The 72,089-nt window shown below is 38.3% G+C and overlaps 2 protein-coding genes and 1 non-coding gene across 3 annotated transcripts; 1 reads left to right on the top strand and 2 right to left on the bottom strand.

Moving 5' to 3' along the window:
- Positions 1 to 15,432: 15,432 nt before the first annotated feature.
- Positions 15,433 to 15,538, bottom strand: LOC122044635. Its single transcript, XR_006129666.1, has one exon. It is a non-coding gene; the product is annotated as a small nucleolar RNA R71 (small nucleolar RNA).
- A 23,067-nt stretch (positions 15,539 to 38,605) lies between these two features.
- LOC122041951 (mitochondrial fission protein ELM1-like) lies at positions 38,606 to 46,523 on the top strand. Its single transcript, XM_042601851.1, has 10 exons — positions 38,606 to 38,983; positions 39,503 to 39,741; positions 43,786 to 43,882; positions 43,965 to 44,114; positions 44,189 to 44,315; positions 45,239 to 45,351; positions 45,431 to 45,494; positions 45,567 to 45,660; positions 45,738 to 45,846; positions 46,115 to 46,523. Exons 1-10 carry the CDS (start codon positions 38,771 to 38,773, stop codon positions 46,214 to 46,216), a joined length of 1,308 nt encoding a protein of 435 aa, XP_042457785.1. The 5' UTR covers positions 38,606 to 38,770; the 3' UTR covers positions 46,217 to 46,523.
- A 7,216-nt stretch (positions 46,524 to 53,739) lies between these two features.
- LOC122041950 (protein CLT1, chloroplastic-like) lies at positions 53,740 to 70,281 on the bottom strand. The gene is made up of 10 exons (XM_042601850.1): positions 69,701 to 70,281; positions 60,582 to 60,727; positions 58,644 to 58,681; positions 58,448 to 58,563; positions 57,992 to 58,091; positions 57,882 to 57,917; positions 57,683 to 57,733; positions 57,474 to 57,597; positions 55,638 to 55,763; positions 53,740 to 54,079 (listed from the first exon to the last, which is right to left on the bottom strand). The coding sequence occupies exons 1-10, from the start codon at positions 70,114 to 70,116 to the stop codon at positions 53,916 to 53,918; spliced, it is 1,317 nt and encodes a 438-aa protein (XP_042457784.1). The 5' UTR covers positions 70,117 to 70,281; the 3' UTR covers positions 53,740 to 53,915.
- Between the last annotated feature and the right edge of the window lie 1,808 nt (positions 70,282 to 72,089).

The following is a 72,089-nucleotide window of genomic DNA, read 5'->3' as shown; positions in this document are numbered from 1 at the left end:
TAAACTTTAGTTAGTTTTTTATTTTGAGTAAAGGTTAGGGATGATTTAAAGGTAGAGTTAGGCTTGTATCCAAATCCAGATTTATTATACACAACTTTTTGGGATCCAAGTATCATATTTATATACTTGGATCCTAAGGTAAACTTTTCCAATTGTTCTTTTAATTCTTTAACTTGACTTTTCAAGACAAAATTTTCTTTCTCAAGGTTTGTAACTTGAGTTGAATTTCTGTGTTAAACTTGGTTAGTTAAGGAAGTCAAGTTCAGTTATTCCTTAAGGATGCTATTTTCCATGAGGAGGAGTTTAGCGTGTTCCTCACTTTTTGTTAACTTCTTGTTTAAGGAGAAGATAATTTTAAAAAATTTTGCAGTATAATTAAATGTTACCCTAGTTGTTTCTGTTAGGATCCTTCGTACTCGGCTAGAGAGGGGGGGTGTGAATAGCCGCCCCAAATCTTTCGCGTTTCTTCCTACAATTTGTTAGCGCAGCGGAAAATACAAATAGAAACGAAAGGAAGAATACCAAACCTTAACACAAGGATGTAACGAGGTTCGGAGATGAAACTCCTACTCCTCGGCGTGTCCGTAAGGTGGACGAATCCTATCAATCCGTCGGTGGATGAGTCCCCGGAAAACCGGCTAATACAATATACTCCTTGTGGGTGGAGAAACCTCGCCACAATATTCTTGCAACAGCAAGAAAGGAATACAACAAGAAATACAAGAAGACAAGAACAATGAATGTAAAAACACAGGTTTTCTTGCCTCCTCGCCGACTGGATTTCGTTGAAGCAGCAGCTCCTCAGAACACCTACAACAGCAGGATATCCCAGTCGAGAAGCTCACGCGAAGCTTGCGACGAAGAGCTCAACAAAGCTCAAGCACCAGAACAGCAGCTCTGTAGCAGAAGAGAAGAGGAAGTACTTGCCCTGTAGAAGCCCTCAGCCCCTTTATACCTGCGAAGAAGAAACAGCGAAGAAACTAGCCGTTGCAACGCAACGGCTAGAACCCTGATCGGTCTGCGGACCGATCGCTACTGATCGGTCCCCGCATCGATCAGCGCGAACCTTCGCGTACTCGATCGATGCGGACCGATCAAGCTCCGATCGGTCCCGACCGATCCCGCTCCTCGCCTCTTACGGCATAAAGAATCGCTCGTCTCTTGATCGGTCGTGGAGACCGATCAATCACCTGATCGGTCCTCGGACCGATCAGAGCTTCTTTCTCCGCTTCGATCGTTGCACGATCGGTGTGGACCGATCAGAACTCCACGATATGCCATCGGTGGAATGATCGGTCACCGACCGATCAGAAACATCGAGATCACCGGATCGGTCATGCGGACCGATCCAACTCCTAGGTTTAGAGTGCCCCTCTAACCTAGTTCGAGAACGAGCTACCAAGCCCTCTCCGACTCCATATGCCAAGCTTCACTCACTTGGACTTAACAACACCGATGTCCGATCACCCTTAATCCATCGGATTTTCCCTTGCCCGCTTCACTCACCGTGATTTTCACCTAGCTTCACTCGGAGGGTTTTCACCGCCTAACATCCCGCTTAGGACTTTCTCACCGGCTTCACTCACCGGACTTTCCAACCGCCTAACATCCCAGTTAGATTTTCCTGCCTGGCTTCACTCACCAGGACTTTCCACACTGCCTAACATCCCAGTTAGGACTTTCCCATTGCCTGGCTTCACTCACCAGGACTTTCCACACTGCCTAACATCCCAGTTAGGACTTTCTCATTCACCTAGCTTCACTCACTAGGATTTTCACCTGGCTTCACTCACCAGGATTTTCCCGAATGCCTGGCTTCACTCACCAGGACTTTTCCCCGTGCCAAACTTCCTGTTTGGACTTCTCCGTGCCAAGTCTCCATACTTGGACTTTTCCAGTGCCAAGTCTCCATACTTGGACTTTTCCCGTGCCAAGTCTCCATACTTGGACTTTTCGCGTGCCAAGCTCCCTGCTTGGACTTTTCCAGTGCCAAGTCTCCATACTTGGACTTTTCCAGTGCCAAGCTCCCTGCTTGGGCTTTTCCGTTGCCAAGTCTCCATACTTGGACTTTTTCCCGAATCAGGTCAACCAGGTCAACCTTGACCTATGGTTACACCAATAATCTCCCAACCATCTATTCTTGTCCCATATCAAGAATAGAACTCTCTCACGAGTGTCAAACATCAACATGCAACTCAACTAGGTCAACCTTGACCTAAGGTTGCACCGACAATCTTCCCAAGTCAAACATCAAAATACAACTCGAGTCAAGTCACCTCGAGTCGGGTCAACCAGGTCAACCTTGACCTAAGGTTGCACCAACAGTTTCGTCTGAATCGGATGTGGATTCGTTGCTCGACTCGTATTTGAACTCATCTTCTTGATCTGATTCACCTCTGGTTGTCATCATCGTGAGGTAGCTTACTTGCTTTAGTTCATCAGCTTCCGATCCATCTAAGGAAGACTCATTCCAAGTCACCTTTAGTGCTTTATTTTGCTTTGTCTTATTGATCTTGTCTTCATTCGGGCATTTGTGTTTGAAGTGTCCCTTCTTGTTGTAGGAGTAGCACGTGACGTTTGCATTTGAGTTGTTTGATGTAGACTTGGACATCTTCTTCATGTCATGTTTGGATAAGTCTCTCTTGCGTCTAGTGAACATCTTCCTTACCATGTTCAGTTTGAGCGGAGGGTGCGACACGGCTGTGGATGGGAGGCACAATCGTGTCTTTTAGCATGGCTAGACCTCGATTTATCTCTATTGAACCTGAAGAAAAGTTGTAGATTTTGAAGTTATATACAATTTGGTATCTGAAATAGATTATAACTCCAACCAAATGCAAAGTTATGGTCATTTCAAAATCAGTTTGCAATCTGTCTAGATTCAACACAACTCTATTTTTGGCACGACACGGCCATGGATCCACGCCACATAGTCGAAGAGGCACAACCGTACCAAAATGCACTACTCCTCTTTGATTAGGATCTGGAAATGTGGCATGACCATACCAAATGACACGACCACACCTTGATGCGGCTCTGGAAGAAGCACACGACCATGTGGTTTCACACGGCCTGGGCTTGATTGGCCTCTGGTGGGAGGCACGGTCGAAGCCTGCTTTGTCTCTAGTGGGGAACATGGTCGTGCCTTTAGGAACGGGCGGAGCCTTCTTTTTTTTTAGAGAGAGAGCACATGGTCATGCCTTTTGGCATGGCTAAGTTGTTGGTCTTCTCTATATTCGCTTCAATGTATGTTTTTGTTCCATTTTCATTCCAAATAGCATCTTATCAATCAAAATATGTAAAGAGCATATCTTTAAATAAATAGAATGGAATTATGATATAATAAAAAAATAGGGTGTAATAAACATAGATTATACTCATAAAATACAAGTAGATGTGTGTCAAAGAATGCATAAAAGCATATATAATCTATGCACTTCATACCTAAAACTTAAACCTTTGCTTGTCCTCATGCAAAAACTACAATCTAGACTCCAATGGATAAATAGTGTATCATAATCTCTAGCAAATCAATCTAATCCTATCAAATGATTTCATTGGTGAGTAAGATACAAAAGTTATTTGAGTATGACCTAAGAAATAATTCTAAGTGATTAGTGCAATAGTGGCCTAAGTTTTTCAAGTTTCAATCCCTAAGCATAGTCAAGTTGTCATAAAGTTATATTTCTTATGCTTCTGGGAGGACAGATCCTCTAGTCCGCAATTTGCGGACCAGGGGATGGTCCACTATTGTAGACCCTTGATTTGGATGGACCCTACCAACTTAAAGGTGGGCTCCATCCAAATCAATGGTTCTCATACAGTGGACCATCCTCTGGTCCACAAATTGTGGACAAGAGGATCCTTACTGATGTTTCTGGTGATAGGAACTTACTTGTCATACGCATAATTCATATCTCAAAAACAACACAAGATCTCAAACGACTACTCGAAATTAAGAGAAACATAACATTTATTTACTCAGTAACCTAAATTAGTCTCAAAGGGGTAAATTATGTTGGATCGCATTGGCCGGCTAGAAGGAGGGTTGAATAGCCCTAAAAAAGCAAACACAAGCACAAAGTACCCTTCTCGGACTTTAAAAATAATACTTGCATATAATTAAAGAAAGAAAGCAATAAACCAAAAGAAGAGGCTCACAGACTTGACTTAGTTACATCCAGGGAGATTGTTAATCCAAGAAATGAATCGCACACTAAAAAGATCTCCTTCAAGTAGAGAAGCCTCTTACAGCAGTGAAAGCGCAAAAAAAAAAACTAAACTAGAAATGGAAGCTCACAAGTGTTGTATTGCTAATTCTTGTTGTATTGAAAAGCTTCTGGACCAAGGCTATATTTATAGCATTGGTCGGGGTGCCTGGATGGTTCCAAGCGCCTAGGAGGGGGATAAAATTTTATCCCCTTCGCAACGGATCATGGTCAAACGCAATCCGATCAAAATCAGGTTCTGAGTGCCCGGAATCGCTCTGAGCGCCCGGACTGGTCCGGGCGCTCGAAATGGTTCCGGGCGCCCGAAATGGTTCCGGGCGCCCGAAATGGTTCTAGGCACCCGAATCACCAAAGTTAACTTAGTCGACTTTTGGTCCGGGCCCTCTGCTCCGGTGCTGCTCGCCTCAGTCTGGGTCTTTCGCTCTAGCTGCACTCGCTTGGGTGATTTCAGCCAACTGAAATAAGGCTCACCTGAACCCAATTTCGACCTTCTCGAGCAACCTTCTACTCTGGCTTCTCCTCCCTCAGAAATGCCGCACACTTCCTTCTCGTCCGCCCACATACTCTTCTGCAGCACCTCATCCCTCGAACGCTCCACGCCCGTCGGCTCTCTCCCGTGTCGTCCTTCTCGCTAGCTGCGTCTTTTGCTCGACTCCTTGTGCTCATAAGCTCCTGCACACTTAGACACAAGATTAAAACGCCACATGACCTAACTTAACTTGTTGATCACATCAAAATAACCTTGGGGTTCCAACAAATTATTAGTTTCCACTCACGATAACTATTTTCTATCTCTTATTCATGTGATTTTTTGGTATTTTAAAAGTGTAGCACTAATACATATGCAAATATACAAATGTAAATGCAGGGATTTTGATTTTTCTAAGTGAGTTGTTATGATTTGAGATTATCCAGTAATCAAAATGTAATTAAGAGGTTATCTTAGAAACACAAGTACTAGTCTAGTTCTATGAATCATGATTATTTTCATAGTTATCTACCATCAAAATTAGGCAAGGTGTAAAGAGATTCTAAACAAGACCAACACTCAAATTTCTATAGTAAAACAATTGCTCACTTCATGGTAACATATATAGGAAAAAATAGATCACTAAATATACTAGCACTATAAGTAATCAATAAATCACATGAAATCTAGAACAAGCGTGCTAGTATTTTGCATTAAGAAATAAACAATCATGATGTGATGAATGATGCAACTATAAAAAATTTTATTATGCAAAAAAAAGTGCAAAAACTAAACTACAACCCAACACATCTCCCCTAGACTTAAACCTTTCATTATCCCAATGAAAACTAGAAATGTAATATAGAGGAGGTTTAAAGTAAAAGAATTACCAAATGATGTGTGCAAATGCCCAAGTCATTAACTTCTCCATCGGGTAGTCATGCTCCTCCTAATCTTTGAATCTTATACAAAGAAGATAGATAAGAAAAATTAAGTAGAGGATTTGGGTTATTAATAATAAATTAAAAAGAAACTAAAAACTGAAATGAAAAATAAAAAAGAACTTGGGTTACCTCACAAGAAATGCTTATTTTAGGTCATAAGCTCGACCCCTTATTTGGACTCATCTAAATCTCACTCTAACCGGAGTGAGAAACTTCTGGAATTTTTTTCTAATGACCCATATTATTATGAAGAGAGTTGTCATTATTAGATCAATGTAGTGTAGCACCACTCTCTCCATCTTCGTCTTCATGAGGGTTCTTTTAGGTGGTCAAAAATGGTTCAGATTGAGCTTCCAATTATAGGCCCCATAAAAATCTGGACAACCAAAGAAAGAGCACACCCTACAAGAGAAAGATAGGAAATAACTATAAAAATATTAGGTTTAATAGAGCATGTATCAAAAGATGATTCATGTCTAATAAAGTTAATGACGAGTACCTCTATAAAGTTTTCTAAAAGATCACTAGTGATACTTACTTTGCATTACAAAAAGGTACATGAATGTTCTAAATAATTGAATGTGACTTCCTTTGGATCAAGTAAAGGTTCTTGCTCTGGCTCAAGTGGTGGTGCCTCAAAAGAAAGTCATTCTTGGGACTCCGCCTCTACTGCAAAAGTCCCTATACATATATCATCAACAAATTCAATCTCTACAACTCTCATAATATCAAGTAGTCGTGGGATCAAAGGAGGTGATTCTTGAGATACTGCTTCTACAACACAGTTCCCTACACTTCCTTCCACAACATCATCATCACAAACACTATTGAATAATACACCGAGGTCAATATCATCTATAGGAGAATTAACAACTTTACTTGCAGTCTTAAATTGATCCATCTCAACATATTCATCATCTGAAAATTCTATTTGAATTCACTATAACACCCTGTAGCTCCAAGAGGTAGATCAAAAAATTGACTATCCACTGTATTATCATTACAATCCTCATCTGAAGAGTCTTCATCTTTATATACATCAAGAAATTTGCACTTAACCATATTAGTATCACAGAATTTACTAAAATCTTCATCTTTGTTGGCCCCCATTAGCCTTTGTGGAAAAGGAACCTTAGTGGAGGTTTTGGGGAGAGTGGGTCTGTCTTTATCCCAAATTCTCTTTGAGCATATGACAGGGGTTTAAATTGCTTGTCTAGTGTAATCAACCAGTGAGGGAAAGGTAACTATGGCCTATGGACACTTTTTGAAGTGTTGGAATTGAGGTTTTATAGTTCTCTTTTGTTCTTCTCCTCATTCCTATACAGATCTTTCTCTGAAAGTTTTTCAAGATTCTTGCCACTTCTCAACTCGATAGCATTACATTCTGCATTGGAATTTTCTGATCTTATTGACCCCTCATTCTATGATATGATGAAATTTCTATGAGTTGATGGAATTTTCTCTCTGTGCATGGGCAGTTGTAACAACTCTTGTGTGACAGTTGCATTCTTGGCTTGCTCTTTAGGAATTATTGAGGGAGATGCCATCCAATTCCATTCTTGAAGGTTCAATATTACTTGATCAATTAATGTATATGCTTCGTCCAAACTTTTGTTAATCAAAGAACCTCTAGTAGATGAATCTAATAATGACTTATCTAAGAAAGAAATCTCCATGTAGAATATATGCACTGTTAGCCATCTTTCTAAACCATGATACTGACACTATTTTAATAAATCTTTGAATCTAACTCATGCTTTAATGATTCTCCATCTGCTTGAGCAAAATTTGTGATGTAATTTCTCATGTACACCGTTCTGCTTAGAGAGAAAAAATAATTCAAAAATCACTGCTTCAATTGTTCCCAACTTTTAATTCTTTGAGGATGGAGAGAATAAAACTAAGTCCTTGCTCTATTCTTGATACTGAAATGAAATGTCATCAACCAAATGGCATCCGCTGAGACTCCCTCACAGTATCTCAAGGTGTAGATATGGGTTTTTTGATACCTCTCCTCTAAATTTGTGACCTTGTATCATAGTAATTAACTCTAGGTCTAGTTAGAAACTTTTTTTCTTTAATGAGTTTGTATGATGGGAGACATAAATTTTATAGAAATGGATGTAAAAAATTCTCTTAAAGGTCTGCTTGACATGTTAGTGCTCATGGGTAAATAAAAATGTAATGATTGAATAAAATAAAACAAAAATGTAGAATTAAGAGTAAGAAGGAAAATGCAGAGAGAAAAGAAAGAAAAAAAAACTGAACTATAAACTAACAACAAAAAAAGTAAATGCAGAATTTAAATTATAAGAAAGAAAGGTGCAAAAATAAACAAACAAGTAAATAAAAAAACTATTAATATATCTAGAGTAACTCATATGCTAATCAACTAATGTTAATCGGAAGTAGTCCTCGGTAATAGCACCAAAAACTTATTACGAATCCACAAGTTCACAGAAATATCATCAATAATATAAAAGATTGTCAAATCTACATAGACTATTGATTAGGCACTAGTTAACTTCACACACCAAATTATCAAAAAATCGAAAGTTGGTTCATAAGATCTTGAAAACTAAGAATTAAGAGAAGAGAGAGAGAAGGAAAGAGAAAGAAGAGAGTAAGAGAGAGAGAAGGAGTTTTCACTATGATGCCAGTTAATGGCCCTGTACATTGTTCATCTCCTTATCTCCATCCTTATGCACATGTAGAAAGTCTAACTAAATACTTACACTACCTCACGATGATCATGTTGGAATACTATCCCTATTGGTATCTGATGCCACAAGTAGAAGAGATAACCGAACAAGTCTGATTAAAGGGATATCATTGTCACTAGGGCCCTTGGTCATATAATCGCTAGATTAAACATGACACTTATTAACATAGGATTAGAGATAACTCATTAAGCATAATTAGATGCTTCTTTGTGGAGAATTGTCCTCCCTTTTAAGGCAATACTCTAAATATCTGGTTAAAGGGATACCCTTATAACTAGGGCATCCCGGTCATACAATCTAGAGTATCCCTTCTATGATGTGAATAATCAATATACATCTATATGTTTACACCATTCACATATTGTATCAAACACATAGAAGGCATAATACGCATAAAACATGGCATAAACACTTCATTGAATAAGGAAATGACATATACATAGTTTATACGTTAACATCGCATCACAAATACTCCCTACATCCTAAGAATCAGAAATCTACTCTATAGAAAAGAAGGAACAAACTAGAGACATGAAGAATAGCATTTTGCAACTTAAATAATAAAAAAAGGAGAAGAGAAATGCTTAGCAATGCGTTGTCGGTCTTTTAGGTTGAACTTCTTGCTCTGAAGGTGGACAGATCATGTGAATCAGCAAATATTGAAGCTCTAGGGTTTTACCCTAAGGGGAGAACCCTTCCCCAAGGAGAGGGACAAAATCCCAAACCTAAGATGATTCAAATAATGGGTTTCTTGACCCTTTTATACCTCCTCCAAACTGTCTAGATCTGCCAAGTTTATAGGGCTCCTCTAAAATGAGTGTTTCACCCCTTAAACTTAGTTTTCTCGTGTTTTACCTTAAACTAAAGTTGTATCACTTGAAGATATCTATATTTTGATATAAAGAATATCTTGTAACTCCAACTAAGCTAAAAGTTATAGTGGTTCAAAGTTTAGTATACAGTCTAGATGGAGGGTGTGACTCGGTCGTGGATGGGAGGAACGATTGTGCCTTTTAGCATTGCTAGACCATGATTTCTCTTTATTGAACCTAAATTAAAGTTGTAAATCTTGAAGTTAGTTGTAATTTGGTATCTAAAACAACCCTTTACTCTAATCGAGCGTAAATTTATGATCGTTTCAAAATCAACCTGCAATCTGCCCAAATTCAACATAGCTCTATTTTTGGTGCAACATGACCATGACTCCATGCAACAAGGCTAGAGAGACATAGCCATTCCAAAAGGCATGACCCCTCTTTGATTAGGTTCTGGAAATGTGGCACGACCATGTCAAATGACACGACCATGCCTTGATGCAGCTTTAGAAGAAGCACACGGTCGTATGGTTTCACACGGCCTGCGTTTGATTGGCTTCTTGTGGGAGGCATGGCCAAATCCTACTTTATCTCTGGTGGGGGCATGGTCGTGTCTTTTGGTACGGCCAGAGCCTTCTTTACTTTGGGAGAGAGCACACAACTGTGCCTTTTGGCACGGTCAAGTTGCTGGTCTTCTCTATATTCGCTCCAGTGTGTATTTTTGCTCCATTTTTATTCCAAATAGTGTCCTATCAATCAGAACATGCAAAGAGCATATCTCAGAACAAATAGAATGGAAATATGACATAATAATTAAATAGAGTATAATAAATATAGATTTTAGTCATGAATGCAGGCAGAAGCATGTCAAAGAATGCATAAAAACATATATAATCTAATCACATCACTCTCCGCTGATTGGATAGACCCTCTAAAGTCCCCACTCCCGGCTCGAACTGGACTCACTCAGGGCTCTACTTCGCGCACTCTCTCATTTAGCTCCTTGTCAATCGGGCAGTCCCTCTAAGGGCCCTACTCCTAGCTCAGACCAGACTCGCTCGGTGCTCTGCTTCCCATACTCTCATGATCGAACAAGCCCTCTAAGGGCCCTACTCCCGACTTGGATCAGACTCACTCAGGACTCTGCTCCTTACACTCTCCCGGTCGACTCCACGCCAATCGAACGATCTCTCTAAGGGCCCCACTCCCATCTTGGATCGGACTAGCTCAAGGCTCTGCTCCCTGCACTCTCCCAATCAGCTCCCTGCACATCAAACAGGCCCTCTAAGGTCCCCACTCCCGATTTAAACCAAACTCGCTCAAGGCTTTGCTCCCTGCACTCTCCCAATTGACTCTCCTCTAATCGGATGGACCCTCTAAGGGCCCCACTCTCGGCTTAGACCATAGTCGCTCAAGGCTCTACTCCTTGCACTCCCCAGATCAGCTTCTTGGCAATTGGACGTGCCATTTAAGGGCCTCACTCTGGGTTCAGATCGAACTTGCTCAGGGCTCTACTCCCCATACCCTTCCGATCGGATCTCCACCAATTGGACGAGCCCTCTAAGGGTCCCACTCTAGGCTCAGACTAGACTCACTCAGGGCTCTGCTCTCCATACCCTCCCGATAAGCTCCCCACCAATCGAACAAGATCTCTAAGGGCCCCACTCCCATCTCAGACTGGACTCACTCGGGGCTCTGCTCCCCTTACTTTCCCGATTTGCCCCAACCAATTGAGTAAGCCACAAAAGAGTCAACATTGACTATCTAGACTACCCATAAACCTCTACTTCCTTTAGGGATATCATCACAGTCCATTTAAGCCACATAAACGAATGAGCTCTTTGAAAATCCCATCTTATAGTTAATAGTCCAAAGGGTCTCCCGACCCAAGAGCCCATTTTCGCCATTAATACAACACATAGATTTGTAAAAAAGTCAGAAAATCATACCACTGTACAGATACACAACATACAAAACATGCCCTCCCCATACTTGTGATGTGACTACTGGATACATTGTAAGCATGTTAAGAGGGCACGTTGCATGACAATAGGATAATACCTCATTAAATGCAAGAATTACAAGGGCCATTATAAAAGGGGGTCCTTCTCCTCTAGTGCAGGTACACACGTACGTTCGCACATCCACATGCTTTCCTTCATTTCTTTCCATTTTTGCTCCACCACTACCTTCTTACTTAATCGACAGAGTAGTTGCTCCAGGGACCCCTCCCTAACCCGCATACTGACGATTTTTTCTCCCCTCTTTGTTGGATGGTCATAGGGGATCACTGGAGTTTCGTAGTTAGGTGTTTCTTGAATTTCTTTGGGCAATTCAACTTTCGTGCCACATCACCTGCGATCCACTCTCCGTATCTTGTAGATGGGATCAAATTTGATGTCGTTCATGGGAACCTCTTGCCTGATCTAGAATGTAAAGATGGACACCAAAAAAGTAACCATCACTTTTTCACAAGAAGATCTCAATTTACTTGTGTTGGCCAAAGCACAAGAACTGGCACAAAAGCAGTAAGCAAAAAATTTCTTCCCCCTCAAAAGCACCCACTACAACTGCCATGTCATATGAAGGATCACCAATGATGGAGGGGGGAGGGCGGTCCTAACTTAAACACTCTATGGAATTTCCCAAGGCCTTAATCGAAGGGCCCACTAAAGATTGCACCAGAACAGAGTGGTCTCAAGGGTCCTATACCAAGGATTCACTGCCCTATGATCCATAACACGGCAAACCTCCTGCCACCAGTATCTCACCTGAGCGGCTGGATGTTCCATTCTTGTGAGAAATTCTAGAGGACAAGTTTCCCTAGAGATTTCTCCCTATGTAAATCGAAGAAGGTATCACCAAACTAACTTAAGCCTATTTGCTCTTAAACAAAGACCTAAGGAGTGCTTAAAAGCTTATATAAGGAGGTTTGATCAAGTGGCCATGGATGTTCTATCCGCCACTTCTGAGATTTTGGTGAGCATCTTTTCATAAGGGCTCTTGGAAGGAGACTTCTTTCGCTTCCTAGATAGAAAGCCCTTGAAGGACTTTGACAACTTGTTAGGCAGAGCAGGTAAATACATCAACGTGGAAGAAGCCCAAGATGCTTAGAAGAAAAAAAATAACCCCTCCGGTTCCTCCCTTTTAAGCTGAGCAGAAGGCCCCTCTAGCTCCCCTACGACATAAAGAGAATCGACCGACTCCTAACCCACTAACTCTCATCCACCCCACCAGGGAAGGGAGAGTGGCATGTGGAAGTGGTGACTACATCCTTTGCAGAGTCACGTTGGTGGATCCCTATTTTCTATACTTACCATCGAACCAAGATGCACAACATCCAAGATTGCCAACAATATGCCCGGAACAACCGTTGAGCAAGGACAGTCGTCTCCTCAAATTACTCCGCAACTGCTCAGGCCTCTCGTGCCAAGCCTTGGTGTGGCCGGCTAGCCAACTATATATAGGATCGATGACATGCTAGAGGGGGGGGGGTGAATAGCACTTGTGGCTAATTCATTTATTTCTCAAAAACATAAAGTAAGAATGCAGCGGAATAAAGAAAGACACAAAAACAATCGCTAACACAATTTCTTTTATTTGGTTCAGAGTCTGTGACGACTCCTACTCCAAGGCCTGCGATCATTGATCACTTTCGGTGGGTAATTGATGTGCGTAGATTGTATACACTTATTAGCATGTTTTGACGCACATTCACATACTTTGAGCATGCTTGATCTATACATTTTCGTACTTTCAGCTTTCCTTTTTAGCATATTTACTCTCTTTGTTCGTAGATCTGTTTTGTGCATTTTTTATACGTAGGAGTTGAATCTGGTGAAAGATGCATGTTCGAGGCTAAATCTGCAAGCAAAGCGATGGAGGAAGACATGACACTTGAACCCTACACGGCCCTGCCATGGGGGGTTGCCCAGGACGTGTAAGGATGAGAGGCCGTGTAGCTGCACCAGAGAAGGAAGATGGCATGGCCGTGTGAACCTCACACGGCCGTGCCAAGTTTTGAAGCCCAAGGAAGCTTGGGTCGTGTACACCACACGGCCATGTCAGTTTCCCAGAGATAGGAGAAGCCTCGATCGTGTGCGCTACACAGCCGTGTGAGGTTTCCAGAGAGCGGGAGAGTGTTGACCGTGTGCACCACACGGCCGTGCCAGGTTTCCAAAGGTGAAGGTAGTGCAAGTCGTGTGGATCTACACGGCCGTGCAATGGGAGCATTGATAGAGGCAAGCCACGGCCATGTACCTCACACGGTCGTGTGAGGTTAGCAGAGAAGAGAGTGGAGCAGGCCGTGTGAACCTCACACGGCCGTGCCTCGGGGCCGTGTGGCGCCCAAACCCCTCTTCTATATAAGGCCTCCTTCAAGATTTAAAAGGGGATCTTCTCCCCTTTGGAAGAAAGGAAGATTTGGGTGATTCTTGCCATTCTTGGGTGGATTTCTGGGCGATCTAAGGGAAGATCTTCACCTATTCGACTCCAAGATCGAAGGATTGGATCCGAAGACTATTCTTCTCCATAGATAAGTTTTCTTTCTCTCCTTTCTTGGATTTGTGGGATTAGAAATGCTTGTAATCTTTGTTTCTTTCGGATTCTTTCTTCAATTTATGGAGTAGATATCTTGTTCTAGGATGGAGGGAGTATTTGTAAGGAATTCTTCATGTAAAACTCTTGTGGATATGCCAATTTCCCATTTCTATGATTTTGTCCTATTTTGCATCTATTTGATCTTGTGTGGAATGTTGTGATTGTGCCTAATCACCATGCTTGATTGAATGTTTGGATATCTTGTGGATCTTGTAGAGGTAATTCTTTATTCGATTTTCCGAGGGACCTTCGTGACAGGAACATGCCCGTGTAAGGACGTTTGAGGGATTATCTTGAAGGGGAAATTAGGTATTTCAAGAGGGTAAGATAGATTTATGCATTAATCTTTATATCTTGATGGATTGATGAGTGATGGATTCTTATGTTGATTTTCCGAGGGACGCTCATGACAAGCAAGCCCGTGTAAGGACAACATAGATTCATTCCTAATTGATCAATCTAGGTATGGATTTCAGTCCTAGGTTGGTTCTCTATTGCAAGAGAGAACCGATAACCTTCTACAAATGATAGACAATTGAGAAAAAAGATTTGGTAGATCATTTACATTTAAGAACCTTATAAAGAAACCAAAACTCCTAGAATATCCCTTATCATTGCCTTTATTCTTGTTGCCTATTCTTTCATTCTTTTGTTTACTTTTCATAGTTACACCTAGACTTTGTTAATCCATTACTTTGTTGTCTAGCTAATTCATTTTGAGATATTCTTAGTGCTTATTCCAGTCCCTGTGGATACTATAATCTTTTATATTACTTTCGATATTTCCGTACACTTGCGGAGAGACAACAAGTTTTTGGCGCCGTTGTCGGGGACTGCGCTATAACATTAGGAATTGTCAATTGAGTTAGACTAGGCATAACTTTTCTTTTCATTTGCATAGTTGTAACTAATCTTTAGAATTCTGTTTTCATAATTTTTTCTTGTATAACTTTCTACTTCTTGTCAATTCTTTTTGTTGCAATTCTAATTTTGCATTCTTAATTTCTAGCACTCTAATCTAACTTTTCTCTGTTTTCTCTTTTGATCTAGTTTCTTTCTTCTTTTCTTTTGTAAACATATCTTGCAATCTTTAGCATATGAATTATTCTAGACATTTTTTCTTTTTTCTTTTATCTTTTCTTTCTTGTTTTCATTATGCACTTTTTTTCTTGAAATTTTAATTCTGCATTGTTTTTCTTGCTTCTCATTTTGCATTTTATTTCTTGTCTTTGAGTCTTCAATTTTTTTTTCTCCTAATAATTTTTTCTTGAATATCCATGAGCACTAACATGTCAAGCAGGCCCATGAGAAATTTTTCTACACCCTTTTCTGCAAGATTTTTATCTCCCATTGTGCAACCTCAAATTGAAGTAAAAAGTTTCCAACTAGACCCAGAGTTAATTTTCATGATACAAGGTCACAAATTTGGAGGAGAAGTATCAGAAAATCCTTATCTGCATCTTGAAACATTTTTAGAGATTTATGATATGGTGAAATGTGAAGGAGTGTCAGTTTGATTGATAGCATTTCCTTTAAGTATCAAGGATAAATCAAGGACTTGGTTATATTCTATCCATCCTCAAAGCATCACAAGTTGGGAACAATTGGAGAAGCAATTTTTGAATCATTTTTTCCCTCCAAGCAGAACAGTGTATATGAGGAATTGCATAATAAATTTTGCTCAGGCATATGGAGAATCATTATTTGAAGCATGGGATAGATTTAAAAGTCTTCAAAGACAGTGTCCTCATCATGGTTTTCAAAAATGGTTGATTTTGCACATATTCTATGGGGAAATTTCTTTCTAAGCAAGAGTTTATTGGATTCATCAGCTGAAGGTTCTTTTATGGACAAAAGTGTAGATGAAGCATATATGTTGATTGATCAAGTGACATTGAACCTCCAAGAATGGTCGAATATAAGTTGGATGGAATCTCCCCCAAACATTCAAGGAGTGCAAGCCATAAATGCTATAGAGCCTGTCAAACAAATTGTAACTCATCGATCTATGAGTTTTGAAAATCACAAGTCACAGAATGGGGAGTTCAAACATTTAGGGGCAAAGATTGAAAGTATTGTTTCAAATTAGTTTACAGAAGATCCCCCTCCTTTGCAGACAAGATCTAGTGAAAAGTGTGATGATGTTGGGTTGAGAATTGAAAAAAATCATGAAGAACTTCTGAAGAAGGACATGTTTAGAATTGAGGAGAAGAACAATAGAAGACCACATGAACTCAGTTCCATTATTCCAGGAGGTTCACAAATGCCACAAGTACCTTTCCCTCAACGATTAATCATATAAGCAAGTTGAATCTCCTCCACAAGCTAAAAGGGAATATGGTAAATTAGAAGTACCTTTCCCAAGACCTTCACTAAGGGTTCCTTTTCCACAAAGGTTAGTGGGAGTCAATGAGAACTATGACTTTAAAAAATTCTGTGACATTGGTAAGGTTGAGTGCAGATTTTTGAATTTGTATAAAGATGAAGACTCTTTAGATGAGGATTGTGAAGATAAAGCAGTGGTAAATAAGTTTTCATGTCACGCCCCGGAGGAGTCCCTGTCCGAAGAAATTTTGACAGCATCTCCCCTGTACGGCAGACAATCTGAAATTTTATTACATCACCATATACCTCAGCCACATGCGGCTGGAATAATAACAATAATAAACAAACAATAACACAGACATCCACGCAGTTTATATCAATTTCAGCCTCTGGCTGACATAACCACGCAGTTAAATAGTAATGATAAGAAGACTCAAAATCCACCCTACTCAACTACACCCATAAAGCTCAAAACTGATATCCTACTCCACTACACTCATAAAACACAAATCACAACGAACTTACCTCTTTTGCCCTCTAGGCAGGTATGTAGTAAAAACAAATCCAAATAAAACTCATAGGCAAAAAGAATCCATACAAGATCCAATTGTATCAACACAAACAAATCCAAACATAGTCTAAAACAAGAAAGACTAAAAGACAAATAACCATCCTCACAGACTGCATGGGGACTAGCGACTGAAACTCCTCCAGACAGCATCAACCTGAAAAATAGCAACGGAGGAGGGTGTGAGTCCAACACTCAGCAGGTAACAACTGATATACATAGTAAGGAAATAACATCTAGCACTAATCATGGGTACAGTCTCCTGACGTAATAAAGGTAAATGCAAACTGAAATAAACAAGAGAATAGCTGTACTAACCAGGACCTGGTATAAGGATAAACAGTCCAAGAGATATAAAAATCCTGCATGCATGTCAAGCATGGGCATCCAACCAATATACAATAAATAAATGCAGCAAACACAATCACAAGAAATAAATGCATCAATGCGTATGATGTCAATGCAGTCATGGTCACCCCTGACGCCAGTTCGCCATCTCACACACAATGGTGGAACTGAGTGGGTAGGGCTGTGACAACCGTGCACTCTGCATCACTACTCCTGATGAGTGACCGAGTGGACGGAATGTTGCCGGAGTACACACATACTCCTACCCCAAATCATAAATGGGGGAGCGCAATGCTCTCATCTCCCGGTACACCATGACGGTGAGAGATCCCTGACGTGCTACCACGCTGCGTCACACTACCCATGAGCGGCCCAACGGAGCACCGAACATAGCCAAACTGACGTGCTACCACGCTGCGTCACGCTACCCATGAGCATCACAATGGAGCACCGAACAGTGATGAAACTGGCGATGTGCTCGACAATAATGGAGCAATCTATCACACAGCATGCAATCATGCGAATAGTGCATGACACTAAGCATGGTAATATACTGAACCAATCTATATACATATATGATGTGCACCATAATCAATAAATCATATCAAGGGTACACAGATCAGATAAGGTATCACACCTAGGTCCTGAACATGGTGAAGCATGGTTATATCACTACCCCTAAGCATGTATAATCAGGTAAGTAATAACATGAGATGCAAAACAAGCAATCAACCAAACATGTAACAGGTATCGGGTAGTGACTAACCGAAACAATTAAGAAACATAATTGTTGCTATTTGTTAAATTCACTACTATGCATATCAAAGACATAAAGTCAAAAGTACCTACCTCCAATAAAATGGTCCAATCCGGTAATTGAGATACTCGTCTCGCATCAAAATCCTGTAGTAAATCATACAGTTTAGCTAAATTAATTATAAACAAATAGCTAAACAAATTCCTAATCCACCGACCATCTAGGGTTAGCTTCATTAACCCTAATTACACCATTAGATTAATTCTAAACCTAAGTTAACAATTTTTGCTAACACAACTAGCAATCATCTACAACAAAGATCAAAACCCTAAATCTTACCTCAATTCACAGCCTTGATTGTTGATCCACACACGGTTTGTTGCTGCCAGCAAAGGTGAATTGCTGCTGTAAACCAATAAAACCCCAATGTGATCAATTAACCCACCAACACAAGAATTTGAAAAAAACATAACCCTACCTGCCTTACCCAAATCTTCTTCCTCTCTGTCAATAGGCTATAGCAATCTGTTGATGCCCGAAATCCTGTGGCCGACGGCAACACAGAGGGAAGAAGGATTGTTTGCCGACACTAGGGCAGAGGAACAGGTTGGCTACCGGTACTAGGGCAGAGGCGTCGTGGACCGAATCTAGGGAAATTGAAGGGGTAGTGGTCTGCACTGCTCCGTCCGGCCTCAAGTGATGGCAGCGCCTGGTGTGGCTCGGGAAGGAGGAGGAGAGACCGGCGCTAGACTGAGTCGACGGCAGCACTGGGTCAAACCTGGTGGCCGATGGAGGTGGATCAGCCGAGAGGAGGCACTAGCGTCGCGGAATCGGGAGGAAGGTCGACGGTCGGCGATTGCGTCCGGCGATCAGCACACAGTGGTGCGGCCAGCGTTGTTTCGTGCGGAGGCGGCGCGCTGCAGATCTAGGGCAGTGGCGCGGGATCAGGCGGAGAAGAGTCGGGGGAAAAGAAGAGAATCAGCAGAGGTGCAGCGCGATCGAGAAGAAATCAAATGAGAGGGGAAGAAGAAAAAGGAAGAGGCGCCGGTTAAGGGCGATTAGGGCACGGGCGTGAGAGGAGAAGGGTTGCGTCGAGGAAATGGCTCGGCACGCGAGGAGGAGAAAAAAAATAAATAAGAAAAAGAAAAGAAAAAGAAAATAAATAAATAACTAAATCTTTTCCTCGCTTAATTGGGGTAGCCTAAACAGGCTTTTCCCGGGCCCCATTTATATCCCCGCTAACTCGTCCATACGAGCTCCGAAAAATTCTCGAAAAATTTCTAAAAATTTCAGAAAATTCCCCTTATTATTTTATTCCATTTTTCAGTATTTTACATTTCAGATCTACCTCCAAATTTTATAGGGTGTTGTAGTGACATTAAATTTTCAGATGATGAATGTGATGTGGTAGATCAATTTAAAACTGCAAGTGAAGTTATTAATCCTCCTATAGTTGATTCTCCTATTGAGGATATTGATGTGGATTTGTTTTTTGATGTTTGTGTTGATGATGTTGATATGGAACAATGTGTAGGGAGCTGTGTTGGGGAAGTAACATCTCAAGAATCACCTCCTTTGTCCCCACAATCCTTAGATGTTGTAAGAGTTGCAAGGATTGAGCATGTTGTGGACCAATGTGTAGGGACTCATGTAGATATGGTTGAGTCTCAAGAATCACCATCTTTGATATCGCCAACACCTGAGCCAGAGCCAAAACCATCTTTTGATTTAGAGGAGATCACATCCACATGTTTAGAAATATCAGTTATTTCTCAGCAAAGCAAGGTTAGTATTTCTTGTGATCTTTTGGAAAATTTTATAGAGGTACCTATTGTTGACTTTGTTGGATGTGATTTAGTTTTTATTTCTTATTCTGCTTATCTTAATATGGTTATAGCTCTATCTTATCTAATATGTTTGTGGGAGATTTGTACTTTCTTTGCATGTGCAGATTTCACTTGGGTTAATGATTGGAAGCTCAATCTGAACCGTCTTCGACCACTTGAAAAAACTTTTAAGAAGACGAAGATGGAGAGAGTTATACTTTACTTTGTAGCTCCATTTATAAAAGCTCTCTCCATAACAAGAACCCCTAGTAGGAGGGTTCTAAAATATCTTACCCCTCCAAGAGCGAGATTTAGATAAATCTAATGAGGTGGTCGAGCTAATGACCTTAAACAAACGCTTCTTGGGAGGCAACCCAAGTTCATTTTCCTTATTTTCTTTTATATCTTTAGTTCTCTCTTTATAATAAACATGTATCCTCTACTTAATTTTTCTTGTCTATCTTATTGTTGTAGAATTCAAAGTTGTGGAAGAATGTGAATATTGGATGGAGGAGTATCTTTAAAAACATGAATGTCAACCATTTGGAGCTCATCACTTGGTAACTTCTCTTAAAATCTCCTCCACATTGTTTTTAGTTTTCATTGGGACAATGAAAAGATTAACTCTGGGGGGATGCATTAGATGCATTTGATTTGCTTTGTTTGTTTTTGTTTTTTCTTATGTCTTGCATTTTGTTTTGATTTTTTGTGGCATACATCTTGAGAACATCAAACTTCACTTATATGATTTCTTGTCTTCAAGATAAAATGTTAGCACGTTCATTATCTAGATTCATGATGTTGTAAATGATGCTAGTACGCCTAGTGTACCTCTTTTCTCTATCTTGGGTAGCATGATATAAGCTAAATATCATTTGGAGATAAGTTTTATTCTTGGCTTGACCTTAAGGATCTTATTTTCACTACACTTTGACTTGATGCTTGAATGGTTGATATCATTGAAATAGTCATGATTCATCTTGTTTGTTTAGTACTTGGTTTCCATGGTAATTTTTCAAACTTCATTTTAGATACTGGATGAGGCTCAACTCATGCAAGCTCATTTGGCAAAATTAAAATATCCCAACATCTGTGCTAAAAGTACACTTATGAAATAAGATTTGCACAATGCAAATGCTTATGAAAAAAAATGTGAAAAAAAAATAATGAAAAAAAAAGTGAATAAGGGATATAAAAAACAGTTGTCGTGAGTGGAATCTAGCAAGTCACCCCTTTGTGACCGAGTTGGGTTATTGGGGAAATGACTGCTAAGCTTCTCTTGAGATTGAGCACGCCTTTGAGACCATGGGTTGATTGAGAAATATGAACTAAGTGTTTGGCAAGTAAATGTCTATCACTGGTTACTTGTCTATCACTGGAAACATTAGGAATTCAAATTTGATGACGACTTGACTAGGACATAGATTGAAACTTGAAGAGTTTAGAGTTGTCTTTGCACTGTGCACAGGGTACTTATGCTTGAGCCATGCTTAACTTGTTTTCATGATCATGCTTACTAATGAAACCTTTTGATAGAGTTAGAAGAATGCATTAGGGATATGAGAGCATTGTAGAGCATATGAATCTGGATTGCAGCATTTTGCTTGAGGACAAGCAAAGGTTTAAGTCTGGGGGTGTGATGTGCGTAGATTGTATACACTTATTAGCATGTTTTGACGCACATTCACATACTTTGTGCATGCTTGATCTATGCATTTTCGTACTTTCAACTTTCCTTTTTAGCATATTTACTCTCTTTATTCGGAGATCTGCTTTTGTGCATTTTTTGTACACAGGAGTCAAATCTGGTGAAAGATGTGTGTTCAAGGCCAAATCTACAAGCAAAGCGATGGAGGAAGTCATGACACTTGAACCCTACACGGCCCTGCCATGGGGGGTTGCCCAGGCCGTGTAAGGATGAGAGGTCGTGTAGCTGCACCAGAGAAGGAAGATGGCATGGTCGTGTGAACCTCACACGGTCGTGCCAAGTTTTGAAGCCCAAGGAAGCCTGGGTCGTGTACAACACACGGCCATGTCAGTTTTCCAGAGATAGGAGAAGCCTTGGTCGTGTGCGCTACACGGTCGTGTGAGGTTTCCAGAGAGCAGAAGAGTGTTGGCCGTGTGCACCACACGACCGTGCCAGGTTTCCAGAGGTGAAGGCAATGCAGGCCGTGTGGATCTACACGGCCATGCAATGGGAGCGTTGATAGAGGCAAGCCACGGCCGTGTACCTCACAGGGTCGTGTGAGGTTAGCAGAGAAGAGAGTGGAGCAAGCCGTGTGAACCTCACACGGTCGTACCTCGAGGCCGTGTGGCACCCAAACCCCTCTTCTATATAAGGCCTCCTTCAAGATTTGAAAGGGGATCTTCTCCCCTTTGGGAGAAAGGAAGATCTGGGTGATTCCTTCCATTCTTGGGTGGATTTCTGGGTGATCTAAGGGAAGATCTTCACCGATTCGACTCTAAGATCGAAGGATTGGATCCGAAAACTATTCTTCTCCGTAGATAAGTTTTCTTTCTCTCCTTTCTTGTATTTGAGGGATTAGAAATGCTTGTAATCTTTATTTCTTTTGGATTCTTTCTTCGATTTATGGAGTAGATATCTTGTTCTAGGATGGAGGGAGTATTTTTAAGGAATTCTTGATGTAAAACTCTTGTGAATATGTCAATTTCCCATTTCTATGATTTTGTCATGTTTTGCATCTATTTGATCTTGTGTGGAATGTTGTGATTGTGCCTAATCACCATGCTTGATTGAATGTTTGGATATCTTGTGGATCTTGTAGAGGTAATTCTTCATTCGATTTTTCGAGGGACCTTCGTGATAGGAACATGCCCGTGTAAGGACGTTTGAGGGATTATCTTGAAGGGAAAATTAGGTATTCCAAGAGGGTAGGATAGATTTATGCATTAATCTTTATATCTTGATGGATTAATGAGTGATGGATTCTTATGTTGATTTTCCGAGGGACGCTCATGACAGGCAAGCCCGTGTAAGGACAACATAAATTCATTCCTAATTGATCAATCTAGGTATGGATTTCAGTCCTAGGTCGGTTCTCTATTGCAAGAGAGAACCGATAACCTTCTACAAATGATGGACAATTGAGAAAAAAGATTTGGTAGATCATTTACATTTAAGAACCTTACAAATAAACCAAAACTCCTAGAATATCCCTTATCATTGCCTTTATTCTTGTTGCCTATTCTTTCATTCTTTTGTTTACTTTTCATAGTTACACCTAGACTTTGTTAATCCATTACTTTGTTGTCTAGCTAATTCATTTTGAGATATTCTTAGTGCTTATTCCAGTCCCTGTGGATACGATAATCTTTTATATTACTTGTGATATTTTCGTACACTTGCGGAGAGACGACAGCAATCACTAATAGTTCGGAAATCTTTTACAAGTAAGCAATTACAAGTACCAAAAAAAACAAAGTATACCAACAATAAGGAATTAGGAATTTGTTCGTTGATTTGTCGGAATAGTAGCTGAGCATTGTTGAGTCGTCTTGGTGTAGTGCGTAGCTTCGAAGATTGTTGCAAATTCAGTTGTTTGTAGTAGCTGGCCGAGACCCCTTTTAATAACCGCTTTAGACTTAATCCAGATCCTCTGATCTTGCGATCAAATTTTGGCTCGACCCAGATTGATCGACCGATCCCCGGGTTCGGTTGACCGAACCTGTTGAACCCGCCCGATCTTTCGTCTAGATGCAGCCTCTCTAGATAGAGCCTTCATTCGATCGACCGATCCCGTCATTCAGTCGACCGATCAGTTGATGGTCTTCACCTCATCTAATCTAATCAACCTAGCTCAACTGAGTCTCTGTCTATCCTCAGTTCGGTCGACAAATCCCGAGGTTTGGTCGACTAAACCTTTGGTCAACACTTCACCGAGAGTTGGAATTATGATCCTTTTGTACTGAGGTTCGATCGATTGATCTGAATGCTCGGTCGATTGATCAAGGTCGAATCTAACCCTACAAAAAGTGTTAGTCTCCTACAAAATAGAGTTAAACAAATAACAAATAATTAAGTAATAAATGACTTTTGATAGCCTTCAGACTGTCCGGGTTCTGACTTCGGATTTCTTTCAGAAACCCTAGATTGAACCGACGCCTACTATTCCCTCATCAGGGAACGCATCCTCACCTACTCCTCTCAGGAGAAGTTACCTATTGCTAGATCGGTCCTTCAGACCGACTGGACTTTTGCTTAGCGCCCGAGACTTTAGGTCTTCATGTTGGATGTCTACTCCATGATCCATCCTGACTTCCACCTAGTCTGCAACCACCAGGATTTTCATCTAGAGTCCCAGACTCTAGGATTTTGCCCAAAGCGCTCGACCTGCCAAGACTTTCTGCCTAGGGTTACCACCCCCTAGGACCTAGTGCTATTACGCCTAGAGTTTTCTACCTGCCTAACCACAACTAGGACTTTCCATCACCTAAGGTTACCGCCCCCTAGAACCTAGGGTTACCTCCCCCTAGGGTTTTCCACCTACCTAGAATCCACTAGGACTTTTGCTTAAGTCAACTTAGGACTTTCTTGCAAGTCCAATCAACCTTATTAGATCACAAGATAACTTAACTTTGGATCCTTTGCCATAATCAAAATTCAGATTCAATCGTTTGGTGCTTCTTGCACCGACATAATATGCAGCCACTACCAGGTAATCTTTCCACCCCTCATGAAGGTGGAGCATCTATTTCGACCAGACAGGAGGAGAATCAAAGTAACACTACGGTGAGAAGGGTGGGTATGATTTTTGGAGGACCCACTGATGGAGATTTCAATAGATCTAGGAAGACTCATGGACATCAACTGGAGATTCATGCGGTCGACTCCAACCGAAAGTAAGTGAAAAACCCAAAAATCAGGTTTGGGCCTCAAGATCTTGAAGAAGTGGAACTTTCCCAGGATAACGCCCTAATTATCAAAGCCATTATTGCAAATTCCACGGTGACCTATGTTTTTGTGGATATAGGGAGTCCCATCAATGTCCTCTTCAAAGTAGCATTCGGCAAAATATAAATAGACCAAGGTGAGCTCTAACATATGGCTACTACTTTGTATGGATTTACAGGTAACAAGATACTGCCACTCGAATAAATCAAGCTGACTATCTCTTTGGGATTTGAGCTGATCATGAGGACTCGGTGAAGTACCTTCATTGTCGTGGATGCTCCCTCGGCCTACAACGTCATCTTGGGCATGCCCAAACTACATGAATTTTGGACAATCATTTCCACTTCTACCAAAACATAAAATTCTCAGTAGACGGTCAAGTCAGAGAAGTAAAAGGAGACTAGCTAATGGCACGAAAATGATATGTAGATGTGGTCAAAATAAAGGCACACAAATACCAAAGGATCCAAGAGGTTAGGTGGAGGCCATACAACCAAAAGTCCAAGGCCAGCTAGGCGAAGGGTGAGAAGAAGGGCAAGAAGAAGTACAAATCCATCCTGACTGACTAGATGGTATGACGCAGATTGCAGTTGATTTGCCTCCAGAAATAAAAGAAGAGCTGGTGGCGTGCCTGTCTCATAACAGGAATGTTTTTCCCTGGTCACCACAAGAAGTCACGAACATTTCTCCAACTTTGATGGAACACAAGCTACACATCCCTCTCGACGCTCGACCGATTAAGTAGAGGAAGCGGGACTTCGATGCATATCAAAATCAAATCATCCGAACGGAGGTTAACAAGATGTTGGAGGTAGGACACATTCGAGAAGTGTAGTTTCTTCCTTGGCTAGCCAACATAGTGCTGGTAACCTAGCCCAACAATAAGTGATGAGTCTGTATTGACTTTAGGGATCTTAACAAAGCTTATCCTAAAGACTTCTATTCACTCCCCTGCATTGACCAGATGGTGGATTCTACTATGGGGAGTGAATTAATTTGTATGGTAAATGTTTATTAGGGGTACCACCAAATATCACTCGCTCAGGAGGATCAGGAAAATGTTAGCTTCATTACTTCCGATGACACTTTTTTCTATAATGTTAGTCTTTCGGAATAAAAAATGCAGGAGTAACCTGTCAAAGGTTTATGGACAAAATCTTCTAGAAGCATATCAGAAGGAGTGTTGAAGTATACGTGGACGACATCCTTATTAAATCTGTCATATTAGCATATTTAATTTCTGACATAGAAGAAACCTTCAACATCGAGAAAGTATGAGGTTAAGTTAAACCTGACCAAGTGCTTATTCGGAGACAGGCAGGACTGTTTCCTTGGATATATTGTTACTAAATGGGAAATCAAGACTAACCCTGAAAAAGTCCAAGCACTCAGAAGTATGAATGATCAATAAAATCTCAAAGAAACCCAAAGGATGGTCGACCAGATCACCACACACTCCAGGTTCATCTCCCAATCAGTTGATCAGACGCTCCCTTTCTTCAAAATACTCCACGGAGATGCCTAATTCCAATGGGATGAAGAAACAAGGTCTTTGTAGAACTCAAGGAATACTTAGAAAAATAGCTTCCATCACTTTCCAAGCCTGAGGTTGGAGAACCATTATGACTTTATTTATCAGCAACACAAGAAGTCATGGAATCGGTCTTGGTTAAGGAGGACAATAGTGTATAACAACCTGTGTATTTTTTAAATCATTTATTAAAAGGTATTAAGTGTCGGTGCACTGCTCTCGAAAAACTAACATATGGTCTAGTCCTTACGGCTTGTTGATTAAGGCCCTATTTCCTTTCTCACCGATCACTGTCCTCACCAACATCACCTTAGGAAGAATGTTGATCAACTTGGAAGCTTCGGGGAGACTGATCAATTGAACTACGAAGCTGAGTGAATACACATACAATACTAGCCCCACACAACTATCAAGGCCCAAGCCTTAGCTAATTTCTGACTGAAGTTCATAATCCATAGCGGGAGGGAACTTGAAAAATATATGTAGATGGGTTCTCGACTCGGCAAGACAGTGGGGTGAGAATCTTATTAATATTCCCCCAAGAAGACATGATATAGTTGTCTGTCCGACTAAATTTCAGGACATCCAATAATGAAACTGAATATGAAGCTCTACTGGGTGAACTCCAAACAACTAAACATGTAGGAGCAACCCAAGTGGTTATCCACTCGGACTTGCAGTTGGAAGCCCAACAGTTGGCAGAAAACTTTGAAGTCAATAGTGAGCAGCTCAAGATGTATATAAAGGCCTACAAGAAGTTGAAGGCTAGATTCCTGGAGGTTACCTTGCGTAAAATTGCCCGAGAAGATAATCAAAAAATAGATGAGTTAGCAAAAATGACTAGTTCGTTATCCACCTATGTCCTTGACAAATCTGTAGCATAAACTTTGTTGCTTGCCCAAATTTATTTGTAGTCAAATATAGAAGAGTGGATCGACTGGTGAGCTCCATTGATTTCTTATATATAGCATGGAACCTTGCCGATCAACTTCGAGCAAGCTTGGGATATAAAAAGGAGGGCTAGCCAATTCACCCTGATGGGTGATTGTCTTTATAAACGGACTTTCTCTCAACCGCTACTAAAGTGCATCAGACCAAATGAGGTTAACTACATCCTTTAAGAGGTTCATCAAAGTTGTTGTGGCAACCACTCGAGTGGCTAAATGCGAGCATGCAAGATATTATTAGCTGAGTACTTTTGGCCCACTCTGCATACTGATGTCGCTTGGCTGGTGGGCACTTATACCTCTTGTCAAAAGCATCAAAATATTCCTGATCAACGAACCAAGTCCCTAAAGATGTCGTTAGTATCTTGCCCCTTTGATCAATGGGGAATGGATATTATGGGCCCTTTCCCAACAAACCCTGCCCAAAAAAATTCATACTTGTGATAATGGATTACTTCTCTAAATGGGTGGAAGCAGAAGCACTGGCCAAAATCATGGAGCACGTGGTTATCAAATTCTTATGGATTAACATCCTATGCCAATTCAGAATTCCTCATAAGCTTATTTTTTATAACAAAAGGCAATTCCAAGGATGCAAAATCAAACGATGGCGTGAAGGCTTTGGTATTCTTCAAGCCTTCACTTTTGTGACCTACCCTTAGAGCAATGGTTAAGCGGAAGTTACTAGCTTGGAGATTATCTACAGGCTTAAAACTAAGCTTAACCATGTGAGTGGAGGCTGGGTTGATGAACTGCCAAGTATTTTATGGGTGTATCAAACCACTTTGTGTGAGAGTATAGGCCTAACACCTTTTCACTTAGTTTATTGGGGCGGGGGTAGTACATGTTTAAGTTGGGGAGGAGTCTACTCAGAGGTTGCTTTATGATCAAGACAACACCGATCAACATCTCCTAGATCTGGATCTCATCAGCGAGACAAGGGAAAAAATGGTCGATCGACTAATTGCATACAAACAAAAGATGAGGTAAAACTATGATCGGTGAGTCGTCCCTCATTTATTTCAAGAAGGCAATCGTGTGTGGAAAAGAATTAAGTTTGTTGGAGATGTTAGCAAGTTAGGACCCCAATGGGGTGTCCTTTAAGATTGTGCAAAAGCTTGCTTCAGGAGCGTACTACTTACAGGATGAAAATAATAAGAGGATGGACAGACCGTGAAGCATAAATTATCTGTAGCCCTACAGGGCCTAAGGCTACTTTTAATGGTTACTAGAGAGAATGTGAACTGTAAAATATACTTTTCTCATTCCTTAATAAAAAATGCGAAAACGGGCCTGCTCGACCTTGCGGCTACAAAATTTCAGACTCTCGCATCTCTAAGACCTAGTTATAAGTGTGGTCCCCATACACCCCAAGGACCATCTAGTTGGTAAAGATTATAAACTCTCACATTTGTGCGAGTTATAAGAGTGGTCCCCACGTTCCCCAACAACCATCCGATTGGAAAAATTCCAGACTCTCACGTCTCTAAGACTAAATTATAAGCATGTGTCCATGTACCAACTAACCTTCTAGTCGAAACAATTCTAGACTCTCGCGTCTCTAAGATCAAGTTATAAACGTGGTTCCCATGCGTTCCAATGACCATCTGGTCAGAAAAAATTTAGAATCTTGTGTCTCTAAGACTGAGTTATAAGCGTAGTCCCCACGCACCCCAATGATCATTCGGTTAGAAAAATTCCAGACTCTCGTGTCTCTAAGAATGATTTATAAGCATGGTCCCCACACGCCCCAATGACCATCTAGTCGGTAAAAATTCCTGACTCTCGCATCCGTTGTGAGTTATAAGCATGGCACCCACACACCCCAATGACCATTTGGTTGGAAAAATTCTAGATTCACATGTCTCTAAGACCGAGTTATAAGTATGATCCTCATGCACCCCAATGACCATCTGATCAGTAAAGATTCTAGACTCTAGCATCTTTACGACCGAATTATAAGTGTGTTCCCCACACTCCTCCACTGCTCTGCTCGACACTCACCACTCTGCTTGGCACTTACTTACCGCTCTGTTCGGCACTCTCTCGCCACTCACTTTGCACTTACCGCCCTATTGGGCACTCGCTCAATACTTATTGATTGCTACCTTCAAGGCATATATACTTTACTTATTCAAAGGGGAGAAAGGTCTTCATACAAGTTTTACCTTAGAATGGAGCGGCTAATAATAGAAACATCATTTTCCATTGCAAAAAGCAAGCTAAGTACATAGGGAAATTACAAAAGGATCAATAAGAGAGTGGTTGCCTAAGTAAAGTCTGAAAAGGCATCATCTGGGATGTTATAAAAAATCTTCTAATTACTAATAAAATTTTCTAGAAGCTATGCTGTCAAGTATCCAACATCGCGAAGTTGTTTTATGGCTCCATCTACTCTGAAGGTAAACATTTTCACCATTATGGTACCCCAAAAGGGCGTTGAAATCATCAAAACAGAGGTACTCGATTCTTTTGGTCTCACAATGCTCAGCTTCCCCAGCTTTGTAGCTGGTCATCTCCACCTTTAAGGCTTTCAATTTGGATTCCTTGGCGTCCAAAGTTTTTTGCTTTTCTTTAGCCTACAGTGTTAGTACCCCCAAGGTAGTTTTGATGTGATCAACCAAGTCAGGTTAGGTCATGTTAATTTTTAACCCCTGTGTCTAAGTGTGCAGGAACTTAGGAGCACAGGAAGTCGAGCAAAAGATGCAGCTAGCGAGAATGATGACACGGGAGAGAGCCGACGGGCTTGGTGTGTCTAAGGGATGAGGTGCTATGGAAGAGTACACAAGCGGACGAGAAGGAGGCGCGCGACATTTTTGAAGCCGGAGCGGAAGCTTGCTAGAGAAGGCCGGAAGTTGGATTCGAGTGAGCCCTATTCTGGATGGCCGAAATCACCCAAGTGAGTGGAGTCAGAGCGGAAGAACTGGAGCAGAAGGCCTGGACCGAAAAGTGAACTGGCGAGTTGACTTAGTCCAGGCGCTTGGACTAAGTCCAAGTGCCCAGACGGTCCGAGCACCCTGAACCCCTCCGGGCGCCCGGAACAGAAGTTTTAGCCATTTGTGATGTGGTGCATCCCGCTGCAGTGGGGATAAACTTTTATCCCATTCTAGATACCTAGAACCCTTCCAGGCGCCCCAAGAAGGGCTCTAAAAGAAGCCCTGCTCTCAAAAGCTAACAACGACAAGAAAAAGAGAGAAACAACACTTGTAATTGATTCAGTTTTAGTTTACCTTTCTAGTTGTGAGATTTAACTGCTATAAGAGGCTTCTCCACCCAAAGGAGAATTTTAGTAAGTTTTACATCTTCCTTAGATTAACAACCTCCCTGGTTGTAACCAAGTAATTTCTTTGTGCCTCATTTTTTTATTCTTTTAATTATTTTATATAAGTGTTGATAATTATTAAGCTATAAAGTTTGAGGAAGGTTCGTTTTTCTTTACAGGGTTATTCACCCCCCTCTAGCCAGCCGCCAAGGATTCTACAAGTGGTATTAGAACCAGAACGACTTAGAAGGACTAACTATCGACTGAAGCACTGAGACGATGGTCGAACCGAGCATCTGCCTACCGAAGTTCGAGGAAAAATTTACGTTATGGAAAAAACTCATGGAGGTATTTTTTAAAACTGATTTTGAAATTCTTTTGATAAATAAATATAATTTTATAGCTCCCAAAGACCAACAAGGAAATGAAAATGAAGAATACCAATGGAGCAAGAAGGAGCAAGCAGACTTCGTAGCGAACGAACGAGCCGATTTCCACCTACTCAGTGTACTTCCACTCTAGGAAGTAAATCGGATCAAAAATTATAAATCAGCAAAGGAACTTTGGGAAAACTTCCTAGAACTACATGAAAGAACTTTCGAAGCAAAGCTTGCAAGACGGGATCTACTCTGGAACCAACTAACAAACCTCCGGAAGGAAGAAAGCGAAACAGTTGCACATCTGCACTCAAAGATCAAAGAATTAAACACTGGACTCACGAATCTCTAAGAAAAGGTAATAAACTGAGATTCATTAAGGTATGCTTTAAATGTATTCTCTAAGATACCTAAGTGGACATCTATAGTCGACTCATTTTATATATCTAAAGACCTAGAAGTTGGTTCATTAGAAAATCTTTTTTCCACCTTTGAACTTCACAAATTTAGATATGCAGAGATGAAAAGGGAGCCTAGTCAGAACATTGCTCTGAAGGCAAGAACGGACAATCCAGATTCAGAAGCATCAATCGACGAAGATGAAGCAGTGCTATTAGTAAGAAAAAGTAATAAATTTATTAAATCTAATAAATTTAAATTGCATATGAGAAAGCATTATCGGAACAAAAGGAAGGTCTGATGTTATAATTGTAATGAAGAAGGGCACATCAAGGATGACTGCCTAAATTGAAGAACAAGAACAAGGAGAAGAACAAGAAGTCAGCCCGACCCAAGTATAATCTAAAGGCGACATGGGACAACACGTCATCCAAATCTGAAATCAAAACCTACTTTAGACTAGCCCTAATGGCAGAATATCAAAAAGAAGATGAAAGCAACTCAGAGATGAGCATCAATGAAGGGGGAGGATCATCGGAGGAAAGCTACAATGAAGGGGGAGCATCAGAATATGAGGTAAGTCAAGTATGTGTCTCATCTCCTGAAAAGTTATTTCAATTTATTAAGATTCTTTCCAAGGATTTAGTAAAATTAGAAAAAAAAAATGTAGACTTGAAAAGACAATTAGCCAATGCATGCCCCATAGATTTATTTGATCATTTAAAAATAGAAAATAACAAATTGAAAATAGAAATAGAATATTTAAAAATTTGTGCATGCTTAAATAATCAAAATATTAGGAGATATAATAATTTAAACTGGTATTTTAAATACCATAAGAGCCAAATTAGGAAAATATCATAAAAATATATTCTAAGAAATTTCTAATTAATCATATAGGAAGGAACCTATTTTGGATTCTAAAATCATATTTAGATTAATTACTTTCTTAGGGCTTTTAGAAAAAAAGTTAAATGTTTAAATTCTTTAAGAGGCTTTATCTAGAAGTGGTTGATACTCTAATAACAAAGAAGGCCTAGTACCTAGCCATAACCTGTAAGTCAATTACTGAATTGAATGTTTAATTGACTTACTATGAAGCATTCAACTAATGCTTTAAATTTTTACTAGAAAAATTTATTTAAAAAGGTCTAACTATTAAAATTTGTTTAAGTTAATCTAAATAATCTTTTGAAATTTTTTTTGTTAAAAATTTTTATGAACTAGTGATCAAAATGTAATTTTTTTTAATTTTGCCAAAAATTCAACTTTCTGTGAAATTTTTTCTATTCAACCCTTGCTACAGTTTTTATTATTAAAGAAGTTTTTTTTAAATCAAAGTTTTGAAACTTAACTTTTCATATTTTTTTTCCTTAGACATTTTAGACCTTCCAAGTAATATATTTAACGTACCCCACTTTTAATGTGATCAAAAGAGGGAGTAGTAAATATTAAGTCTAAGGGGAAGTAATATAATTTTAATCTTTTTTATTTTTGTACTTAATTTCTGTACTTACAATTTTTTTATTTTGCAAAAATTATAACTATTTGTTTATGGTTTACCCTAACTTAACTTAGATTTGATCACATAAAAAGGGGGAGATTATTAGTATCCCAAGGTAGTTTTAATGTGATCAACCAAATCAAGTTAGATGTTGTTGGTTTTTAACCCCTGTATCTAAGTGTGCAAGAACTTAGGAGTATAGGAAGTCGAGCAAAAGACGTAACTAGTGAGAAGGACGGCACGGGAGAGAGCCGACGGGCTCAGTGCATCTGAGTGACAAGGTGCTGCGGAAGAGTACGTGGGCCGATGAGAAGGAGGCGTGCAGTGTTTCCGAAGCTGGAGCGAAAGCTTGATCGAGAAGGTCGGAAGTTGGGTTCGGGTGAGCCCTATTCTGGATGGTCGAAATCACCTAAGCAAGCGGAGCCGGAGTGGAAGCCCCAAACTGAAAAGTAAACTAGCGAGTTAACTTGGTCTGAGCGCCTGGACTCAGTCCAGGCACCCAGACGGCCCAGGCTCCTGGAATAGAAGTTTTAGCCATTTGCAACGTTGCGCATCCCACTACGTCAGGGATAAACTTTTATCCCATTCCAGGCACCTGGAACCCTTTCAGGTGCTCCGAGCAGGGGCTATAAAAGCAGCCTTGCTCCCAGAAGCTAATAACAACAAGAAAAAAGAGAGAAATAACACTTGTAATTGATTCAATTTCAGTTTAGCTTTCTAGTTGTGATATTTAACTGTTATAAGAGACTTCTCCACTTAGAGGAGAATTTTAGTAAGTCTTACATCTTCTTTGGATTAACAACCTCCCTAGTTGTAACCAAGTAATTTATTTGTGCCTCATTTTTTTAGTCTTTTAATCATTTTTATACAAGTATTGATAATTATTAAGCTATAAAGTTCGAGGAAGGTTCATTTTTCTTTGCAGGGCTATTCACCCCCCCCCCCCCCCCCTCCTCCTCCTCCTCTAGTCGGCCACCAAGGATCCAACATATAGCTCTTTGGCTATCAGCTCAATTGCTTTCCTAGTCAGCTTTGTGGCATATACGGTCTCTATTTCCTTGAACTTTTGTGAGAGGGTCTTGGCCTCGACGGTCTTTTTATCCAAGTTTGATAAAGCCCTCGCTTTCCGAGTGCCTTCAAACTTGAACCGAGACTCACAAGTCCACACATTAGCTTGTAGACTTTCAATGGTAGTCGACTGGGAGGTCCCTCTCTCTTTCTCCTCAAAGAGGACTTTCTCAGCCTTCAGCAGTAGCTCATTTCAGCTAGTCACCTCTTTCTTCAAATATGCCAGCTCCTCTAGGAGTTTATCGGGAGGAACCCTAGAGGATTCTAACTCCTCCACCCTCTTTTTCAGGACCTTGTTTGCATGGTCTAGGTCCACCAAATTTTGGTAAATAGCTAGCCCTGTGACCCAAAACTAGTGAAATGCAAAAAGGCAGTGAGTTTAAGAGAAACAAAGGAGGCTTTAATAAGGGTTGAAACTTACCCTTATCACATCATGGGAAAAGCCGTCCACCAAGATGCTCAATGTTCAGTTGGTAGTTCATCCCACACAATCCTCCTAGGCGGCATCAAGTTTGACCTTTAATCTGATCAGGTATTGTCGCCGAGGGGGTTCAGCGGATTTGAGGAAGTTGCAGACCAACCCCTCTAGGAAAGTAACCTCAAGGTTGCACTAACCTTTGTTGAAGCGGGCCCACGTGACGAATTGGGTTCTGGAGAAGAACCCCTTCTAAGAGATTGGCTATGCAACAATAGCCCCATGACCCTTCTAAAAATTGACATATATATGATAGCATCCACCATCCCAGCGACCCCACATGGTCAGCCCCACGACCATCTGTGAGGATGTAAATCGGAAATTTATAGTTGGTTAGAGTGCGAGGAAGGGTTTTTTTCTCGATTTTGTTAAGATTCAAACCCTTGAGAAAATTGACATATATAGATCATATAGTATATAACTTCCATACTACACATCTACATCTTGATTTTATCATTAAAGATATTGATATTATAATTACTTAGAGTTTATTACAGTTATAGTCTAGTAATTATGACCTTTTTAGTCATATACCCATGGAGTTAATGAACTAGATTATTTTACAGGGATTTTCTATATCTATAAAGTCTGGCATTATTGTTGAGGTCAACTAAGGTTTACTTTTGTGTTGTGTACAAATCACATATAGCCTAAGTGAGACATTATTAGATTTAATCTCTATTTGGTAAGCTTACATGTTATTTGTAAGCATGTAAGTTTATGCCATAAGGAGAACCAAACCCATTAATTATCTAACTTATGTTTATTCAAGGTTTGGATTATTAGATATGGGTTCATGTGTAGAATCCATTAACCTACTCCATTATTATTAATGGGTTGATAATAGATGAGTCTATATAGGATATGATCCCCGTTGGATTATAATAGGTCCCAATCACAACCTAAGAAATGAAAGTGAAAGAAAGAAGCTCTCTTCGAGTAAGAACAAACCATAAATTTTATGGAGAACTTTTCCTATACTTCTTCCCCCATGAGAAAGGCTTAAATACAAATTATTTCATAACCTCCTCCTACTTTTAGGACAACTATCCATATGCATAAAATAAAAACTAATATTTGAAAACATAATTCATAACCGACAGAAACCAGTTATTTTAGTGCTTATCGGAATCAAACTACAACTGCAATATATTCACTAAAATTCAATCAATATATTTCTGATTCGATCGTTGAGATTTTTGTGATTGTTGAGTTCTTAGCTTATCAATACCCTCATCTGTCACTAGAACTTTGTCCTCAAGGTGCATGTTGAAGAATTGATATAGTGGCTAGCGCATGAGGTGTTGCCACAATGAGATCTGGGGTTCGAATCTCGATAAAGTTGAGGTAAATACCTCCCTTATATGCTAGTCACTATTCTAAAAGTTAGTAGCCGCCCGTGATTTACCTCCTCCGTGTTGATCTTGGGATGGATTGATGGGGGCACTGGAGACGATCGTATTCATCTTTTTTTGCCACAATGTTGAAGAACTGATCTTGTAAAACTGTGGTCGCCTCCCAAGTAGCATCATCCATTGGAAGTCGTTTCCACTGAACGAGGCTTTCTTCGACAAAACGCGACCCTTTTTTAACCCAACGTGTATCCAAAATGGCTTCAGGTTCCAAAACATTTGCATCGTCATCATCAGCAAGTGGCAAGTCAAGTGTAGCATTGTGAGAGTCCCCCACCTTCTTCTTAAGCAGCGAAATATGAAAAACTGGATGAACTTTGTATCCTTCTAATAGCATTAATTTATATACAACCTTCCCAACACGTTCCTCAATCGGATGTGGCCAATAGAATTTAATTGAAAAGTTTTTTAGAAGCCCTGCGAAAAATAGATTGTTGTCGATAAGGATGAAGTTGAAGGAAAACCATGTCACCTATTTGATACTCAAGGTGAGTCGCTTGGAATCTGTGATCTGCTTCATACGGTTCATAGTGGAATGTAAGTTGAGCTTCAACTGGCGCAATATGTCATCTCGGGAGGCTAATTATTAGTCAACTTTATGAACTGGAGATGTACCTAACTCATAGTGCGAAATGGTTAAGGTAATCACCCATACAAAGCTTGGAAACAGGTCATCTCTGTTGAAGCATGGTAAGTCGTGTTATACCAAAACTATGGCCATGGAAGAAAACAAGTTCATTTACAAGGTTGATGATGCACAAAGCAGTGAAGATATTGCTCAACACATTGGTTAACAACTTCAGATTGTCCATCCGTTCATGGGTGGTAGGAAGAACTCCTGTTTAATGTTGTGCCTAATAACTTGAAGAACTCCTGCCAAAAATGGCTAATGAACATCAGATCCCTATCAATAATAATTGATTGTGGAATTCCATCCAGCTTGACGACACCATCAATAAACATTTCAGCTACCAATTTGGCTATGAAAGGGTGTGTCAAAGCCAGCCCCGGTCCTAACATTTGGGAGGCCCGGGGCGAAACGATCAAAATAGGTCCTTAATTTTTTATTTTCATAAAGTAAAGATTATTTATAATGATTTCTTCTAGTTTTTCTAGATGTAAAATCATCTATAATATTATTAATTTCAAGATTTTCTAAAATATCTTTTCAATAAATAAAATTGTTAATCCATTTAATTTCTCTTGTGACATTGTTGATCTCCTTTTTAATAATTTTAATTTTGAATAATTTTGAGAAACTTTATCTATAATTTTTCAAAATAATGAGTATTTGAAAAATGTCTATAGTAATGTTCAAAAGGAACTTTTCAACTAAAATATTATATGTATTATTATCAAGATTATCTCAATTCTTTGGATCATATATATCGAGGAAATAAAAAAGAAAAATGAAGAGAAAAAATTGATGCAATTATAAATAAATTCAAGATAAAATTGAAAAATAAAGAGAATATGAGAAAGGAGACGCAGAAATCGCAACAGGTGCGGTGGCAGAGGATGTGCAACAGTGAAAGTTTACAAGGTTAATTCTCAATTAATATATGCATATATAAATTATATAAATGTTTCAAATTATGGGCCCCTCCCAAACTTGGGCCCTGGGCAATCGCCCAGGGTGGCCCGGCCTCTGGGCCGGGGCTGGTCAAAGCTAGAAAATGTGATGATTTACTCAAACGATCTACCACCACAAGAATTGTATTTTTGTCATTGGAAGTTGGAAGTCCTTCGATGTTTTTGTCATTGGAAGTTGGAAGTCCTTCGATGAAGTCCATTGTAATGTTGTCCCAGACTTGACATGGAACTAGTAATGGTTGTAAGAGGCCTACTGGAGCTAGAGTTTCAGATTTAACTCTTTGGCAAATACCATAGGAAGAGACATATGTTGGTATAATTTGTACTAATGGTCTAACTCAAATTTTGATGAATGACAAGTAAGTTAAATTAGGTTTTGTTGTGATCTAACAACCTGCCTAAATGTGCAGAAGAAGTCCAAATAGGTCGACGGGCTGACCAGATATTTGACAGGAAATCCAGCTAGGTCGACGGATCGACCAGATAGTTGGTACGAAGCCCAAATAGGTCAACGGGCTGATCGAATATCTGGCAAGAAGTCCAGCTAGGTCGACGGGCCGACCGGATAGCTGGTATAAAGTTCAGACAGGTCGAAGGGTTGACCGAATGTCTGACAAACTAGTAACTTAAGGTAAGTCACTAGAGAAAAGTGACCAAATTAGGACATGTTCCGGTTGAAGGGATAGTAGGTGTCGGTCCAGTTTAGGTCCATTTGACATCTCTAAGCTGAGACCTTGACTAGTTTTTGGTCCTAGGAGGATAAGAACTAATTAATATTCTTTATTATTATTAAATTATCCTAATACTTATTTTATAGGGTATTTTAGACTAATATCATTTTGCAGAAAAAAAAGAGAAAATTGTCTTCGGATGTAATCCATCGACCACAATTGTAATTTTGCTAAAAAAAAATATTATATAATACAGAGCTATTTTAATTAAAACTAGCATAAGGGAATAATTTTAAATAAAAGTATTATAATAAAAGTTATTTTAATTAAATTTTGATTACAAGTACTAATAATATTAGCCTAGTTAAAAGTATTTTAATATTAATTAAAACTACTTTAATCTATTAAAATTATAATTTTGACAAAACTTATTATAACGTAAAGCCGTTTTAATTAAAAATATATAAAATGGAATAATTTAAATTAAAACTACCGCAAAAAAAAATAATTCTTTTAACAAAAATTATTTTTTATATAAAATAATTTTATTAAAATTGTTTAGAATGATTTTAATTGCAATTATTTTTTATATTGGGAGATGAGAGTATGATAGTACAGTAGGAAAATATTGATATTTAAATTTGAGTTTGAAAATTATCGATTTGAAATTTAAAAATATAAAATGTATGAATTATTTCCTCGAATTATTCGGATTTTTAATTTAAGTATATTTAAATTAAAATTATATAAAAATAATTAAACTTTGATTTGAATTCGGCTCACGAGTAAATCAAAGAAACTATAATGGGTTGAGCCGAACCGGAAAGCTCGCGAAGAGGCTCGAATCGGCAACCGATGAGATCGACTAAAACGCAAAGCAGCAGAACTTGGCGTACAAGGAAGCGAGCGCCTATGGAACCCTAATTTATTTGTCGTTCCAAAGCCATCGCGTGTTCGGGGACGATGAGATTGATAGCTCTAGTCGCATGAGCCTCCGATCCTAATTGGCTCTTTCGATGATTCGGACGACTGGCTCCTCGATAGCTGCGATGAGGCCTATCAGGCTTCCGGAGCCACCGACCGTCACGACGGGTATACCGGATATCTTTGAGGGCGGAGTTAACGTCGTCAGACGGGCTATTGTGATCGGTAACGGATTCCCTGGGGCAGAGAACCAGAGTATTGGCTTAGTTCGTGCCTTAGGGTTGGCGGACAAATTTTCAATATACGTAAGACTTCCCTTAACGTTGTTAACTTCCGCTTTGTATTTGATTTCCTGAAAATCGTCGATGCGTGGCTTGGGAATTTACTGAATCTAATGGGAGAAATGTTCCAGTTCTTTATTTAACGAAAGTTCAACTTTGATTTTTCTGGCGGTAGAACGAGAACTTAGATTTAGGGGAAATTTAGTCCTCAAATAATTGTAGCACCGAGATGTAAATAATCAAAAGCAAACGTCTGACCATCTGCCTTATTGGATCCTATTTTTTCTTTTATAGACACTAAAGATGGATAGATACTTTTTGTTTATAATTAACTCAAGTGAAATGTTGTCGAATTTTGAATAACCTAATGTAGAGTTTGATGGAAAAATGTTCATCTTGCGCTGTTACAAAATTAATAATTTTCTATTTTCAAAAAAGAAAAACATGTTTGACAACTTTATAAGGGGTTCTATTTCTTGTTTGTTATGTTCAGATGCTGAACCATACTTCTTCTTTTTTTTCCTATCTTGCCAAAATCCATAGCGTGTAACCAGACCAAGAGGTGGAGTAAATGATTGGCTCCATTGGCTTCCTGTCTCACTTCATAAAGTTTTGGAGAACCTAATCAGACAGATATTTGGCAACTCAACATTTGGCATGTTGCTTCGAGGGAGGAAGTTGGATTCTTTTTGTGTTCAGAATGGTGGATATGTTGGTTTGTCATCCATTCTGGAGGCAGATGCAACTAAAATTGCAATAATCGCTCGTGAAACTTTTGAAAAGTGAGTATCTTTGGTTTAATGATTGTTTAATGTATTACTAAGTTTGATTTCTTCAACTGTTGCGGTGCAGGATTATTTTGCATTTTGTATTTACTATGAGTTGCATACTATATTAAATTTATGCAAAAGTTGGTGAATCTTGCATGCTTTTATTCTTTATTTCTATCAGAGGAGATCTTTTAATTTCAAGTTATATTCTTGCAAAAGTTGGTTAATTTTTGAATCCACTGCAAATTTGATGATGATTTCTAACTTATCTGATCACTTGAGCATGGAGCTTGGATGGGAAATAGGTGGTAGATGTTTTTAATGAAGACTTAACTAAGGCTACGTTTGGTAGGGTGTAATCTGCCTTGTAATGTAATCTTGATTACATTACAAGGTTGATTATTTTGTTTGGTTTAACTTTAAACTTGTAATGTAATGTAATCTCGATTACAAAGGGTAATGAAGTTTTGTAATCTGGATTACAAAGTAAATACTATGTAATCCGATTACATTACGAGGTCACTGCTTAACTAAAATTTGAATGCCGAATATATCCCTAGTCAGCCGCCGCCCCCGCCACCGCTTGTCTCCCGCCATCGCTGGGCGCCCACCGCCCGTCGCCCGCCATCGCCGGTCGCCTGCCGCCCGCCCGTCGGCCACTCGCCATCGGCCGCCCGCCTGCCGCCGACAGCAACCAGTGGTGACGGCCACTAGTTGTCGGTGGCTGCCGCAAGCTTCGACAGAGGGCGGCGGCCCGTCAGTAAAAGTCGCAGGATATTTTTGTCATTTTATAATAATATGAATTACATTTCTTATAAAAAATAATAGATACCAAACAAAATAATGTAATCACTCTTGTAATCAAAGATTACATACATTATATTATCAAACGTAGTAATGTAATCAATATTACATTACATTACATTACATTACAAATTTGATTACATTACAAGTTCCATTACATTATACCCAACCAAACGTAATCTAAATAGAGATCTGATTACCTCATTGACTAAGATAACTTGCTTGATTAATTGTATAAGAAACCAATCGATCAACCTCAAGTGGACGACTCATAAAATATTGTTACACAGAGGCAATGGTTCTCCTGCCCATTTCCGCTATTATTGTAACACTATTAGGTGTTGAATGTGATTGCTATGGGTGGCAAAGGTTGGTGTTGCCACATACATAACCACATTAGGGGTTGTCCTAATTTCACATTGAGCATGAACTTTCCAAGAGTCTCCAAGATCACTAGATTGGATTTTCTTCCTTTGCCATAAAATGCTTTAAATGTATTGGCTTGGATAATTTGGAAATGTTCAATGACATTGACTAGCATTGTTGTTGGTGAGGCTAGTGGGAAATGACGCTTTAAATGTTTACCTATTATGGTGATAGCCTATTATGTGTCATGGAGGAGTTGCCCTCTTGTAACTTGTGTGCTGCCCTACTTGCCATCATAACTTCCCCACCATGACTTTGCCCTGATTTGACTTTTTGAGACACCCCTGGACTCTCCACTCACCATGTGTTTTGTAGAATGACCCAATCATAAAGGAGGAACGCTAGTGACTTTGCAAATCGGCTATCCTAAGGGCTATTGATAAATATTGGTTTTGAGAGGGGGCCATCTTCTTAGTTCATAGGAATGTGATGTTGACTTAGGATTGGATGCTTATGGATTGCTGCTTGGATATGTTCCAAGATTTAGGAGGGAGCGGGGTTGACCTTATTAGTGGTTAAAATCAGAAGAATAGGTGACTTAGAAAGAGTCTTTTAGTTGATTGGTACATAAGTAGCCAGGTAGTCGACTTAAGGTTGAGCAGAAACAAAACATTCTATTTGGGTTTACTTGAATTTTAGTTGACTTATAGTCCGGTTGACTGTTAGTCAACTAATGTACTTGATCACTTGACTTAGGACTGAAAAGAAGCGATCAAAATATTTCTGTTTGGGGCTTGTTGATTGGCTAACGACTAAAGCTAAGTCAGTTGCTTGGGTGGCTAGGTCAGTCAACTAATGAGCAACTGAGAATTTGGAAAAGAGCCCGTTATATTCTAAGCTCTAAAGGAGCTGGAATTTGAGGCTATAAATATGGGGCCTCGGAGACTCGAACTGGTTATTGAAAGTGTTCTATTTTGTGATTCCTAAGCTCTGTATTGTTGTTCCATTGTGCTTTAATCTTCATCCTTCTTTATATTCAATTTTTAATCTTTTATTAGAAGTGTAAAGGTTTCTCTTCCTCTTGTTGTTGGTCGAGAAGAAGGAATAGAGCTTTATGCTAACGGGTGATGTAGTGATGAATTATAGGCCGTGGAATTATAGTGCATATTTTAAGTGTAAAGGTTTCTTTTCCTCTTGTGTCAGTTCGCGTGACATCTCTCCGCTCTAGATAAGCTTCATAAGACTGAAACGTTGTTTTGCTTAGAAGTCTTGCTTTCTCCTAAAGAGGTCTATCCAATTTGGTTGCTGAAACTGGTAGTCCCCATTTTACAACAATATATGGCTGTCTGAATTAGGAAATATGCTATGTCACTCAAGGGTCTATTTTGCATCATCTTGTCTCTCTTGAAACTGAAAAAATTCACAAAAATGTTTATTATTTTTGAAAAAAATGATCCTAGTGGTTAGGGACTGAAGCATATATCTGATCCAATATCTTTGATTTTGATGAATGAAGTTCCTTAGTATTGCCATTCCTTCTGATTACTTTTAAGAAATCATAGAAGCCCCTGGGCTATGGTCATCCAGGCACCCGTGGTTTGATCCCTAGCTATGGTGAATTTGCAGAAATTTTTCTTCTAAATGGGGCGCTCAACCAAAAGGATGTTGGGCTTCTTGGCCGCCCGCCGTGAGCGCTTCCCGATTTACCCTGGTGGCCAGTGGAAAAAAGTCCGTGGGGTCGGGTCGGTCACCCCAGGGCTAGCTGGGTTTATCATTTTTTTTAAGAAATCATAGAAGTACAAAGCAAGATACTTGAGATCGGAGAACTTCTATTATTAACAGCGTTGTAAATGGTGGTAGGTGGTGGCGGGGAGGTCAATGACCGCCTAGGTGGTTGATTTTTTTTTTACTATTTTTTGTACATGATATTATAAATAGTCATTTTTCTTATATTTATTTTTAATAAAATATATTAATTAAAAATAAAAAATTTAATCTAAATATTTTTTAAAAAAATTATATATATATATATATATATAATAGGATAATTTTATTAGATTTTAATTAAATTTTTTTAAATTATCTCAATCATAGTTAGGAGTTGATTAAAATTATTAACTTAAACTTTAATTATGGCTCGGGCGATGCTTCTGAGCTCGTTGTCGGGCCCCGGCAATGTTTCTGGGCCCGTCGTCGGGCTCGGGCAACGCTTTCGGGCCCGTCGCCGGGCTCATGCGACGCATTCAGACTTGTCGTCGAGCTTAGGCGACTCGTCCATATGCATCGCGGTGGCAAAATGGCGGCAGTAGCGGTGGTGGTTCCAAGTGCGATGGTGGCGGAAGGAGGTGAGTTACCGTCTAAAGCACCGTCTCAGGCAAAGGCGATGTGGTTGATACCCACCTCCCGCCTAGGTGGCCGCCATTTAGAACACTGATTATTAATCTTGTCTATGTTTAGTTTATTATTCTATTCATCCTGTAGCAAGATTTTTTTTTACTAGTTACTTCAGATTAGATATATTTTTTCTAGATACTAGGGCAGGAATTCTTTCTAAGGACAGTCTAATTATTTTTTTTTTCTTCTAATTTTTGGGCTGACTTCACCTTTTTCTGTTAATATATCAAAAAACAACCATTCTACTTTTAAAATCTATTTTATTATTATGTAAGTTGAATTTATCTGTTCTGGTTCCAAATGGCAACTCTCTAGCTGATTGTCTGAATTATTTGTATATTAGTAGTATCCTGATATCTGTTGATTATTGATACTAATCTTCTCTAGAAAATATCTGCTGAAATATGTTTTTATGACCTTTATGCGGGCTTCAATTAGACTGGGGATAAACTAACTAATTACTATATTATCACATTTACTTTTCTTGTTCAGAGAAGGTCCACTCTTGGTAGTTTCTTCTGGTCGGGACACCATATCAGTTGCCAGTTCAATAAAACGTCTAGCATCAGAAAATGTTTTTGTCATTCAGGCCAGTAATTTTACAGATCAGGTTGGTTATCAGATTCGTCTGTTATATTTGTTTGTTAATGTCATCTTTCATTTCATTTCAGATTCAACATCCAAGGTCGAGACTTGACAGGTTTGACTTGGTTGTAACTCCTCGTCATGACTACTATGCTCTAACTGCCAGTGGACAACAGGAGATTCCTCGTATTATGAGACGGTGGATAACACCAAGAGAACCACCTGGCAAGAATGTGGTATGATTCTTCTTCATTGTTGTTTTTAATTTTGCTCATCTTGTTGGCTTGGAGATTTGACTTAGGAATTTCAGGTCGTCACTGTTGGAGCACTACATCAGGCTGATTCTGCTGCACTTCGTATTGCTGCAACTGTTTGGCATGATGAATTAGCTCCTTTGCCAAAGCCATTACTTGTAGTTAATATTGGAGGGCCCACAAGTAATGTTCCTTTAATTTGAGTTTATTTTCTTGATTCTTTTTGTTTTAGAGACTTGTATTTGGCAAGCTATATGTTTATTTGACATTGAGAACCTATTCCCTTCCCCATCTAGTTATTGCAGTTTGTAAGATGTTAGTTTTGATGATTGGTAGAATCATAACAAATATATATATATATATATATATATATATAAGTGAATTATGTTGTTGTTGAATATTTTGGAAGATTTTTTTTATGATAAATGACTCTAAATAGGATTTTTTTTTTTTTTTGAATGCACTAGTGTGAGCAAGACACATTTAGCAGCACTACTACTGGCCATTTTCTTTTCAAACTATTTTGAATAGAAAAGTAAATAGTATGGGGTAAAGAATTATTTATTAAGCTTGCAACAAACTGCAACCTTTTCAATAAATATCAAGTGGATGTCTTGGGATGTGATCATCTTGTTTGGAACTAATTCATCTTTATGATTGTAGTCAATTCTGGTGATTTGAAATTTCAACTGTGCTTGTAAATTAGGAAATGGAAATGTCCTATTAAATTGTCTTTTTATTTTTTATGTGAGAGCAATTGATAGTGGCACAAATTTAATCGACCAATAAAATTAACTACAGGGAGGAATTTTAGGAATTATTGTTCCTAACAAAGGAATTTATTCATTTATTGTTGATTTAGTCTGATTTCCAATTCCATAGATATATCGTTCCTAGCCAGATTGGTTGGGTTTATATTGGAAGTCATTGATATGTTCATAATGCTGATATTCAGTTTGAGTGATTCTTTTCAATACTGAAAGAACTACTAAATTAGCACACAGTTGGTACATGTCTGATTATCCTTATTTGCTTCGCACTTTTCTTTTATCCTGAATAGTTTGGCTTTCAGTATTTCATTGAATTGAGATTTGAAATTCTTCCAGGGAACTGCAAATATACTTCAAATCTCGCTAGACAGTTGGTGGGCTCACTTCAGAATGTGCTTGCAAGCTGTGGAAGTGTTAGAATTTCTTTCTCAAGGAGGACTCCTAGAAAGGTTACAGGGTTTAACTTTAACTAAATTTTTCATTCATTTTGCAAATCACTGAGATAAAATGTATAATTACTGTTGGCAGGTTTCTGAGATTGTACTAAGGGAGCTTGGTGGCCATCCAAAGATATATATTTGGGACGGAGAAGGTAGTTTCAAAGTATGTTGTATAAATATTTATACCAGGTGTAATTTTTTTTTTCCATATTACGATGTTTTAGATCCAAATCCACACATGGGGCACCTGGCATGGGCCGACGCATTCGTCATCACTGCAGATTCAATCAGTTTGGTTAGCGAAGCTTGCAGCACAGGGTATTTATATATAATTTCTTGTTGTGGTAATTTGAGAAATAAGTTCTTGTTATTTAGCCTCTTAGTTTGTACCGCAGGAAGCCTGTTTATGTTATCGGAAGTGAGCATTGCAAGTGGAAATTCTCAGCATTTCACAAGACACTACGTGAACGAGGTTTAGTGCGACCATTTACAGGGTTAGAAGACGTAAGCCACTTCTCTTTAAATCCAATTTGATTAAATTTATTCGAGGTGTGTCTTTTCAAGTTTGGTTATGATTAGCTAACTAAAGTTTGGTTAGGGAAGAATTCATTCAACCTTGATGGATCATTTTTCTCCGTAATAATAGTAAGACTAGGATATCCAATATTCTTGCTGCTATTAGTTTATTGATATTGATATACTTCAGCATGATTCTATTTCGAAATTAGATTATGTGCGCTGTAAATAATTGTCAAATTCTTGAATCTGTTAGATTTCGGATACCTTCAGCTACCCACCTCTGAATGATGCTGCTGAAGTTGCTGTTCGGGTTCGCGAGGTCCTTGCTCAAAGGGGGCTTACATTACGTCGTTAGACAGTCATACAATGCCAAATACACATGTGGATTCGACATGGTCACAGTTGAGACCGTCGATCAGTTTATATTGTTTTGGTTGTTCCTCTTTTGAGTTGGAGAAATAAAAAAAGAAGTGAATATAGTGGCTACAACAGCGGCGTCTATATGCTTTTGTATATTTGAGCGGTAACACGAGGGGTTAGGCTAATTAATTACTATCATTATTGAGATTTTTTTATAAGGACAAGGATCTTTATTTCTCAATAATGAGCATTGCTGACCTCAAACAATTATCATTGTGAAATAGTTTTTTTAAAAGCCCAAACGGATCTTGCTCGTATGGGATAGTGCCTCAAGTCTTGGACACATTTCAATGGTTAAAATTGTGGATCTGTGTAATCGACCTTTGTACATGATTATCCACCAACTCATTTTCTATCATGTTCTTGATCATCTAGTATCAAGTTAAGTTTTGTTTATTGGAATTGTGAAAATGGTTTTTTTCCACTTCCATTTATTATCAAAAATATATTTCAATCTACCTCAGAATATTTTATTTTTAAAAATATTTTTATTTTTAGTGCTGTCTTAGTAGTTATGATTTTGTAATCATTATAATTTCATAATTGTTATCCTTATATAATTATATTTCATAATATATATATATATATATATATATATATATAGTGGTGATATCATACACATCTTGTTCATGGGCAATTGCTAGGTGACTTTCATTGAGTCTGGGCATCCGACCACTCTCGGGCGGTCCAAATGGATTTTGACCACTTAGGGTGCTTAGGAGGAGTCCGAACGCCTAGATTCAATGAAAATCGCCTAACAGTCACTCATGAATAAATGTGTAGGGTATATATATATATATAATAGTTATACTACGGACTCTATCCTGCGGATAACTACGGACCAACTGCCATGTCATATTATATTATTTTTTTTAATTAAATATTTTCTCTTTCTTAATTTTTTTCTTCTCGTTGTAATGAAGCAATCGGGCCTCGTCGCCGCTGCCACCCGCCTATCTGCTGGCCGCCTGTCCCACTGCCTCCGGACGCTCTGGAATCCGGTCGCGATCCCGTCGGAATCCGGCCGCGATCCCGCCGGAATCCGGCCGCGATCCCACCGGAATCTGGCGCGATTGCGGCCAGACTCTGGACGCTATCGCGACTGGACACTCACCACTGGACGCTCGCGACTGGACGCCATCGTGTCAGATTCCGGCGAGATCGCGGTCGGATTCCGGCGTGATCGTGGCCGGAATTTGGCGCGATCGCGTCTAGTCGCGAGCGCGTCCGGAATCCGGCCGCGATCCCGTCGAATTCCGATCGCGATCGCATCCGGAATCTGGCGCGATCGCGGCCGGATTCCGGACGCGATCGGGCCAAATTCCGACCACGATCGCGTCGGAATCCGACCGCGATCTCGCCGGAATCTGGCGCGACTAGATCCCCTCTCAACTCGGCGGTGGGCAGGCAACAGCAGCCGCGATCCCCGACGAGTTCACCCCTTGGCCTACAGTGTGGGTGGGTCCAGGCGGCCGGAGCCCACCGGCGGTGGCCAGATGGCCGGTGGCAGAGCGGGTGGCGGGTGGCGAGTGGTGCGGTGAACTGCTTCTCAGCGAAACGAGAACAAACGAAGCAGAAGAAAAAAACAACAGAAGAAAGAGAAAAAATTTTATAAAAAAATAATAAAATAATGACATGGCATTTAGTCCGTAGCAATCCGTAAATAATGGTCCGTAGCATAACATTTCTATATATATATATATATATATATACTATGCTGAGGAACAAATGATACGTGCCTAGCTATCTAGGCGCCTTCATTTCAAATTTTTTTTTTTAAATCAATATTTTTTCAAAAAAAAAACATTATATCTCGTGAGATCTAAAATTTTTTTATCTTGATTAATATAATCCAAGAAAAAAGCTTGAACCTTAAAAAAAATATCCTATTGCTTAAATCAACTTATAACTCAACTCCTAAATTTTAAAATCTTAAATCCTAAATACATATAATATATATAAAAAAATTAAAAAAAAACTTTCTAGATTCAATTTAAGTACCCTAAATTCGCACAGTCACATAGTAATGAGTCCACAGCACATATAGAAATGATTTTGGCACAGTAGGGCCCTATCAGGCGTCGACCACCCCTATCTAGGCCCTACATGCTAGCCGATGTCTCCCATGACAATAGGGTCCTATAGGCATTGACCTCCCCTACCCGCGCGACCACAATGGTTCCCAAACGATGAGGAATCTGAGCCGAGCTATTTCTCCCTGACCTCAACCTCCAACAGTCCCTGACGCAAAACCAACCTTTGCGAGGTTGCCTACCAGGAAAGCAATGCCAGGCTAATGACCAGACGACATCAAGAGTACAACCCAACAATTGTCTTCCTTAATGCAATTGACTAGTAGACGATGCTTCGTTGGTACGGTCATCCATGCGATCTGCCTAATGCTCACGTGACATCTTATATAGACCTTCCACTTCCACGACTATATAAGGCTCCATAAAGGAAAGTGAAAGTATAATTTTCTTCCCTCATGCGAAAGCTATTCTTCTCTATCTTTCTTCTTCTTTGAGCTCTTATGCAATGTCAACCCCCAACTGACACACTTCGATTCACAAGACACAGGAAGCGAGCAAGCCGTTGGATCTGCCTCAATCACGATCCTAGAAGGAGAGGAAGAATCCGATCAGGTGAAGGACACCATCAAATTGACATCATCTGTAAGAAAAGATATAAAAAGTTATGATGAAAAATACTAGGAAAACTACGAGGGAGCATCAACTTGATGAATTTATGGAAAAACTCGACCTACCTAAGCAGCACATAGGGGAAGTATATACTATGCACAAAGGGGAACCCTCCTTTGTGGCGGATTAGGGAAACGAAATCATCAGAGTGGCTCCTTCTTACCTCGAACAAACCACTTGCATTTCTAAACAACTCTCCCTCGAACAGAGAGAATTCTTAATTAGTTGTCTGATGAGAAATCAAGACATCTTGCTTGATCCTTGAAAGATCTGACAAGAGTCCGAACGCATATAGTGGAATACCCTTTGCATGTCAAGTCGGACGCCTGCACAATTAAGCAAAAAGACGCTACTTCTGCCTAGAGAAGGATAAAGTCATATGTGAAGAAGTGCAAAAGTTGTTGGAAGTCGGACATGTGCAGGAATTACAGAACCCGACCTAGTTATCAAATGTAGTATGTACCTAAGTCATTCAGAAAATAGCGCATGTGTGTCGACTTTTGAGATCTAATAAGATTTGTCCTAAAAATTATTATCCCTTGTCGTGAATGGATCAGTTGGTCGACTCCACCACAGGCCACAAATTCATATTCATGATGGATACCTACCAAGAATATCATCAAATTTCCTTGACCAAAGCCGAATAAGGTCAGCTTCATCACGATGACATTTTTTGTTATGTCGTTATGCCATTCAAATTAAAGAATGTCAAAATTATACATCAATGACTCATGGATCGAGTCTTTGTCAAACTATTGGGATGAAATATCGAGTATACGTCGACAATATACTCTTCATATCTCTATTGGCCGGAGACTTGGTGCTTGATCAAGAAGAGACTTATCATGATTTTGTAGAAATTCAAATGAAGTTCAACCTCGAGAAGTGCACATTCGGGGTAAGGAAAGACGATTCCTTGGTTATATGGTGATCGAGCGTGGAGGCTAATCCGAAAAAAATCGAAGCCATTCAACCAATGCAGCTTCCATGGAACTTAAAAAGTCTCTGTGCTGCTTTATTTCTAGGTCAAGCGGTTTACAGCTCTCTGTGCTGCTTTATTTCTAGGTCAGCTAATAAAAATCTCTCTTTCTTCGAAATTCTCAAAAAGTCACGTGGTTCCTGGTTCCAATGAGACGAAAAATGTGACAAAACCTTCTTGGAGTTGAAATTAACATTCCTAGCTAAACGCCGCCAGGGTGAGGAGCTACCGTGTATCTAACAAAATATATATATATATATATATTTTAGAATATCCATAATAATATTAAATATTTCTCTCAAATATTTACGATTTTCATGTCCACATCATCAATCAAATATCCTACTTCTCAAATATCCTAAATGTTACAATCAAAATCCGCTCAACCAAATATTTATGGGTCTCACCTACCAAATATTTTATTCTCAAATATCTCAAATTATATAATAAAATTTCTTAATAAAGTAATCATTACCCTTTATGAGGTCCACTTGCATGCCACCTATTATGAAATCACCGAGCATAAAATTATATCCGGTGATTTTTATTCACCTCTCAAAATATCCCCCACAATAGGGGATATTTGAGAGGGAGGATATTTAGAGAAATATTTCCTCCAAATATCCTCCATTAGAGATATCCCTACATAAGTTATTTATTTAAAGGCCCTGAACTTCGTTATACTAGTCTTGAGAAATTGACTATGGAGATAACTTGGATAGCTCGACGTCTACGTTCTTATTTTCTATCTCATCCCATTGACATGTTTATCAAAATTCTTCAGTCGAGTCCTCACACACCCAGAGGCTACTGAACAAATTATTAAATAGGCAATCGAACTCAGTAAATATGACATTGAGTATCGACCGTGCCCCTCTATCAAGGCACAAGCTCTTACCGACTTCTTGGTAGAGTTCGTTCGGGATGAGAAATACGAGCAATGGGTGGCCTACCCAAACGGTTCTTCAAATAATGAAGGCAGCGGAGTCGAAGTTGTTCTAATCTCCCCACAAGGAGAAGAAATCAAGTTGGCAGTACGACTCATCTTCCGAGTATCAAATAATATGGCCAAATACAAGGCCTTGTTAATTGACCTACGCATGAAATTTAGTGTCGAATGGATCCTGGTCAATATGGATTCCTAACTTGTGGTACAACAAGTGAATGGAGTTTTCAAAACCAAAGATGAGAAATGCTGAAAATACTGCACAGCCATGGAAAAAGTCAAGGAACACTTTGTTGAAGTCTTAATAAAATAAGGCATTTGGGCATAAACTAAAAAGTAGATGAATTAGCTAGATTGACCAGCACTTTGGGAGAATGGACCTCCCGAGAAATGATATCTCAGATAAATTTACTACCTCAACTATGAACCAAGTCAGAACAGATGCTATGCGATTGGCGGACCAAATGTTTGACATTCTTTCACGAAGGAAAGCTACCTATCGAGCCCGTGCGAGCGAAGCAACTGAAATATATAGTCACAAGGTTGTCTCATTAAAGGAACCCTATTTAAGCGACCCAGCATGGGTCCCCTCCTACGATGCTTGGGGGAACAAGAAGTTGATTGTCTTGTGAAAATTACACAAAGGAGCATGCGGGAATCACATAGGTGGTTTCTTACTCGCTTCGAAGATATTGTTGATCGGATATTTATGACCACCCAATGAAAAGACACAATGCAATTAATAAAGGCCTGTGAAAGTTGTCAGCAATGTCACACTTAGCATACTCAACTAACTCAACTGATGAGGTCATAGGTAGCTACTTGGGAATGAACATAGTATCGGATATTTATGACCACCTAATGAAAAGACACAATGCAATTAATAAAGGCCTGTGAAAGTTGTCAGCAATGTCACACTTTGGCATACCCAACTAACTCAACTGATGAGATCATAGGTAGCTACTGGGAATGAACATAGTAGAATCTTTCCCAATAAGAACAAGACAAAAGTACATCTCTTGATAGTTATCATCGACTATTTTTCTAAATGGATAGAAGGCTAACTATTAAACCGTATTACCGAGCAAGCTATCACAAAGTTCTTATAATAAAATATTATATGCCAATTCGGTAACTCTCAAGGTTGATATCAAATAATAGATGACAATTCGAAAAAGATACAAGATTGGATAAAGAAAATAATCATGCACCAAAGGTAAAGAAAATTGAAGTCAAAGAAATAACTATTCATCTCTATTGTAGAATATGTTGATTGTCTTTTAGTCAGAGGCTTTATCTCGAACTCGAATCTTACCAATATAGAATACGAAACAAAGCTAAGAATCTATAATACATGAATCAATCAATCTATCCATTTTATTAGTAATTTCATTTACTACTAATTAATAAATTAGTTAACTCTTTATTGATATCTACTCAATTATATATGATTAATAATTCAATTAACCTTAAATGAATTAATTAAATCACTATACAATCATTAACAATTAAATATCTAATTAATTGATGACCAATTAACTCATATAAATTAACCGTTAAGCAATCAACATTAACCAACTACTAATAAACCCATTGACCAACCCTAATTTATAAGACTTATTAATTAATCAAATATTGTATGTTAATTGATTAATTAATCAATTTCGATTAATCCAGCTATAGTTAATTAAACTATAACCTAATAACATTAATTAGCTTTATAATATTCATTTAATCATCTGGTTAGTTATCAATTAACTAATTAATCTCAATAATTAGCTAGTTATTAAATGGATTAACACAATCGATTAGTCATACAAACCCTAATTAATCAATTAATCAAACCAAAATCCTAATTAATCAGTACGCCTAATATAATATAACTCCTTTCTTCTGTCTTTGGCAGTTCGCAGCGGTGAGGCCGACAGACGATCAGCTACGCATGGAGGCCGTGGTGGCGCCCGTGACATTACTTAGCAAAGGGGCAAGCGAGGACACGAACAGCGGCGACAATAATGAAGGAACGCGCAACGTTGCACATGTATAGATAAGTTTAAAATCAAATAATAATTTTTACAAAACTATTACATGGGGCGAAAGCACTTCTATGTTTCCTAAACAAACTCGAGGGTCAAAAGGGACAAGAGCTACTTATTTTAAGATTTATACAATGTTTAGATGCTGGAAAAGTGTTTCTAAATCAACTACAAACAACAAATTTGAATACATGCAACAGTAAAATAACAATAGGAATACCTAGAGAAGGACCGTATCATATATTGAAGAAGGAGAAAGGTCAGTCAATGGTAAAGAGGCAAAGCAACATTTACAAAGGGCATAGTCAGTGATGGAAGGTCCCTCAAGGTAGTACGGTGATTGAGACATGAAATTATATGAGATCTTGAAGTCGAAATTCACCATGTCCGAATATATTTTTTCCTATGTCTTGACCACTTGTACTAATGACTAGTAGCCACCAATAATTTACCTCCTCCGTATTAACCTAGGAATGGATTAACAAGGACGCTAAGAGTGAACGAATCACTCTTTGTCACATAACCAATGTTGAAAGATAAAAGAAAAAGGTATACTAACGTAGCAGTATAAAATGAATAGGCTAATATTTCAACAGACATCAATCAATTTAAGCAAAACATAAACTAAAATCTAGTTTTTTGGGGTGATGCAATAGTTTAGTGGACTTAAAAAGGATAAATTTAATAGATAACATAAAATGAAACACTTTTTTTGATAAACAAAAAGGGGTGTTTGCTTTGATAATTCAGTAAAAAAGAGTCCTTTGATAATTCGGTAAAAAAAAAAACACACCCTTTAATTTTAAACATCATTATATTCTTGGATCGATAAATTTTAGGGCAAATTTTCTTTTATTTGTGATTCAAACAAGAAATTCCATCTACCTCTCTCAATCAAGAGATCTAAATGAGGCACCAAAAAAACAAGGAACCAAGGTAAAGAGAGGGATGGGCACCCCTAAAATTCGAGGTCATGATACTTTATTGTGCGTACTAGTGGTCAGAGGTGGACACCAGCAATAGAGGAGGAGACCACTGACAAGAACGATAGCTCCAGCGATGAAGCCAGAAGGGAGCGACGACGCTACTCCAATGTATGGCAGTGGCAGTGTGAAGACATAGATGGAAAGGGGAACTGAACACAAAATAACAAACAATTAAAGTTTTGTTTCACTGTTGAACACAATGATTTATTGGCCAACAATAATAGCAACCTATGCTGCTTATGTACTATCTGTGTGCATATAAAATAAATGATTCCAAGTGTGAAAATTGTCTAGCACACATGTAGTTTCACCACATAAATAGTTAAGAAACATTTAAATAACTTCCACAGTTGTTATAGGAAAGATGGTAAGCCTCATGCCATTTTGACAACAATCTTCAGCAACCCATGAAATCTGACTATATGTTTAACAAAATAGCCATCACAAGGAACTAAGGTTGCCACTAAGCAAAGATATCAGGGCAATTTACCAAAACAGAACTAAATGTTTTGTAACCATATACCACCTCAATAATCAAAAATTTACCCAATATCTTCCCTCACTATTTTTTTTTCCTATTTTATCCTTCAATTTCAGAAAACCTCTCCAAAACTTATTCTCAGTAATTTCCACAAGCCAATTCACAAATAATTTACAGATTAAGATTTTCATTCAAAATTAGATTATTTGGGTTCCTTTGCACATCCTAATGATGCATACTACAACTATTCATTTGAAATTTCTCACATGCTAATGGTGCACAAGTGAAAATGTCTCTGCCCTAGCACAAAATAGTTTGAGTTGATTTTTTACATTATCTTATGAATGATTTTCACACTGTTGATTTGTTAGTTTTCCATCACATTAAAAATGTTCAATTTAGTGGCTCTCACATCCTAATGATAATAAGCGAATAAATCAACTTTCATTGGCTACTTAGCACAAATTGGTCTGCCAGCCAAATTTCAAATCAATTTGACACAGTTTTCATTTAAATTCAGCACATTTGAGTTTGTTAGCATCTAAAATATTCATTTTTTAGGTCTCCCACATCATAAGGGTGTTACTATAGTTTGCACATGTAAGCACATTTCAAAATCATACTGCATGCACAGGTCTATGGTTTAGGTTGATGGTAAAATGGTAAGAAAAGAGAAAGAAACCTTGTTTGGTAAATTTTAAGTATTGAAACAAGATTTGATTAAAAGAAGCAATTTGAAAGGGCATGTTTTAGTAAATTACTCTAAATATGATATTGGTGTCACTGCACTTTAGTGATAAAAACAATGTTCCAATTAATAATAAACTAAAAAAATGTGAAGCAAAAAATAATCTGCTGTGGTCCAGGGATTCTTGTGCGAGCTAACCACCATTTACCAGCTAAAGCTATGGATGAATTTTTTGTCCCATATCATTCAAGACATGTCTATATTTACTTTTCAAGCAGCATGTGTTAACTTGGCCACAAAAATCAAATAGAGACTGATACGTTAACGCAATCCTCACAAGACTAATCAATGCAGTCACATTTTGAAATTGAAACCTAATGAGGAAATGCTTTGCTAGAAAACCAAATGCGAATAGGTGTTTATAAATAACCATCATTACTAGAATATATATATATATATATATGGGCACGGATTCATTAGGAAACAGAAATTTTGATAACACAAACAAATAGTATTGATAAAATAGATAGAAATGAACCTGAAAAAGTGGATGCAAGGCAAGAGACTACTGCTGAAGAAATCTTTAGAAGATGTAGCAAGGATATGTTAAATGCCATATTAACAATCACAAACAATATAGGTAAAAGTGGTGCGCCCTGGCATCCTGTAATAACAAAACATTATAAACACTTTTTTAATGTAGCATTTAGCATGAAAATATTATAACATTGATTTCACTAATGGATTACTTGTGTTGGGAATAGTGAAATAAGTAAAGAATGTGTTTCCGAGAGGTATAATCCAAAAGACCCTAATTACGAAAAATTAGCAACATAAGGGTACATGCTTATGTTGCATATAGAGTATTAGTTGCCATAATTTTAAAGACAAGAAAGATTAGGGCTGGAATTTTATCATGTCACATTTATCAATCATGTCGTAGTTGTGGCATTTCATTATTTTGATATAAAATCATGTAAAAGAACAATAAAATAAACAACTATTATCATTTCTGAAAATAATAAAAGGTCAATTTATACAACGTTGCAAAGTTACTAAATTTTTTAAATAATTGATTTTTTTGATAAATGGGTTGAGTTAATCATATTGTATCATGTTCCTTGAGATTTTGTCTCCATAAATCGTGTTTGACTTGCCATAGTATCTATTATTCATCATGCAGTCAAATTTAAGTGTTTACTTTTTTTCCATTAGCACTAAATATGAACTCACTAGACACATCCAATAAAACCTTTGTGATACATGACAAATGTAAATATAATAGATTCAAAATTTGAATTAAGGAGAGAAATTTTAGAAACCTAAATTTAAGTTACGTGGAATTAAATATAAGTGTAGGAAAAGTAGTTTCAATAAAAAGAAAAACAACAATCGAATAGTTCTAGATATCTTAGATATTCAATTCACCAATAGTTCAACAAGGAGATGTTGATGAAAATAACGTTACAAAATATATAATGGATGATTAGACCAGAGAAGAGCTTCTGTTATGTAATGATTATGTGCCCCAGCGACATAAAGAGAAATCCTAAAATACTCAACTCAAGATGACCAATACCTTGTAAAAGCATATGCATGTTGCATGTAGTCTAGCTATTGTAAAACGTACATTTGATTTACAGGTTAATAAGTGAGTCCAGAATAAAAATATAAAATATTTAAGTTTAGGTCAACAAATTTTTATACCAAACTAATTAAACCCAAACATATATAAAACAAATTATATCCACCACATAATCATTCAAATGATTCAATTTTACATATCTATATTAAGGAAAGTTGAACAACTATCACATAACATATCAAATTAATCAGCCTAGCTATCTATATTTGGGATAACTTTTATGTCTACTAAACACAATAGTGTATTACCAAAGATCAAGTCCTCATATTGAGTTATGTAAGGCAGACTCACAGATAATTCTGTTCTAACTCATAGTTGCTAAAATGAGCAGAAAATAGTACCATGCATAATGCTTTAACCAGTGCATTCATTGTCTATTGAACACACATGCCATCAACCTTACACTCATAAGTTAAGATGTTGCTGCAATTTAATTTCATAGTGTACTACTATGTCAACCTTCATTTCATCCAAAATAGCACAAAGAATGTTAATTAGAATCAATTAAAAAAATTAATCATCTTTCATTTGTAAAGACAAAAAAAATAATAGCATCAATTGGTAGGTGGTTAATTTTTTTTACTACATAGGGTACTTATGGGCAATAAATGTTGCATGCTGCAGTTAAAAAGCCTTTCTGAGCATTTGTGCATTACAAAATTTTATGACTATGGGATATAGGTATTTGAAGAGAAAATTGTTTCAAGCAAAGGAGTACAGGTGATGGACCTCCTGATAATGATCCAATATTTAGAAAGCAGGCCGTTCCATCTCTAATATACGATGGCAATTGATGGAATGGAATGCCCCATAGCTTCGACATGAATGGCATCAAAAGGCATATAAATATGGCCTGCATTAACCATAGCTTTAACATCATGGTAGAAGGAAGTTTAAATAACCATTAATAAAAAAAATAGCCAAGAGTAAATTTTAACCTGAAAAGCAGATCCAAAAGAATTTACAATAAAAAGGTCAAGAGAACCTCCCTGGCATAGGAAACACAAAGTATTAGTATCCTGAACTCAAGTAATTCTATTGATAAAATTATCATGGAAATTAATATAAGAATAGCAGCATATATGTTTGGAACTCAGCAACTTGGACAAAAAAAATCTGATAGGGACTGGAATATACCTTCAGTTTCTTAGCAGCATCCAGGAATATAATCTCCTAAATACACAAGACAGCATATTATAGAAACTGTGCATCGATAAGGTTGTAAATTTATCCATACAATATACTACCTTCAAGATAGTGTCCGCAGCTTGAAATAGAAATGAAAGAATCATAAGAAGTGACCAAAATATTCCAGCATTTTTTAATGAGGTACCAGCACCAGACCCACTGCAGAAGCAAACATGCTTTCTGATTAGTGTTGCCTGATTAAGATTCGTTAATTGTGCAATACTAGTGTAGGGAGGTCTAGAAAGAGTATAGTGATGGACTTTGAAAATAACATCTTATATTGAGTGAATCATCATAGTTGACTCATATTTTATCATTTTTATGTACTTGTGAAGGTTAAGTAGTACAAGAGAATCATAAATTATATACCCTTCAATCAAAAAAGGCAGAATTGGCATTCTATTCATGCCATATTGTACTCTATCGTCATGAGGATGCCAAAGACCAACCAGGTTTCAAATATCTAAATTTAACTAAAATTAAAATGAACTTCATTTAATATTTTATGAGGATACCTTGCCACAGTTATTACCACTCCGATGGTCACAAGAAAACACCCTAGTAGTTGGTTTAGTCGAAATCGCCTCTTAAGAAATATAACTGAAAAGATAAGCTGCCAAACAAGAAATGTCTGCAAAACATGATTAATGCCTGTTATTTGATGGATGCTTCCACAAATTCTTAAGGAAAGTGATTATAAAGCCTCATTACCTGAGACAGGATTGGTATTGATGCCCCGGAAAGAACAGCTACTCTAGCAAAAAGGCAAATAAACAACATAAATCAGAGCAGATCTATGAATACATGTTTTTATATGAAATTTCATTAAATAAAAAGTATGAGGGGAGAGAAGCCAACTGTCAGAAAACAAAAAAAAAAAGAGGAATCTAATTAGGAACATAACTTATTTCTATGTTTGTGTATGGGGTCATACATTTCCCAGTTGGGACAAAATATCATCCATGTGTTAATAAGAATTTTCTCTACCTTTCAAAATAGCATCCATGTGTTAACAAGAATTTTCGCTGCATTTCCTGATTCTCATTTGCTCTTCTCATGCATGCATAGTGACATTTTTGGAGAACACACTCAATCATCAGGAGAGAAATGTGTTTATTTGAAGGCATAACTAAAAAGGAAAAGAATCCTTTTTTAATGAAAAAGAAAAGTCCCTTATTTGAATAAACTAATCCTCAAAATTGGGCTGGACGAATGTACAGAAAAACTAAATAAGATCTCTCCAATTTTCCATTCATTTACCTAGGTAAAACAATTTGAAAGGAAAATTAACCAGCAATTCGTTCACTTCTCTATCTTCCAAGTAACAAAAAGAAGAAACCTCATTTTTTTCCCTCCACTTTCCCATCCATGTTCCCACTTCCACAGTTTTACTCTTTCAATTTGAAATGATGCCAGTGCACAATCTTACAAATCACTAAAGCATCTACTTCTTTGAGGTTCTGAAGTACACATCTAGTTCAACATTTTGAGCAACTGATTGTTATGAATTCTTTGAAAAAAGTATGAAGATTTTTCATTAATGATTTACTATCCTTTGAATAGGCAAACCACATTAATTGATACAAAGACCTGGTGTTTCAAGATGAAGCACAAAGTAGGAGAGTGAGTTGAATTGGTACAAAGAACTAAAGTTCAAATTTCAAACTTCTGACTATTTTACTACTTGCTTCTGTGACTGCTATTACTTTCCTTTGTGTAGGTGGACTTGGTGCTTTGGCTTGTCAACAAACAAGATGCATAATGATGGGCTCAATCAATTTTTAAATCAAATACTTTTCTGGACCTTCCAAACACGTAATAGATACTAAGATAATTAATGGAACTTTCATGAACGTTCCAAGCTGTGCATACTGTAGAATATGTGAACCGCAATCATTTGATTATTCAGGTTTATTTTCTGAATCAAAGTGACTAAATGAAAGAAAAAGTTCAAACAGTTATCAGAATCTACTGTTTTCAGCACATCTTACTAAACTTGTAGATATTTATTAGATAGGATTGATCATACTGATCCTAAAATCTTACTATGATTCTTTAAAAAAGAATTATGATATCGACTTTGGATTTCTTCCAAAGTGATTTTACATGTAGGTCACAAGAGATACACGAACAAATGGTATATGATTTTGTAGTAAGATGGGCATAAGCTAATTTTGTATTGCTTTTTCATTTGCATCTAAATACTAAATACATAAACTTAATCATGTTGGTATAAGATTGTTATTGAGTTCCTCATTTAACATAAACTTAGGAGACATTCAATGATGATTCATGTATATTGTTGTTGTTATCATGCTTCCTTTGATGCTAGATTGCCAGTATAACTTCTGCAAAAGTTCCAAATATTTGCATAATTAAAATAAAGAATCAAAGCTACAGCATCCATAAAAGGTAGTAAACTAAGTTCAAATAACTAGGGCAGAATTGGTTTTGCCTTCAGGATCAAAAGGAACACATACAAAGTTTAGATCAGACAGAAAATACAAGTATATCATGCACCACCTCTGCTTATGCTCTAATGATGCAGAAATTAACAGACCTGAGAGAAAGCTACTAGAAGATATTATATGTATGAGATCATCTCACAAATTTGTATACTTGCCAAAAAAGGAAATTAGATTAGCATACCTCCAGCAGCCATTCCCGATGCAGCAGCCAAAGCTTCCAAGAATCCAACTGCCAAAAATTTGGTCTTTGGAAGCGAAAGCATCTCATCGGTTACAATGCCAGCTTGATAACGAGTGTAAAGGATTGAGAAGTAAACAACCAAGTATCTGACAAAAAAAATCTACAGTTGAACAACAACAACAACAACAACAACAACAGATTTACATAATCCTTTTTGGAGGAAGGCAAAGATTACTTTTAAATTAAATATGGACAAGCAGATCATGGGTGAAGGTTTTGCACTTACAGCATGTACAAGTATCCCATAATCATGGCCTCCCAAGTTAGGAAGTTTGGATAAGCCAAGTATATGCTCCTGTCAATTGTTTGTTTGTGTTTTAAAGATGTCATTGTTTGATTACTTTAGAAGCATATTTTCACAACACACCCAATTTCAAGCTCAAAAGAAATTTCAGATCCACCCTTTGGCTTACTCTCTTGGCCTATGGTCTTGGCTTATAGTCTTTTCTAGCTCCTTCCTTAAGATCATTCTAAATATTTCTCTAAAATCTTTTCATCATGACAATATCTTGTTGGTATAATCGAGATGCATGACAAAGGGTTTAATTTTAAGTATTGAAAATTTGACTTGGGTGTTGAGTGAGCAGGCCACTTAACAGAAAAAACTCTGGTGGATTAGAAGGACCAGGCACTAGGCAAGAAAGTCTTAGTAGATCAAGCGGACCAAACACTAAGCAAAGGAAGACCAAATGAGTTGATTAACCGAACATCTGGTAGGACAAATTTGATGAGTCAGCAAGGACCGGACATCAAAATAGAAGAAATCCCTAGTGGGTCAATAAGAAAGTCCAAATGGGTCAACAGAACCGAATGTTTGGCCAAGTGAGAAAAGCAAAGTCAGTTTAGGAGAGGTCCTTCTGAAAGAAAGTTGTGAGGAGTGTCTTAAATCTTGGGACAAGGATAATCCTACAACTAGCATTGATCTGACCAAGAAATATGAGTTTCAAAGTCGAGATCAAACAGTATCAAAAATAGAGCATGCATATCATTAATATTTCTATTTGTGCTAACTCTATTTTACAGGAGTTAAACTTTCGATCGGATGAAAGCTAAGTTCGATCGACCGGATGATTCAGGCGATTGAACCGTTGGCTGAGCCGAAGCTGATGAGGCATCAGATTTGCTAAAAAAGCTAACATGGCAGCCGATGTGTACAATGACATGACATGATAAACTTCAGAAAGCTAACGTGTCGCGTATAAGAATTGTGTTGTTGACGTGGCATCTGATGTGGTAGAGGATAAGGCTTGAGGTGTTGACATAGTGGCTTTCAGGCGACCAGAAGTTGATTCGGTGCTTGGGTTGATCCGATCAACAAATGCATCTAGAAAGAAAGCTAGCGTAGACAAGGATCGATCGACCAGCACGGTTGATTGGGCGACCGACAAACCAATCAGTTTATCAAGCAGTATAAACTATGGATCGGTCGACTGCATGGGTCGGTTCAGTAGACCGAAAAAAAGGGCAGCCCGATGCACGAAGCTCCCGCCATGTGGGGTCTCGGGGAAGGATCAATTGTACGCAGCCTTACCCTGCTTTTTGCAAGAGGTTGTTTCCAGGATTCGAACCCATGACCTTTTGGTCACATGGCAACAACTTTACCGTTGCGCCAAGGCTCCCCTTCTTCAGTAGACCGAAAAAGATCTATAAAAGTGATTCAAAGTAGAGACTCAGAAGATCAATTCAAGTCATTCTTTCTCAAGTTCTGCTCCTCTGTACCCAAAGAAACTACAAGTCCATTTCAAATCCATCGAGCTTCAAAATTCTATCTACCTAGATTTTGGTATTCTTTAATTCATTCTGCATTTCATTTATAGAGATACAATAAATAATTATTGCAATCTCTTTGAATTGTAAGGGGGTTATCCACCTCCGAAAGGTTTTCAGAAAGGAGAAGATTCCAAAGTGATTTTCAGAGAGCGATCCACGAATCGTATGCTTTGGAGTAGCAATTTTGAGGGATTGTGAACCAAGTAAAACTTTATGTCACTTGTGTCTACAGTTTCTATTCTTTTGTTAGGTTGCGTTCTGATTTCTTATTTCAAAGAAAAACAAGTTTTAAAAATAAAAGCGATATTAACCCCCCCCCCCCCCCCCCCCCCCCCTATCACTCTATATGATCCTACATATCTAAATATGTTATAGGGAATTTCTATATATGCAATATAACAATGTTGGATCAAGTTGATTTAAGGTGTTTACTCAAGAGTAGGATGCCTATAAACACCTCCCTACCTTTTACTTATAAATCATCCTCAAGGGTATCCTCAAGGACATCTTCAATAATATTAAGTTCTCTTTACTCGAGCCCTATCAATTTCTTTTAACCTCTATTGTGTAGGTTCCTAGCAAGTTAGGCCTCCTTAGCAACTTTGCAAGAATAAATTGTCAAATGTCACACAAATTAATGCCACTAAAATTAAGCCCGTGACAATTGGTATCATAACCAAATTCCCACCATTTAGCATCTAACTATTATGCTTAGGGCAAAGACTTCAAACACTAGAGGAGCAGTGCACACAAGGTAGACACAGCAATGCTAAGGCAACAAAGGTGGATGCTATTGAAGCATGGGTTGTTACCTTGGAGTAAGTCATCTCTAAGATGCAATCCACTATAGAGGTGATTAGTATTGATAGCTTGGAGAAACGTATCTTTGAGGAAAGTCCATTATTGGAGATCTCATTAACCGTCTAAATGAAATAGAGACATAGTCTAAATAAAGTAGAGCTAGAGAGTATGGTGAGTTAAGTGTTGCCACCAAGAAGGTCATCCTCGATTGCAATAATGTTCACCATGTGAAAAAGCAAGTCGTCACTAAGCTCATTGAAGTTAAGGCATTAGTGGAGCAGGAATTGTGGGTTTTATAAGAAGAAATGGAAGCACGGACACATGAGGAGGGTCATGGGCACACATGTGAAACTAGCTTAGGACATTCAAGTGCCAGCAACTTCAACTCTTTTCCCATGCCAACATTAGTTGTCTACAAGAGTGCTCATGATATCAAGGAGGTTGATAGTTTCTTGTATAAATTGAGAGTTTTTTTTTTTAAAAGGCATATGAGGTGATTCCTCAAGGGCCAATGGTGCATCCATCTACTAAAAAATATTGTGTGCATGTGGTGGCAATTTTAGCAACAAGAGAAAAGATCTTCACTCAGCACTTGACTTAAAGAGGAACTCAAGAAGCAATTCAGTTCAACCAACACTGAGAAGGAGGCACACGGTCATTTATGACAACTGAAGCAAACTAGTAACATTCGGGAAAGGAATTTGCTTCATTGCTATTAGAGATTGATGGCATGTCCCATAAAGATTATCTCTTCTATTTTGTGGGTAAATTGAAGATTTGTAGAGATGAGGTGTGCAAGATTTGGAAGTTGCTACCACCAAGGCTGAGTCACTCATCGACTACTCTTCCCAATCAAAGGAAAAGAAGATCGACTATGACAAGAATGGGGGCGAGAAAAGTGAACATAGAGATTGTATATTTAAGATGGTAACAAAATGGACAAGCTAAAGAACGATAAGTCGAATACACCCGAACCTAAAAAGTCTTGCTTCATTTGTAATTGTCTATATTGGATGAGGGATTGTCATAATGAGCCAACACAAAGAAAGTTACTCTACGACGAAAGGTTTCAAGCTAACATGGGACGCTTTAAATACTTAGCGCTCTCAAGGCTAAAATCATCACTACAACCAAGAAGAGGTCTTATGTTTGTAAGTGTAATGATTAATGGCAAAAAGGTTCTAGTCATGAGCAACTCACAATTTTATTTCCAAAGACAAGGCTAAGTAGTTGGGCCTCCAAATTACTAGCGATGGGTGTTCCCTCAAAGTTGTGAATTTGTAGGTTCGGCCCATTGCTGGTATCGCCAAGTCGATTCAGGTTTACCTTAGAGAATGGAGGGGAAGCCTAGATTTCTCCATTGTATCGATGGATGACTTTCAAGTGGTGCTAAGATTGAAGTTCTTTAATCAATGACTGTGTTTCCTCTACACGCAGTCAACTCCCTTTAACATACTTGTAGGAAACAAGGCATGTGTGGTTCTAATAGAGCGTGCCGTGATGGTAAAGCCCAAGGCACTATCAGCCCTACAATTTAAGTGAGGGTTAAAGTTGAAACCGAGTTACCTTACCACTATTCAAAAGTTGAACGATGGGGAAGACTTTGCCAAATCCATGGAGCAAGTCCCAGAGGTCATATAAGCAGTTCTTGAAGCATTCAAGGATGTAATGCCACAAGAGCTTCTAAAGAAGATTCCACTAGAGCATGAGGTAGATCACTAAGCTAAATACTAAGCCATCGACCATGGCACTTTATCACATGGCACCTCCTGAATTAATTGAGTTATGGAAACAACTCAAAGACTTGCTAGACTTGGGATATTTCGTCCTTCCAAAGCTCCCTTTAGTGCACTAGTATTGTTTCAAAAGAAGAAGGATGGGTCTGTTAGCATGTGCATCGACTATTGAGTAGTTAACAAGATCATCACAAGAATAAATACCCCATCCCTTTGATTGTTAAAACTTATTGATCAGTTAGGGAAAGCTCGATACTTCTCTAAACTAGACTTGTGGTCAGAAAAATGTCTAAGTGTGGATTGTAGCAAGGGATGAGCCCAAGAAAACATGTGTAACAAGGTACAATGCTTTTGAATTCTTGGTTATTCTCTTTAGTTTTACAAATGCACTAGCTACATTTTGCACCCTTATGAATAAGCTCTTCCATCACTAGTCTACTTGGATGGCATTGTAGTGTATAATACAACCCTTGAAGATTACTTGTATCAGTTCAAACAAGTCATCCAAATGCTACGTGAAAAATGAATTGTATGTCAAGCGAGATAAATATTCATTTGCCCCAACAAGATGTGGAGTTCCTTAACCATAGAATCTACAATGAGAGGCTTATAATGGATCAAGACAAGGTAAAAATCATTCAAAGTCGGTAGCCACCCACCAAGGATACAAATGAGATCATTCCATGGGTTGGTAAACTACTATTGGTATTTCATCAAGGGATTTTCTAGCAAAGCCACACCCTTGACCAATCTCCTCAAGGAGGATAGCTCATGGCAGTGGACAAAGAAGTGTCACCAAGCATTTAAGCAGTTGAGGAAGGCTACTATGATGAACTAATGTTGATATTGCCTGACCATACCAAATCATTTGAGGTACACATTGATGCTTCAGAATTTGATATTGGTGTACTTATGCAGGAAGGACACCCCAATGCCTTTGAAAGTTGAAAGTTAAACAACACAAAGAGGCCCTATACAGTGAAGAAGGAAATGATCGTTGTCATGTGTTTGCTTTTGAACATGGCGCCATTACTTACTAGGTTCACACTTTGTCATCCTAACAGACAATCTTACCACAAATTATTTTCACTCAAAAGAAGCTCAGCCCTAAGCAATTTCATCCACAATATATTTCTTGGCAAAATTCGACCACCAACTCAAGTAAAGTTTGACAATAATAATATGGTGGCTATCGTACTAAGTAGGAAAGCAGAGCTAACTACATGAAGCATGAGTCAACCACAAGGTACATTTGTCGATCACATCAAAGAAGCATTAAACCAAGGTTCCCTTGCCCATCATTTGCTAAAGTTAGCTAGATAGGGGAAGACACGATGCTTTTGGATGGATGACGGCTTACTCCTTACCACCAGCATCAAAAATTTTATTCCCAAGCATGACAACTCGAGAAAAGAAATTATCAAGCAGTGTCGTAATTCCAAGTGGGTTGTCATTCGGGTATGGCAAGAACCCTATCGCTCGTGGTGAACACATATTATGAGCCATGGATGTGAGATGACATCGAGACATATGTGTGGACTTATCTTGTTTGCCTACCAACACAAAGTGGAGCATCAACACCTAGCAGGACTATTTGAACTCAACTCAGTCCAAAGCCCCCATGGTAAAGTGTCTCAATGGATTAAGTCTAAAGGGTACAAAAGCATCACGGTTGTAGTTGATAAATTTAGCAAATATGTCATTTTCATTCTTGTCTAATTAGATTATACTGCGAATGAAGCAACACACGTGTTCCATCAATATGTAGTGAAGCTTTGAGGACTTCCACAAAACATAGTAAGCAAGCAATAGTGAGCTTCGTTTCATTGGATATTTTGGACCAAGAGTTTCAAATTATTGGGACAGATTTAAATTTCTCTACAAGTTTTCAACCCCAAAATGGCGAACAAACTAAGTGCATCAATAGACTGCTTAAGCTTTACTTAAGGCACTATATTTTCACTAGCAAGATTGGGCAAAAGTTGCTAGATGTAACTTAATTCTCTAATAACTTACAAAGGTGCAAGACAACAAGTAAAAGCAAATTCAAGATTATGATTCAGGCAACAACCAATGATACCCAATATCATTGCCTTGACTTATGAAGAGAAGAGCCTAGCAATCCACATCCAAGTCGAGGGGCATGAGCAAACCAATATCTCAAGGCTTTATTTAGACAAAACTGCAAAGAAAATGAAGAAATAGACAAACACAGAGGTGGCATGTAGAGTTCGAGGAAGACAATATGGTACAAGTGAAATTCCTACCCTAACAAGTTAGTCCTTACAGAAAGTGCACAAAGGGTTGGAAAGAAGATATGAAAGCCCCTTCCTAGACATTAAGCATGTGTGAATGGGTAAGGTATCTTACCAAGTCCAATCTTCCATGTAAGCATTCTCAAGCCTTATAATGAAGACAAGGATGAATCCAACGAACCAAGTCTAAGCACACACCAACAGCCGTTGTCACCTCCAATAAAAATGTGGAGTACATTATTGCGGATAGGATCATTCAAAGGAAAGGAGTTCTAAACTACATTAAATATTTGGTGAAATGAAAGAAATTACCAAACACTGAAGCAAGTTGGGAATGAGAGTATACCTTGTGACAATTCACTTAGCATATCAAGCAATACAATTTCAAGCCCAAGAGAGGTTTTTGATATACCCTTTGGCTCACTCTCCTGGCCCGTAGTCTTGGCCTATAGTGTTTCTAAACTTTCCTTGAGATAATTCTGAATACTTCTCTAGAATCTCCCCATCATGACAATATCTAGATATTTTATAGGATCTTTCAAAACATGTAATGTACATCGTTGGATCAAATTGATCCGAACCATTATTCAGAGGAGGATGCCTATAAATACCTCCCTTCCCTTTATTTGTAGATCCTTGTCAAGAATATTTCAATAATATTAAGCTCTCTTTAGGTCTCAAGCCTTCTCAATCTCTTTTAGCTACTCTTGTGTGGGTGTCTAGTGAGTTAGGCTTGCTTATTAACTTTGCAGGGATAAATTCTTTAAGTGCCAAGGGGTGAGTGGTGTTAAAATTGAGCCCGCGACAATATGGTCCAAATCCATCAAAGCCCTCCCTCTTAATAGCTATGGACTTCTCAAAATCAAGAAGTTGAGAGCTGTAAGGAGCACATCTATAGATGATAGGGGTTATCCTCGGAAGAGATGAACAATTCTCCAATCATAATCATGCAAAGGTGCAATAGATTAGCAAGTAGGTCGCAAAATGTGCAGAGAGTAGCAAGTCTAAGGGGCCTACAGGAGAATATATGGAGTATAATGTATTAGAACCTCACCAATACGAGCCTATAACCACCTCAAATGATATACATTAAAGAAAAGTTATCATTAACACATCTTAAGCATAACCATAATGGTGTCAAGATTAGCAAAAGTACTAAATATAATTAATGTACTAGAACCTCACCAATAAGAGCCCATAACCACCTCAAACGATATACATTAAAAAAAATTATCATTAATCATCTTAAGCATAACCATAACAGTGTCAAGATTAACAAAAGTACTAGTTATGGATCTAATGTCTATTCTATTTTGATTTGAATTGAATGTCAATCTATTGATCCATAGCCTGCCACATGTTGACTAAGCGAAGAAAAAACTAAAAGGCAACAAGACATGAAGGGCAATTGCTCCAACAACCTAATCTTGAAAAAATTCAAATAAGGCAATTACAAAATGCCCTAGCAAATCACTATCTACATGAAAGATTTAGATGAATCCAAATACTTTTGAAAAGCAAGTAAAATATTAATAATCTTTCAACGCATGAATTTCATCATCTATATATTTCTGAATTGTCCTTATATTTTTAGGAACGCATGTTTGAGTTCATATATACAAGGATATTTGAATTAAGACTAGCTACCTATCTATTCACCGTAATTACCTTTGCAAGCTCTACAGAAAAAAAAAAAAAATCAGACATTGTGAATAATAAATTATTAAACCGTAGGTGCCCTTTGTTCTATATAACTTCAAAATAACAACTTGTAACCATTCCGTCTATTTTTGTCCTAAATATCTTCACAATACATCATCTAACCAATATGTCTCTATCAATAAGAACTTCATTGCTCCTGGGGCAGGTTGAGTTGGGTAGATATTGCTACAATGGACAAGCAGTCGAATCTCGGCAAAGCCAAGAAAAATGTCCTCCCTATAGTGGTCCACTGCAGCTTCCCAATTAACCTCCATGGGACCGATTGTGTGGGGTGGGGTGGCGGATTCCACCTTTTCTACCATAAGAACTTCATTTAGTTCAACTGTCAAAATCATTAATAAGTAAGCTGGTCCATTCGAAATAAGAGGATCCAGAGAAACCGTCGCACTCGTTAATTTTATTTCCTTTTTTTATTCAGCAGAAGATATCTTCTTTTGTCAGAATGTTTTTTTCGAAAAACTTGCACGTTCGCAAGACCAGCCGAGCTTCCTTGCTCTGCATCTTTAACTCACCATCCAAAGACCGACGCTCCCCGAAATGAGACACGCGCGAACTAGTGGCAAAAGGCGAAACGCAATCACGGATGTCTGAGGAGACAAACACGGAGGAGGAGGTAAATCACGGATGAGTAGATGAGGGTGTGAGTTATATGGAGTGCAGGGATTTCCGCCCTGTCAGCTCCAAGGTTTGACCCCCTCGACCTCAAGTGGTATCTCCGCGGGACACGCGCGAACGAGAGAGAGAGAGAGAGAGAGAGAGAGAGAGGCGGTCTTACCCGAACGTGGCGAATTGAGCGAGGAAGAAAGGATACTCCTTGAGAGGCACAAGCGCGAGCTTGTAGAGCACCCGGTTGCCAGTCCCCAAGACCACCGTGACCACCGCCGCGGCCACCAGTTCTGCCGCCTTCCGCCGCTTCCGATCCACCTCTAATTCCCCAAGCACATCTCCTATGGCATCGATACCTTTCGCTGACGGAGATCGCACTCTCAAGAACGACAATCCGCCGCCGCCCTGAAAGTGAGCCACGACCGGCTCGGATAATCGCGAACTGACCTCGACGCGGAGGGTACGGGGGACTCCATCGCACAGCGCCGAGCGGACGGAGACGGGCTGGAGACGGGAAAACCGAATCCGCAGATCCGACGGCGGGGGGATCGAAGGAGCAGAGAGCCGGCGATAGCACGAGAACATCGCCGATCTCTTACGCCAAGGGCACCGATCGCGGAGCGGCAGAGACGAGGAAGGATTTCAGTCGCCCGAGGACATCGCCGCCTCCTCCTCCCTATTTTATGAATATATTTTTCGAATTTAATTCAGCAATCGACGCGCACTAAGGTTCCAGCTTTCCCAAAGACCGCACACTATTTGCATTTGGCTACATTTTAAAAATCAATATTGTACCGCGACGGTGATGATTTTAAAATTTATACAATGTTAATTTTTAAAATACATTGACAGTGATGATATTCTTTTGAATAGAATTGTTTTTTAAAATATAATATTTTTGTGAATACAACCTCCAGTGGCACAGTAAGATCAGCTATTATGCCGATTAATTTTAAGATGATTAATTCGATGTTATAAAAATTTCATCCATCGTAATAATATAATAAATTAGAAAGTATTTGATTGGTTGATCCTTGAATATTTAAAAATTAAAGAAAACGTCATGTCACTGTATCATTGTCCGAGACAAAAGCCTACTTTAACTTTAATCCAATCTATTTTAGATAGGGATGTCCATTTGTATAGGTTATGTAGATTTGGGTTGACCTGAAGATCTAGTTAAAAAAATCTCAACCTACTCGGTCTAAATCCAAAATCAATCTATAAATCCTAAGATCGAATATGAATAACTTGAATAAGTAATAACTCATCCAACCGGACCAATCGGAAAAAAAAATTTTTTAAAAATATTTTTTATAATTTTATAATTTTATCAAAATATTCCTCATACTATTTTTTATTATTTAATACATAAAATATTTTAATTTTCAAAATAAAATTTAAATTAACCTAAAAAAATCTATAAATACTAAATTTAGATCCATCCGAATCCGACGCGAAACTAAATTAATCCAAAAAACCCTCAACTCAAATCCGACCTAAATATGAAAACCACTCATCCGAATTTAATTTTTTTTAATAGACTTAGATCAAATTGACGGATCTAATTATTTTTTGACACCACTAATTATAGAGTTTAGATAAGAAGTCTGGCCTGGGGCAAGATGTCATGGTTAGAACCTTCAGTTATTTAGAGTTTAAAATTCAACTGTGATGTATTATTAAAAAAAATTTAATTATTTTTTTGGTAAAATACCTTTAACCCCCTGTGTTTTCTATTCAGTAACATTTTATCCTCTTATATTTAAAAATTAATATTTAACCTCTCTTTGATCAAAAGTCAGATGTGAGAAATCTTGTAAAAGATAATTATGCCCTTGTTTTTTTTTTTTTATCATTTTTTAATAATAATAAAGCAGAAAAGAATATTGAACTGACTATTATATCTTTCGATAAAAATTCTCACAAAATTCATACATACATTAGCATAAACACAGAAAAGCAACGACTCTGAAAGAAATAACCAGCCAAATACTCATTCCACCACCCTTACCAAACCAAAAAAGAGTCAAAATTTTAAATTGATAAATGAAAATTAAATGAAAATAGAACAAAGTTCATCATTAAAAATCTCCTCTTCATCATCAAATGTGGCATACAATGAAGTAGGAGTGATTTTAGTTCATCAATTTAGAATTCAAGCTCTTTTTTGGTTTGATGAGGATGGTGGAATAAGTTTTTAGTTGATTATCCCTTTTAGAGTTGTTGTTTTTCTGTTGTTTATGCAAATACATGCATGAATTTTATGAGAGATTTTACTGAAGGATATAATGGTCAATTTAATATATTTTTTTTCTCTTGGGGTTATTATCAAAAAATGATAAAAAAAGAAAAAGACACAATTATCTTTTATTCATTGTCTGCCACATTTGATGAGGAGTTTTAATGATAAACTTTGTTCTATTTTCATTTGATTTTGATTCATCAATTTAAATTCTGACTCTTTTTTAGTTTGGTGTGGGTGGTCGAATGAGTTTATGGTTGGTATCAATTCAATATATTTTTCCCTTGTGAGGTTATTATTAAAAATGATAAAA

Source organism: Zingiber officinale, chromosome 2A (assembly GCF_018446385.1).
Source record: "Zingiber officinale cultivar Zhangliang chromosome 2A, Zo_v1.1, whole genome shotgun sequence".
Taxonomy (NCBI): domain Eukaryota; kingdom Viridiplantae; phylum Streptophyta; class Magnoliopsida; order Zingiberales; family Zingiberaceae; genus Zingiber; species Zingiber officinale.
The sequence above is the reverse complement of the archived record's forward strand: the minus strand, read 5'-3'. Positions and strand labels throughout refer to the sequence as shown.

Bases quoted from the DNA above. Each gene is read 5' to 3' on its own strand.
- LOC122041951 (XM_042601851.1), top strand. From the start codon at position 38,771: ATGATTCGGACGACTGGCTCCTCGATAGCTGCGATGAGGCCTATCAGG. The intron at 39,742-43,785 runs GTGAGTATCTTT...TTTCTTGTTCAG, and splicing joins GCTCGTGAAACTTTTGAAAA to AGAAGGTCCACTCTTGGTAG. The intron at 45,495-45,566 runs GTAGTTTCAAAG...ACGATGTTTTAG, and splicing joins ATATATTTGGGACGGAGAAG to ATCCAAATCCACACATGGGG.
- LOC122041950 (XM_042601850.1), bottom strand. From the start codon at position 70,116: ATGTTCTCGTGCTATCGCCGGCTCTCTGCTCCTTCGATCCCCCCGCCG. The intron at 57,918-57,991 runs GTAGTATATTGT...TTGTGTATTTAG, and splicing joins CTGCGGACACTATCTTGAAG to GAGATTATATTCCTGGATGC. The intron at 54,080-55,637 runs GTTCATTTCTAT...TTTTGTGTTCAG, and splicing joins CCTTGCATCCACTTTTTCAG to TTCCCCTTTCCATCTATGTC.